The 72,089-nt window shown below is 35.9% G+C and overlaps 5 protein-coding genes, 1 non-coding gene and 1 pseudogene across 10 annotated transcripts; 5 read left to right on the top strand and 2 right to left on the bottom strand.

Moving 5' to 3' along the window:
• LOC132626274 (ABSCISIC ACID-INSENSITIVE 5-like protein 2) overlaps positions 1–3,637 on the bottom strand; it is a 10,308-nt pseudogene extending 6,671 nt beyond the window's left edge.
• A 22,377-nt stretch (positions 3,638–26,014) lies between these two features.
• Positions 26,015–40,915, top strand: LOC132628416 (UBP1-associated protein 2A-like). The gene is made up of 5 exons (XM_060344199.1): positions 26,015–26,081; positions 26,457–26,717; positions 35,354–35,807; positions 36,429–36,754; positions 36,843–40,915. The coding sequence occupies exons 1-5, from the start codon at positions 26,015–26,017 to the stop codon at positions 37,025–37,027; spliced, it is 1,293 nt and encodes a 430-aa protein (XP_060200182.1). The 3' UTR covers positions 37,028–40,915.
• A 6,806-nt stretch (positions 40,916–47,721) lies between these two features.
• Positions 47,722–49,307, top strand: LOC132629369 (uncharacterized). Its single transcript, XM_060345039.1, has 6 exons — positions 47,722–47,888; positions 47,986–48,018; positions 48,119–48,229; positions 48,311–48,512; positions 48,612–48,704; positions 48,829–49,307. Exons 1-6 carry the CDS (start codon positions 47,772–47,774, stop codon positions 49,263–49,265), a joined length of 993 nt encoding a protein of 330 aa, XP_060201022.1. The 5' UTR covers positions 47,722–47,771; the 3' UTR covers positions 49,266–49,307.
• A 662-nt stretch (positions 49,308–49,969) lies between these two features.
• On the top strand, positions 49,970–50,855 carry LOC132629368 (uncharacterized). The gene is made up of 2 exons (XM_060345038.1): positions 49,970–50,398; positions 50,512–50,855. The coding sequence occupies exons 1-2, from the start codon at positions 50,247–50,249 to the stop codon at positions 50,780–50,782; spliced, it is 423 nt and encodes a 140-aa protein (XP_060201021.1). The 5' UTR covers positions 49,970–50,246; the 3' UTR covers positions 50,783–50,855.
• A 699-nt stretch (positions 50,856–51,554) lies between these two features.
• Positions 51,555–55,072, bottom strand: LOC132628415 (uncharacterized). The gene is made up of 7 exons (XM_060344198.1): positions 55,012–55,072; positions 54,054–54,606; positions 53,339–53,889; positions 52,681–53,270; positions 52,153–52,521; positions 51,717–51,785; positions 51,555–51,665 (listed from the first exon to the last, which is right to left on the bottom strand). The coding sequence occupies exons 1-7, from the start codon at positions 55,070–55,072 to the stop codon at positions 51,555–51,557; spliced, it is 2,304 nt and encodes a 767-aa protein (XP_060200181.1).
• A 2,194-nt stretch (positions 55,073–57,266) lies between these two features.
• On the top strand, positions 57,267–57,369 carry LOC132629497 (U6 spliceosomal RNA). The gene has a single exon (XR_009578272.1). It is a non-coding gene; the product is annotated as a U6 spliceosomal RNA (small nuclear RNA).
• Positions 57,370–57,681: 312 nt separating this feature from the next.
• Positions 57,682–62,589, top strand: LOC132626273 (UBP1-associated protein 2A-like). 5 transcript variants are annotated; one of them, XM_060341085.1, is made up of 5 exons: positions 57,682–58,064; positions 58,866–59,670; positions 59,844–60,213; positions 60,850–60,884; positions 61,995–62,589. In XM_060341085.1, the coding sequence occupies exons 1-3, from the start codon at positions 57,777–57,779 to the stop codon at positions 60,200–60,202; spliced, it is 1,452 nt and encodes a 483-aa protein (XP_060197068.1). In that variant the 5' UTR covers positions 57,682–57,776; the 3' UTR covers positions 60,203–60,213; positions 60,850–60,884; positions 61,995–62,589. The 5 variants fall into 5 exon arrangements, with proteins under 5 accessions (XP_060197068.1, XP_060197067.1, XP_060197066.1 ...); XM_060341084.1 differs by lacking the exon at positions 61,995–62,589 and adding an exon at positions 61,605–61,756; XM_060341083.1 differs by lacking the exon at positions 60,850–60,884.
• The last annotated feature ends 9,500 nt before the right edge of the window (positions 62,590–72,089 follow it).

The following is a 72,089-nucleotide window of genomic DNA, read 5'->3' as shown; positions in this document are numbered from 1 at the left end:
TCAAATCATCCTCAACTCCTCCTCCCTTACAAGAATCACCATTAACACTAAACCCACTTCCAAAGGAAACTAACTCTAGGACCAATTCTAGAGGAAGTTTTTGCAGAAGCTTTTATTAACGCAGTAGATGGGCTAATCTTAGAATTTTTCTTGCGTCTCGAGAAATTATATATGTTTTTTCTAATTTCCTATTTGTTTAGTATGGAATTGTAATGGTTGAATCCTACAAGTAAAGCACCAATTAGTAATGGAAGACGATTTCTCGTGAGGCATTGGGTCATGGAAGCTTCAATAGGGCGACACCAAATTTTCAGAATGCATAAGTGATACAGGAAGGAATATTATGGCTTCGGGATTGCCAGAATTGACAATGGAAAAGAGTGTTGGTTTATTGTTACTTGGGGAGAGAACGCAAAAAGTAAGAAAATAACCAGATAAGGAAAAAAAATCAGGAGCTGCGGCTAGCAAAGGAAAGAGGGAAGGAAGAATACTCCCAATATATATATGTGGTCTTGCTAACCTACTTCATGAAAGTAGTAGGTTAGCAACTTAGCATACACATTTTTTAGTTTTACTTAAATGCCCCTAATAATGTATGGCCACATATATACTAAAAAGGCTTATTGGTCATTTCAAAAAGAGTTAACCAACAATCTTTATAACCCCCCATTTTGTCCACCCCCTCTCCTCCACTCTCATCCTGTTCACTCATTCTTCCTAATCAACATAGCTTGTGAATTGCTTCCTGATGATGGTCAAATATAACTTGGATATTTTTTATGCAATGGAAAATATAACTTGGCTGCCTTTCATTCATTCAAGAAAGATTATTTGGTCCAAATCTTTCATTTGCGGTGTTTTCATGGGTATGCCCATCATGAGTGAAGGAAAAAGAAAAAAGAAAGGAAGAAACAAATGGACGATGTAGTTCTCTCGAAAGAAACTTTGGGGACATTATCCAATGGAAATATGTTCTAAGCATAATTATTTAACAAAGATGAATTGGGTTTAGATTTTTGGGTAAAAATTAGGGACTGATATAACAAGGGCCACCACTGGCAGGGTCGGCATCTTGCGAGCTCCCAGCCACCCCCAGCGAGTTGTTGCAGCATCACCATTGAGGAGGGAGAGAAGAAAAGAGGGAAAGGAGAATTGAGTTTATATTTTTGGGTAAAAAGACAATAAAATCCTTAAAGTTCCTACATTAAAAAGGTGGTAGGGACATTTAAGTAAACTAAAGAATGGTTACAATGCCTAACCTACGACCTTCATGTAGTAGGTTTTATATATATATATATATATATATATATATATATATCTTAATTTTTTTCCAAATTATTTCTTTCTTAAGCTCCTTGTCTAGACAAATACTTCCATGAATATAACATAAAACAACCATGAATAAACCTTATTGTTCAAGTGTTTTTGGTTTGTTGGTCCGTTTAATGTTTGCTCGATTTTTATCAGTTCGTAAGTATTTTCTATATTCTTCTTGAGAGTTGAGCCATAGTAATAATATATACAGATCATACATGCACTAAAGAAGGAAAATAGTAGACAATGGTGCTAGGTTCCCTGCTGTAAGTTAAAGGAGCATTTTGCATTTTGGTAACACCATAAAGATAGCAGACTATAAATGTACCAAAGTTGAAGACAAGGGACCAATGTTTTTATAAGGGGCCATTCTAAATATTGCCAAGCAACATGTAGAGTAGATAGTCTATGCATAAATATATAGGACCAAAAAAATGTCTACCAGGTTCTTCAGGAATGTCAGGTTGAAGGAGGAATTTTTGCAGACACAGATCACTGCTCACTACACAGTTCTCATCATTTATCCAATTGTAAGGCCCACATCAAACGGAAATTCAGCGAATGAAAATCTGAGTTTTCTATCTGAACAAAAACCAATTTCTGCCTAGACACTTCAAAATTAGGATATTTTTCCCCTTTCCGCTTTCTCCCCCTTACCGCTTCCCCTCAAAACAAACTAAAGACAATGAACCAAGGCTATCTACTCAGGGATATTTATAAGTGCTAGTACTCACAGCTAGTTTGAGCCAGAAGCCATTAGATTATTTAACAAAACATTACAAGGAAAGGCGTAGCTTAAAAAATGGACTTCATACAAAAGCTCCCATCCATGACCAGTCTAATTTTACTATCAAATAACCAGACTGGTCATGGATGGGAGTTTATGACCAGTCTACTTTTACTCCTTCCTTGAGTTACTTAAGGTAAAATACAGGATGTGTTCGATATGTTTTAGGACTCAACTTTCCTTTAACATTTTGAGTATTTTTGAAGTAATACATGTATAAAGTTAGTAGGCACGACAATCAAAATTTTAGGCTACATTAAATTCCAATGTCAAGGCGGCTACCCTTTATAGATTTATTATCTCACTTCTAAGACAGTTCATCTTTCTACGATCAACCACAGTCCGCTTTAAAATAAATTATCCATTATCAGATATTCTTAGTTGGTTACTCAATCGTTACTCAAGACAAATGGCAGAGGGAATAGAAGTAGCTGTGGATCAACCTGCTAAGCTCAAGAATGAAGTCATGAGCGAACACTAGAGATATTTCTTCTTAAAAAAATATATCTAACATTTGAACCTCATATAGATGGAGAGCGAATCCCTACCTTCTCTTTCTTAAGCTTGATGTTTTCCTCTTCCAGATGTGAAACCTTGGTCACCAGCTCATTGTGGTAAGCCTGCACCATGATATGAACAGATTAAAATGAGCAATGCAAATGCAAACTGAGGTTGCAAACAAAACATTACCAGACAGCAGCATACCTGTTTTCTGGCTCGGGAGCGTGCAGCTGACTCTCTATTCTTGATCTTTCTCCTTAATCTCCTATCAAGAGGAGTTCTATCCATGTCCGTAGCACCCCTTTTCCGACCAGAGACTGGTGTATCAGACAACGCATCAATCGAAGGTGATGGTGATAAGCCTATCGGAGGCACAAAATTTTGTATTGCCGTAGGATTATCTAATGACATTGTATGTCCTAAAGAAGCATCAGAAACGAACAGCCCAGCTTTCACCAAGTAGTCTTCCAAAGTTGTCTCGCCACTCTCCTGATTGTTCATGGCCTCGTGATCTCTCACCTTCTGGCCTTGTTGTATGTCTCTCCACACTTTATCAACTGTATTACTTCTAATCGCCCTTGCCAGAGTTAAGTTAACTAGCCAGATGCTGAAAAGAAGTGGCAAGAGGAAGTATCATCAATATTCATGCCAACAGACTGATTAAAATCTGCATATTCCACACTTGTGAGTACTCATCAAGATTCATACTGCCAAACATTACTCCTTCCGTCCCAATTTATGTGACCCTCTTCCCTTTTTAGTCAGTCTCAGAAAAAATGATACCTTTCTATATTTAGTAACAATTCAACTTTAAACTTCCTATTTTACCCTTAACAAGATGATTTATGGCCACACAAATATCTATGGCTTATTTCAGACTACAAGTTTCAAAAGTCTTCCTTTCATTCTTAAACTCCGTGCCCAGTCAAACACCTTCACATGAATTGAGACGGAGGGATAATAATTAATAAATAAATAATAAAATTGCATGAACTAAGATCAACCAAATACTGGAATTTCTATACATTCCCGCAGGCTTACCTAAATCACCCAACTGGTTCTCAACCTCGTCAAGTATGAGGTTAAACCATGATTTTTGCCTGTTCAATGATGCCCACTCCCGTGAGAATTCAAGGTCTGAATCCCCATTCATCAAGACCTCCAACCTTTACCCCTAATAAAAACCTACTCTGTTGAAAAATAACATTCATGGTCAAATTTAAAAGAAATAAATCCTCGGTCATCCCCATAAAGACCAAAACGACCGATCAAACAATCAACTAGACATCAATCCTTTACCCTTTTTTTGGATAACCAAGAAATCCCTGAGCGCCAGCTAGCGCACAATTGGAAACTCAGCAAATAGTGGAGCACCTGTTTATACATTGCAGAGTTGCCAAACAGTGCTGGGAATTATTTCTAAGTATCTGTGGAATTAAATGGGTTATGCCTCAGAATGTGAGAGGCTTATTACAAAGTTGGCAACAACAGGTTACTCATAAAGAGAACAAGCAGATATGGAGGACTATTCCATTGTGCATTTTCTGGACAATATGGCTAGAAAGAAACAAGGTCTGTTTTGAAGGACATAGATCTCCTATTTCAAGAATAAAAGATAGTTGTTTGCAGAATTTGTTCTTCTGGTGTAGGAGTAGTTCAATAGGTGTCTGGACCAACTAATGGATTTTATAGACTTAGTAGGAAGGAAAGTCTAGTAGCTTGTTTCTTTCTGGTGCTTTTTGTTTTGTTTATGTAGCCCTAAGTACCTTCTCGGTACCCTTTTAATAAAACTTCTACCTTATCAGAAAAAAAAAAAAAAAAAAAAAAAGAAACTCAGCAAATAAGCCCTGCCCTTTTACCCTTCTCTACTTAAATACTAAGTTTTTGTCCGTTTCAGGGTTCGAACTCCTGACATGCACCGAACCCCACAAATTACGTGTTGGACTCGTACTACTGACGTACTGAACCAAAGCCTAATTCTAAACTAGTTGAATTCTACTTAATGAATCCTCCATATCCATTCTGCTCTCTCAAGGCCCATTTCCCCGTTAAAACCAAAAAAGGATTTTTTTATTTTATTTTTATTTTTTTACCCATCCACAATCTTCACTATTAAAAAACCTTACTTTCTGGAAGATCTGCTACCCTAAACCACCTCCTAAACTAGTCAGAACCAGTTATAGTAATAACGAATCCTCTATATCCATTTTGCTTTAATAGAGCCCTTTTCCTATTAAGACCAAACAAGGAAAGTTTTTACCCATATTTGCAAACTTCAGAACCAAAAAGGTGTCACTTTTTGTGGAAAAAACTGCCATAATACCGCCCAAGCCAACAAATGACGGGAAATTTTCAAAAATATACAGTCCAACATGAAATGTTACGCCATGTAGCCATATTTTCAGTTTATACAATATTATACCCGGGGCGCGGGGGGGTGCATTATACATAATGTATCAACCTAGTATAAAAGTGTATAAAAGGTGTTTATACCCAAATATGGGCTAAACTGCGTAACAAACTCAACATATGGGCTAAAGTGTGTAAAAATAAAAAAATTAACTTTCTTTCTTTTAAATCATTTGTGGGATTTCAGATACAAACTAAAGATTTATTCTGCTATATCTATTGCTATCTCAATCTCAAACTAGTTAAATTATAGGGATTTTTACCTTCTATATCAATTAGGGTAAAATAATAACCCGATTTAGCCCATAAATTTTAGTTTACTCGCTTTAGCCGCTGCCTTGTCCAGTGAAATACCCCCAAATCATTTGGGATGAGGGAGTAGTAAATACACTTCAAGTGCTATATATTATCAAAACAAGAAGAACCCAAGAACCACAAATTTAATTGAGGCAACTCCAATGCGAACAAAAAAGACAAAGGGAGAGGGGAGAAATAACAAGCAACAACAATAATAAACACACATATACCAGATCAAAGTAATACTGCAAATGAAACAAAATTTGCGCCAACTAGAATTGGAAGTCAGATGATCCTTGATTGGAACTTACAATAAAGCATGTCAAAGAAGAAAGGAGAAAACTGACATACCAGTGGTGAGTCGGAGAAGGATCGAGAGATTTATGGCAGTCGAAGAAATTGAAAAGAGAAGAATGTGAATATGTATTAAGTATTTTTTTTTATAGGGATCACCTCTGATACATTATTATACACTTTATACAGTGTAAAAGTGTGTATAAACACCTCTTATATTAGTTTGTATAATATTGTATATCAATGTAGAAGTGTGTATAAACACCTCATACATTATTATACACTTTTATACAAGGTTGATACATTATCTACAGTAGGGGTATAAAGTTGAATATTGTTGTATACCGTGAAAAATTGGCTATGCAGATGTAAATTAAAAATATGGCTACGTGGATGTAATTTTGAATGCTGAATTGTACATTATTGAAATTTCCCTAAATTATATTTGTTCTGCTCCATTTAGACCCAATTCATTCCAATATTCAGCTACTAGTTTCTTTTCTTCACAATTTCAGAATAAGCCAGATAAAATTTTCTAGAAGAAAAATCGCAGACCCATTAAGGAACAACACAAACTATAAGCAAATTTAAACAAGATCACAAGTAAAACGTAACAGAACCCCCCCCCCCCCCCCCCCCCCCAAAAAAAGGTCAAAGGAAAATAGAGATACTATATAGTAAGTAACCAAGAAGAATTTACTAGATGATATAATAACACATGCACAAAAAAAACATTTTACCCATATTTGCAAACTTGGGAATCAAAAAGGTATCGTTTTTACTGGAAAATCCTTCCATAATTAACCCCCCCCCCCCCCCCCACCGGCCACACACACACAACTTCAGATGAAACACAATTACAGCTATATCAATTGCTGTTTCAATCTCAAACTAGTTCAATTAGCTATATGAATCTAGAATATTAATACTGCTCCATTTAGCTACTAGTAGTTTTTTTTCTTTTCACAATAAGGCAGGATAAAATTTTGACGTAATAGAAAGAAAAACGCAGACCCATTAAGGAACAATACAAACTATAAACAAATTTAAACAAGATCACAAGTAAACCATAACAGAAAACCCAAAAAAGCTCAAAGGAAAATATAGATAATATATAGTAAGTAACCATGAAGAACGAAAAAAAAAAAAGGAAAGGAAAAAAAGAAGGAAAGAGAAAGAGGGTATTAGTATTACCTGGCAGATCAAAAACGCAAAGGGAATACTTGTTTCTTGTCGTTCGTATGGGAATCCACGTATGTATGTATTCAGTACTATAAATTTTGTCCCAAATCTTGAAACTGCTTTATTTTTCTACCTATAAATTTGATGAGAGTAGTATGTGTGTGATTTTGTTGTGATGATGGTGGGCCGGCCCATAGAAAGAGGGGAATATTTCCTTCTTCTTTTTTTGCGCGGAATGCCCTCATTTGGGGTGGTCTTTAATTTTTGTCTTTCAAATTGGTGGTGTTTAAGTTTTGTCCCTCAAATTGATGGTCTTTAAATTTTGCCCTCTGCCTTTGTAAATTTTACCTTAAGGCAGAATTTTACAAATCTATTGAGGCCCAAATTCTGCCTTAAAGGCAGATGACAAAAATTAAAGACCACCCCAGTGAAGGAGAATCCTGCAAATTGCCCGAATATTTTCGGTTTCGGGTCAAGGTAAAGCTTTCCTCATTAGGCAAATAAGGAAAACAGAAAGGGCAATTTGCAAGATTGTCCTTCACTGGGGTGGTATTTAATTTTTGTCCCGCAGATCAATGGTCTTTAATTTTTTTCCGTCGCTAAAAGCCCTTTGGTTCCGGGTTCGAATTCTCGCTTAGTCAAAAATTAAAAAAAAAATGCAAGGCATAAGTTGGGATTCGCAGGGCATAAGTTGGGTTTCAAACTCTGCCTTAAGGCCCAAAAAAATAAAAATTACTGGAATTTTGTAAGCCTTGGCCTTAAGGCCTGATTTTGGGTAAAAGTTTGCATTAAGGCATAAGTTGGGGTCCAACTTATGTCTTGCGAATTTTTTATTTTTTTTTACTGAGTCTGGGTTCGAACCCAGAACCTCTGAGTATTAAGCAAAGGGAAAATATTAAAGACCACCAATTTGAGGGGCAAAAATTAAAGCCCACCCCCAAAAGAAGGCAAATCCACACAAAAAAATGAAACGGAAAAGGGTTAAAAGGGATAATTTTAATAATATGCTCCCTCCGGATCAAAAAGAGCATTCACTTAGCCATTTGCACACCCCATAATAAAATACTAACTTCTAGACAAAAATAGTTAATTCGATTAAACTGTCCTTAATTAAATAGGCATTGAAATTTTATCACATAACACTTAATAGGGGCAAACTTGAAAAAATAACGTTAATTCTTTTTTTGATTTGATAAGTGGACACTTTTTTTTACCCAAAAACAAGTCTAAGTGGACATTATTTTTGATATGGATGGAGTACAATCAAGCATTAATGCCAAATTTATTTATTTATTGCAAGAGTGTTTATACGCACAATATACAATACTATACACTTACTGTAGATAATGTATAAATCTTGTATAAAGGTGTATAATAATGTATAAAACAGTCAATTAAGATAATCTTAGAAATATAAGCCATTTCGGGTAAATATTTTCTCCAAATAGACATATGGTGTTATTTTCCCTTTAAAGTATCCTGAAATTGGACAAATGGTTCAAAAATGCACTTCTTCCATCTATTGAATCAAATTTGTCGTAATGTTATTTTCAACGCTTAGAGTCGTCCTTCTATTAACGGCATAATTATATGATATTTAATTAAATTTTAGTTAAATATATGGCTTTTAGTTATTGGTCCACATAAAATTCCGACTCAATTAAAAAAAATCGACTCATTTATAACCCAACTCAAAACTTATTTAAATTAACACAAAAATTATAAGCAGAATAATTGGGATGAAATGGGTATTCCGTTATATGATTCTGAAATTGTTCTCAAGAATACTAGGAAGTAATCATAGGAATTGCTTTAAGCGTCTAAATGACTTTTTATTGATCTTGTCTCTATTGATTTTTTAGCAGCGTGGTCGAATGAGTGCGAGACGAACTTTTAAAAGCACAAGACTATATTATCACATCACCGGTTTTGACACTACTGGCAAAATCAGAGGAGTTTATTGTATATTATGATGCCTCGAGGATTGAGCTAAGGTGTGTTGATGTAAATTGGCAAATTAATAAAGATTTGAGACCGTGTGAGTCTGATTTTGACACGGTGATGGAGACTGTGTGAGTCTAAATTGATATTAGATGTGGAAACTATTGAGTCTGTATGTGAAAGTTATATGTGGGGACTATTGAGCCTGAGAGATCATTGGTATAATCTAAGTGCGTATGTGAGTATGGATCCGTCCATCACGAGTCACTGACTTGGTACCTTCCCTGGAAGGTGCACACTGATTATGAAAGATCTAGCCAACTGAGTTGAAAAGTAATTTATTGATAAAGATTCAACCTATATTGTTTTTCCCTGATTATTACATGCTTTCGATTAGCTATATGTATTAAACGTGTCGATTCTTAAGTGATATTATATGTTGATTAAGTGCATGTGTTTGTGACTCTTGTTCTTTTCTCTATTGTCTCTCAAATTATTTTGTACATGTGAAATGATAACGTGTATTTTAGTAACACTCGTTATTGCCTTATTGAGAGCGCGGTATATGACACGTACTGCATACATGTCGATTTTTTTACGCATACTACACTTATGGCATATTTTGTGCAAGTTTGAATCCTAATTCTAGTTGTATCCGTGATTGAATTCCAACTCGAGGATTCGGCTTTAGTGGTGAGCCACTTGCTTTGCCTCGAAGTGGCACAATGTTTGTTTTATTTTAATTTATTGTATTTTTATTAGTCAAATTCTGCATTTTCCTTATTTGACAATTGTATCTTATTTTCTAATTTTGCTCATGTCAAGGTACGCTTATTCTTGGGTTACGTTTTAGATCTAGCTTCCTACTGTATTAATCCATCATCTTTATTTATAATATATATATAGACTATTAAATTTTATTTACTTTAGCTTCCAGTTATGGTAATTGGGTTGATGAATACCTTGTTATTAATCTATATTGCAAAAATACTTTGAAACAGTAAGTTAGGAAAAATTTCCTGAAACGGAAAACAGAAAACGGAAAATAATCTGAAACTGGAAAAAAACAGAAAACAATATAGGAATGAAATCGAGCCCACTGAATGCACAGTGTGTCCTTAAGGAAATTATTCCCCTCAAGTACTCGAGATTGTGGAATATATCCTCCCAGGACAGAATGATTTTACTCACAAAGTATCGGTACCTAAAATGCCGGTGAACAACGAACCACTCGAAGGCAGTATATCACACGAGAAATTTTAATGCAAGAAATAAGAGAGAAGATCAGAAATTTCATAAGGAAAAAATTGAGGACTGGCGAAATTTATATAGCCATTGATCAAGTTTAGTGAAAAGGTGCAACTCAAAAGTTGCAACCTTTCAGAAATGGAGGATTAATTAATTTCGCAAAAAATTAAATATTTAAATAATTACGCGAAAATTAAAAGGAAAAACGATCAGATTTTGGAAACTTATTAATGATTAAAAAATTAAACATTAAATAAATTTGGTCCAAAAAGATTATCAATCAATCAGATCATAAATCTGAAGCCGAAGCCGAACCAAGCGACGACGATGACGGCGCGAGGAGAGGTCCTCTTCTTAACTCTTTATGAGCTAGAAGATGTGTTTCTTTATATAAGCACAAGAACTTTCCTTTCCACTACCAATGTGGTAGAAATGCTTCATCCAAAAAGCAATAAAGGAACAATTCAAAATTTTCATTTTCTCTCCATTTCCCATTCACCAACACTAAAAAACCCAACAATCCCCCCACATGAATAGGGAATGGCTATAAGTTAAGGAATGCACGAACAAATGTGTGATATACAAGTAAGGATTTATTGCATCTGGATAAGTAGGTTTCCCTTTGAACTTTCCATAGTGAACTTATATCAGATATACTCGATCAATCGGTAGATGTGATATCCTTGAACCGTCAAACTTTGCTGTATACCTAGATAACATAAGTCATACAATTAACCCTCAACTGTCTATGGTTCTCACGGTTGTGTTCGTTTCAGCCATGAACACCGCCTGGTTTCATGAGTGTATAGAGAATGGGCTTTTTCTATCATTCTCTTTGAAGCGGCTTACACTTCACACTCACATAAGTGATTCCTAAAACGTGTCATCACGTAGATACACTATTTGGTCATACCTTCCAAACTTAGAAACAATTAAAAAACTTAAGCTTTATTAACTCGTTAGAAAGCCTTAATGTTTTATCCTTGTTCCTAAACATTGTCTTCATCACGAGAATAGATTGAGTTATTTGACAATGTCGAACCGTCATTCATAACTTTGTTTGATCTCTTTGAACCTAGCTCTTGGGATCTCCAGTCTACTAGGTAGAGTTACCACCATGATGACTTGTCCTAAGCCTTAAACCCATTCCCTTCGATCTTTCAACAGCCTCTCTAGTTAGGCCTTTTGTGAGTGGATCTGACATGTTATCTCTTGACTTTACGTAGTCAATAGTGATAACTCCACTAGAGAGTAGTTGTCTAATGGTATTGTGTCTCCGTCCTATGTGACGAGATTTTCTGTCATACATAATGCTTCCTGTCATTCCTATTGTTGTTTGACTATCACAATGTGTGCATATAGGTGCCAAAGGTTTGGGGCAGAATGGAACATCTTCCAAAAAAAATCCAGAGCCATTCAGCTCCTTCACCGGCCTTGTCTAAAGCTATATATTTAGATTCTATCGTAGACCAGGAGATGCACGTCTGTTTGGATGATTTTCAAGACACTGCTCCATTTCCAATGGTAAACACATAGCCACTTGTGGATTTAACTTCAGATGATCCGGTGATCCGATTTGCATCACTATATCCCTCAATTACGACGGGATATTTATTATAATGCAAAGCATAGTCTTTGGTGTGTTTTAAATACCCCAAAACTCGTTTCATTGACATCCAGTGAGTTTGATTGGGATTACTTGTGAACCGACTCAGTTTACTAATAGCACATGCTATATATGGTCGCGTACAATTCATGATATACATCAAACTTCCGAACACTCTTGCATAATCCCATTGTAATTCACTTTCACCTTCATTCTTTTGAAGTGCATAACTCACATCTATTGGAGTCTTGGCAATACTGAAATCCAAATACTTGAACTTATCAAGTACTCTTTCGATATAATGAGACTGTGATAATGCTAGACCTTGTGGAGTTTTATGAATTCTGATTCCTAATATCAAATCAGCAACTCCTAAGTCTTCCATATCAAATTTGCTAGCTAGCATGCGCTTAGTAGCATTTATATCAGCAATATATGTACTCATTATCAACATGTCATCGACATTTAAATAAACAATGACTTCGTGATTTGGAGTATTTTTAATGTAAACACATTTGTCACACTCGTTGATCTTAAATCCATTTGCCAACATTACTTGGTCAAATTTTGCATGCCATTGTTTGGGTGCTTGTTTAAGTCCATAAAGCGACTTAACAAGTTTTCACACTTTCCTTTCTTTACCACGAACCACGAAACCCTCAGGTTGTTCTATGTAAATTTCTTCCTCCAACTCTCCATTTAAGAAAGTTGTCTTAACATCCATTAGATGGATTTCAAGTCCATACACGGCCGCCAGTGCCACTAACACCCGAATAGATGTTATCCTCGTTACCGGCGTGTTTGTGTCAAAGTAATCAAGGCTTTCCTTTTGTCCATAACCTTTGACAACAAGTCTTGCCTTATATTTGTCAATAGTGCTATCAGCTTTTATTTCCTTTTAAAGATCCATTTTGAACCTAAAGGTTTATTTCCAGGAGGAAGATCAACCAATTCCCATGTTTAGTTGTTCAAGATTGATTCAATCTCACTATTGACTGCCTCTTTCCAAAATGCTGAATCAGAAGAAGACATAGTTGCTTTAAATGTTTGAGGCTCATTTTCAAGCAAGAATGGCACAAAATCTGGTCCAAAAGAAGTAGATGTCCTTTGACATTTGCTACGCCTTGGATCCTCTGCACTTGGAATATTCTCCTTTGGTTCTTCCCGTGATCATTTAGATCTTTCACTTGACGACTCACATTCAGTTTTATATGGATAAATGTTTTCAAAGAATTCAGCATTATCTGATTCAATTACCGTATTAACATCAATTTCGGGATTGTTGGATTTGTGAACCAAAAACCGATATACTTTACTATTTGTAGCATATCCAATGAACACAGTTTTTGGTCCTATTTTGACCCTTTAGGGTATAGGAACTTGTATCTTTGCTAAACACCTCTACACTTTGAAATATTTCAAGTTGGGTTTTCTTCCTTTTCATTTTCTTATGGAATAGATTGTGTTTTGTTGTGGCGCACTCTATTGAGTATTCAGTTAGCTGTAAGGATAGCTCCCCCCTACAAGCTCTGCGGTAAACCGGAACTTATTAATAAAGCATTCATCATTTCCTTTAATGTTCGATTTTTTCTTTCCGCATCCATTGGATTGTGGTGTGTAGGGGGCAGTAGTTTGATGGATAATTTCATATTCTGAACATATCTCTACAAAAGGAGATTCGTATTCTCCACCCCTATCACTTCTAATCATTTTTATATTTTTATTCAATTGATTTTCCACTTCATTCTTGTATTGCTTCAATTGCTTCATCCTTACTATTTAGCAAATAAACATAACAACGTCGAGTGCAATCGTCAATAAACGTTATGAAATATTTTTTCCCACCGCGAGATGGTATTGACTTCATATCACAAATGTCAGTATGGATTAAGTCTAAAGGATTTGGATTCCTTTCAACAGACTTATAAGGATGCTTAACAAACTTAGATTCAACACATATTTGACATTTTGATTTATTACACTAGAATTTAGGCAATACTTCTAAATTAATCAATTTTTGCAAGGTTTTATAATTGACATGTCCTAAACGAACATGCCATAAATCATTTGACTCCAATAAATAAGATAAAGCAGAATTTTTATTACCACTGTCAACAACCATTACATTTAGTTTGAAAAGGCCATCGGTGAGGTAGCCCTTTCCTACAAACGTCTCATTTTTGCTAATAAGAATGCACTTAAACTCGTTAAAAACGAGTAGTGCGGCAGAAACTAAGTTCTTCCTAATTGTAGGAACATGCAAAACGTTGTTGAGATTCAACACCTTGCCGGAAGTCATTTTCAAACAAATCTTCTCATATCCTTCCACCTTGGCTATTGCAGAATTTCCCATCGAAAGCTCTTCTTCGGGTCCGGCGGGAGTATAAGTAGCAAGGAGTATAAGTAGCAAATGCTTCTTTGACAGTACAAACATGTCGAGTTGATTCCGAGTCAATCCACCACTCCTTTGGATTTCCAACTAGGTTGCACTCCGAGATCATAGCACATAACTCATCTATTTCATCATACTTCTCCACCATGTTTGCGTGACCCTTCTTTTTGTCTTTCTTGGGAGCGCGACAATCAGGAGCCTTATGTCCAGCTTTCCCGCAATTGTAGCAATTGCCTTCGAATTTTTTCTTGTTTTGCTCCTTCCTCTGTCCAGACGACTTCTTTCTTTTCTTATTATTTGAAGCGACTTCTTCAACGATATTAGCCCCCATAACCGTTGAGTTTCCACGCGACTTCTTTTCGGCAGCCTTATTGTCTTCCTCAATCTTCAAACGGATCACAAGGTCTTCCAGCGTCATTTATTTGCGCTTGTGTTTTAGATAGTTTTTGAAATCTCTCCATGACGGAGGCAACTTCTCAATCACAACGGCCACTTGAAATGCCTCATTAACTACCATGCCTTCAGCAATGAGATCATGGATGAGAACTTGGAGTTCTTGAACTTGGGTTCCAACAGTTTTACTATCCACCATTTTATAGTCAAGGAATTTGGCAACCACAGACTTTTTCAAGCATGCATCTTCGATTTTATACTTCTTTTCAAGTGCAATCCATATGTCTTTGGACGCTTGTAAAGCACTGTAGACATTGTATAGGTCATCATCTAGAGCACTTAGTATATAGCCCTTGCACAAGAAATCCGAATGCTTCCAAGCCTCCATTACCATGAAGCGCTGATTTTCTGGCGTTCCTTCTTCAGGAACAGGAGGATCTTCGCTTGTGAACTTTTGCATACCAAGAGTGGTCAACCAAAAGAACATTCTCTGCTACCATCCTTTGAAGTCGATACCAGAAAAATTCCCTGGTTTTTCTGTCGGTGCCACAGCAGTTGAACGGTTAGTTGTTGCCGCCACAGTCGCAGTAGGAACAGTGTTTTCCACTTCTATTGCCATTTCTATTCACTGTCAACAGAAGACAATCAGTTTAATAAATGGCAAACAAAACCAGAACAATAAATGGTGAAGGTTTTATTTTTATAAACTGTTTCACAAGACAAGTACGAAGTTTTTATTTTCTTCAAATCGTTTCACAATTATGAACTTTAATACTTCGACGAAGTTTTTATATCTTCAAGTCGGAATAGAAAATTCACACGGAGTAGAAAACCACAAAGGTTTTAATCTCCAGAAACAGAATACAGATTAAAATATAAATATAATTTCCTTAAGATTGTTATTAATATGTATTGCAAAAATACTTTGAAACAGTAAGTTGGGAAAAAATTCCTGAAACGAAAAACAGGAAAAACAGAAAACAGAAACTAATGAAACTGGAAAAATCAGAAAACAGTATAGGAATGAAATCGAGCTCACTGAATGCATAGTGTGTCCTTAAGGAAATTATTCCCCTCAAGTACCCGAGGTTGTGGAATATATCCTCCCAAGATAGAACGATTTTACTCACGAAGTATCGGTACCTAAAATGCCGGTGAACAGCGAACCACTCAAAGGCAGTATATCACATGAGAAATTTTAGTGCAAGAAAGAAGAGAGAAGATCAGAAAATTTCGTAAGGAAAAAACTTAGGACTGGCCAAATTTATATAGTCATTGATCAGGTTTAGTGAAAAGGTGCAACTCAAAAGTTGCAACCTTTCAGAAATGGAGGATTAATTAATTTCGTGCAAAATTAAATATTTAAATAATTCCGCAAAAATTAGAAGGAAAAACGGTCAGATTTTGGAAACTTATTAATGATTAAATAATTAAACATTAAATAAATTTGGTCCAAAAATATTATCAATCAATCAGATCATAAATCCAAAGCCGAAGCCGAAGCCAAGCCGAGCCACGATGACGACACGGGGGAGGTCCTCTTCTCAACTCTTCATAAGTTAGAAGATGTGATTCTTTATATAAGCACAAGAACTTTCCTTTCCACTACCAATATGGTAGAAATGCTTCACCCAAAAAACAATAAAGGAACAATCCAAAATTTTCATTTTCCCTCCATATTTTTTCCATCCATTTCCCATTCACCAACAGTTAAAAACCTAACATACCTTGGTTCGCCTGATTTGATATAACTAAATGTCATCACAAGTAAGAGTATTTGAATCGTGATCCTTTTTATTTAAGATTGAATACAGACTTGTTGGCAAAATAATTGAGTTTAGTTACAAAAAAAGCTTGAGCCAATTATAAGGATTCCAGCTTTGGTGGTGAACCGTATGGTTATGCACGGATCGGATTTGAGAAAAATCCATTTTATAATTTGGTTTTTTGATTTTGCAAAATGCAATTCAAATTCAATCCAAATAAACTTGGATTGGATCGAATTTCGAATTCATCGATTTGGATTTCAAATTTTTTATTTCAGCCTATAAGTTGAGTTGCTTCTTTTTTTTTTTTACAAAAATGAACAACAAATAAGGTATTCATACCAAATTGCATTAATATATAATTCGTCGTTGCAATCACAACTATCTAAATAAAGTATTCATACAATCATGGTCAAAGTCATAAGTAGCCCCTTAAACTTGTGTGATATTTTCTTTTTGACATTTGAACTAAGACTAGTTCTTATTGAACACCTGAACTAGAGATGAACTGTGCTATTAAACACAATTTGGTTAGGTGCATGGTGCGTGTATTACACCTTTTTTTAAGAGAGTGAGAGATCGGCTTTTTTCTTTTTTAATTTTTTTTTCCAGCAAGTCTACATTCCAGGCCTGCTCATCTTCATCACTCCTTATCCATTCCCGCCGGCCATTATCATTTTTTCCGATCCAAATTTGCACATAAAAAATCGAAACAAAATTCCATCAACACTCCTAAATTGAATTAACAAAATAGCGGGTGAAGGAGGTGTTTCTGTACCCAAAAAGAAGAACATCTCCAAATTCAGCTCCCAAACTCCAGCTGGTGATCCCGATTCCATTGACACCATTTTTTGCAACAAAATTCGCCAAAGTGTTCAATAGGTACATTTTACTACAACATAAAGTGTTCAATAAGAACTAGTTCTAGTTTAAGTATCAAAGTGAAAATTTCAAACAAATTTAAGAGGCTGCTTATGACTTTGGCCTACAATCAATGAAACCATTACCAAGAAAGTGCAACAGAAGGACTAATAAGGTCCTACAGATTAACAAGTCCAATATAATAAAATCATGTCATACATAGAATAAGCTGACAATGAAAACAAAAAGAAAATTTGAAAACTTGTCATATTTAAAATTAACAAATTCAAACATATCGGACATGTAATAGGTTTGAATATATGGATTGATATCTAATGAGCCGGCCATATTTGACTTATTTGATTTGACATGAAGGTAAAGTGTGAATGTCTAATGAATAGGCGAGTAGGGCAGGTGTATGAAATTCGGAATTTCGAATACCTAAAAATCTAAAGTTCCAAATTTGAATATTTTATAAATTAAATTCGAAATTCAATCCAAAATCTAAAAATTTCAAAATAATAATTCAAAACATTCGAATTTCAATTCAAATTTCGGGTTATCCAAACTACAAACAACACTAGTGTGTTGCCTGCTTTGCTTTGCCTTAAAGTGACACAATGTCTGTTTTGATCCAATTTATTTATTTTCTTATCAGTCAAATTCTACATTTTCCTTATCAGACAGTTTTGAACTTTATTTTTTTTAGCTTCCCCTTACGGTAATTGGTAACTGAGATGTCATCACATGAGTCGAAACAATCATTCTTTTTTATTTAAGGTTGAATGCATACTTGTTGGTCAAACAATTGGATTTAGTTACTCGAAACTCGAGTCAATAGGTATTATATGCGAGTCCGGAACCTAAAGGGCATAAAAATACACGGTATAAATCAAAAGGGGGCTGTCTTTTAGTTACATACCAAAACGGGTATAACGTGGAGGAGTCACGTTATACCCCAAATTTTTATTTGCATTGTCAGAAAATCACAGCAAAAAAAAATTAAAAGGTATAACGTGTGTTGACACCCAATTTTGTCCCGCCTCTCCTCCGAAATACCTATTTATGCTTCTAACACGTTTGGAAAATTTAAAAATATATATTATGTTTTACCATAATTATTAGCCTCTTATCAATACCGGCGTTTCACTATTCTATTACCGCACTAGTTGTTGTTGTTGTTATTATTATTATTATTATTATTATTATTATTATTATTATTATTATTATTATTATTATTATCATTTTCGGCATTTACCAGCTTACGCACACGCATCGCATTTATCTTTGCATAATTAAATAATAGTGTTTATTTACTGTGGATTTTCGAAATATTATTGCACGGCTATTACAACGCCATTTTTCATCTGAGCACTAATAATTGCATATTTTATATTAAGTAATATTTTAACACAAGTTATTTAAATAAGTCTTTTATTTAAATGCAGTATCTCAATCAACCCATACTATTTTCGGACCAATTCATAAATCAGCCCACATTTTTAACTTACCTGGCCACATTTTAATTCACCCCAGCCCAAATAATTAGCCAACATTTCCGACCAACCCAATCCATTAAATCACCGACCTGACCGCCCCTTTCACTTAACAAAGGAAACCCATTTTGGGTTTCCTTCATTTTTTCTCCTTCAAGCCGCCACCCCCATCTCTTTCTCTCCTTCCTCTCTCTTCTCCCCTTTTCCCCATCCGCTCCTCTCCTTCATCATCTCTCGTCCCCACCACCGCCGCCTGCACCCCGCTCCCACTTCCCTCTGTTCCCCACTTTCCCCTGTCCTCACGCTCCTCTCTCTCTTCCTCTCAAACGAAAACTCCAATCCACCCTATAAATAATCCGATTTTGAATCGGTTTTAGGGGAGGTTTTTCTTTTGAGTGATAAAACCCCCAAAGAACCTGAAGAGTTTTGGATTCAAAAAATTTCCCAAGAACCTGGTCGGTTTTGAATCGATGAAGTTCCCCAAGAACTAGGTCTTTCTTTTCCAGTCGCTCAAAATCCCGAAAGGTTTTAATGCTCAGTAGTTGTTGCAGTTTTCGATATCAAAAAAATCTATATCGTTGTTTTCTTTTTGTTTTACTCCGTTGGTCTCTGTTTGGATCCGAGTGTGTACGAATTCGGGACTCACAGTGTTCGAAGTAGATCAAAGATTTGAGGCCTCACTTCGCTGCACCCGAAGAAGGTAATTCTCCATTCTTTTTTTTTTATTTCTGTTGTGTCTTTGTCGTTCGGTGTGTTTTAGTTTATTGTCTCATTATTCAGGTATGTTAGTTTTAGTTAAGTTATTTTAGTTCGATAAATAAATCGGTTTCTGTGTTGGTCTGTTTGTGTGGTTGAACATATTTCATATATGATAAATTTAATTTAGTCTATTTAAGTATGTGAACAACTTTCTTTAGTTAATTAATTTCAGTCCGGTAGTTAATAAGTGTTATGTGCTCATATGTGTTTGTTGTCTCAATTGGTTTAATCTCACTATAATGGTTTAGTAGCATTATGCATGTTCCTGCTTTGGTTGGTTTAATTTCGGTCTAATGGAAAAATGTCTAGATGTTCATGTTTTAATTTAGTTTAGTTTCCCAGTTCAGTGGTTAACAGAAATCTGTCTGTTTATGTCTTGATTTAGTTTCAGCAATTTCAATTTTCTTTATTAGTATTTATGCGTTCATGTGAGTTCATACAAAGATGAATAGATAAATTAATAATGATATATGATGTGTTTAAAGCAAGATTTTCAGTTAGTTTAAATGTTAGTTTAAAGCAAGATTTGAGTCATCTAGATTGGGAATAGTTAAGGTTTAATGATCCTCTGTTGTGACTCCATTTCTTGTCTGAACAAGTTCCCTAGGAAAGAATTTCAAAGTTTTCAGTTTTTCAAGCTTATTAATCTAGAAGTTGTAGATATGCTTGCTTAATTTTCCTTATTAATAGTGTTGGTTAAACAGTTGAAACATGCTCTCTAATTCAATCTGAGATCTGAGATCATAAAAATCATCATGTTTTCAAAGTAATGGTTTTCTTTGATTGTTTATCAAATGTCCCAAATGATATTCTCATCTCTTAATAATCATATTGCTTCACTTGATCATCGTTATGTGTAGCACAATGTTTGAGATAGGAATGACATTATTGCGCAGAACGATTTCGGTTGCTAGCTTTATCTATGTTCATGCCATTCTTTAACTGGTTTCAGTTCATAATGGTTTGAGTCATGCCAGGCCTGTCTTAGTTCTGTTATTGTTAAGTACCAGCCTTAAGACCCAACACATCCTTTTCTAAATATTGGTAGTGAGACAACAATTGTGTTTTGTCCATGTTGAAAGTTTTTGAACAATTCTTTCTTTCCCAAATAATCAGTCACTTAAAGCAGTATATTTTTTTTCTTTAACTGGGATATTGTTTGCCTTATCTTCCCTCCATTTGTCTACTTTCTTTTGAATTAACAATGGTCTGTTCTGATCATGTATTTGTGTGTATTGGAAAGATTCAAAGGATTTTGAAATATAGCCTGAGAATATGTGAATTCATCTGGTATTCTAGGAAACCTGTGTTGCATGTTTGAAATCCTGTACTGGGCAGATGTAACAGCTGTTTGATCTTATTGTGTCTGAATTCTATGTTAACAGTTCTTTAGAGTTCATATGGTGGTCAATACACATCTCAGAATCTTTATTTGTTGGGCTACACGAGGAATATACAATTTCTGCTTCTTTTTATGGGCCTAAATGTATGAAAAGAGTTGTTATGATATGTATTGGGAACATTTCTAATTACTCTTGTTTAAGAACTGAAAGTTGAATCTGGTTGAGGTGGTTTGTACATAATTGTCCCTTTTGATAAGTTCATTCAGTATAGTGTTTAATTAAATAAGTATGAGTTCCTTGTTTTGAAGTATGTTAAAGTTCTTTGAATCTATCCATGATAGAGTAAATTCAACTTGAGGTCTTCCCCTGAAGCTAAATTTAAGCACTGGAAAATAATCTTGTTTGAATGAAACTGTTTTTTTCAGCCCTCTGAACTTCCTATTTAAATGGATGACTATGTTGGTTTCTTTCCATCAAGTCTAGTGGTCTACGTTTTATCACTGATTTCGTTAGTTATGATCATCTCCCCTCTCGTTATAAAGCTTATTTAGCTGTTTATTTTGCTATATGTGAATCCCTATACTTATCAAGAGGCTACCAAAGATATGAACCGAAATGTGTCTGAATGCCATAAATGTTCCTCCTAAATTTAATAGACATTTGGTATGCCAGAAATCATTCTAAAATCTGCAGATCTCGTCACTGCTAGTGTTGGGGCAGATGTTGCCTTAATATGTGTAAATATTATAATGTTGTTTGTCTCAACATACTGGGCAGTTCCCTCGCAATAATCACTGCCATTGCTGTGTTGATGTCGGTTGTCTTAGCATATTATATAATTTTTTTGTAAGATACACTGCCATTGTTGGGCAGATTATGTGCCTCGGTATGTTATAAATGCTTTTAATGTTATTAAGGTAGCGAGATCGTATATCTATGTATACACGAGGTATACTTCAAATATACATAGAATGTACACGATCTATTGATTTGTTTGAGTTTGTGTTCTACATGTCTGACCTTATTCATCGATTATATACTAATCCTTTTCCTCTCATTTTTTTGCATGACCATCGCATACGAGTTCGAGGGACTGGCCTCCTTTTCTGCATTCGGTGTTGGGTCAAGGCCCAACATTACCTCCTCTCGGGTCAATCTACACCTGCAGTAGATTAAAAAATATTCTGGGCTAAGCCCAACAGCAGCAACGGATCCGCAGCAACGTATAAAAGAAATCTGCTGGGCCGAAGCCCAACAGCAAACAGTTTTCCAGCAGTCCTAAAATGGGCTGACCCATTTGATTCCATACCCGCTATTTTATTTTCCTTGTGTATTGGATTACTTGGCTAACATTTTGTCTTCTTTTTGTTTCCTTAGTTTAGACGAACCGTAGCAAATTAGTGGGGTCAGTTTTAGTAATGGATAGTTAGTCCAAGGAAACTAACAATTAATTTCATAAGTTTTATTCTTTTCTTTCCATATTAAAACTATTTACAACGTCTAATATTTATTTTATTTGGAACAATTGATTTGTAAAATAACATGACTATATATTTTAAGTAAAGAGAATCATATTTATTCTTACTATCATATACATTTTTAAACGTCACTAATATGCAAATATAAGTTCAAATACATTCTATGAATAATTTTTCAAAGTTTATCCAATAATCTACTTCTTTTAGCCAAGTATAGTTAATATAAAAGAACGAAAACTCATACCCTATCCATCACATTTTAAAGAAAAATAAGTTTAGGTATTTTACATCACCATATTGATATAATACAAATTTTGTCTAAAGTTCACATTCTGCTATAGCGAGTTATATTTTTGCAGTCTTATTTTCAAGAACATTATTACATTTTCATTCAAGGTTTTAGCATGCCCAAGTTTTATTTTAAATAGCCTTTAAAATCTTCTTTTATGCAATACATCATATTTTCTACAAGTATTATTTCAAACGACATCATTATTACTTTCATTTAAAGTCTTAGCAATATTTATCAGTTCTATTTTAAAAAAATGGCATTTTAAGTTTTCTTTTATATTATATTTTCTGTAAATATTATTTTCACTAATACTATTTTCCATTTTAAAATTTAAACATTATATTTTACTCTCAATTAATTAACCTAAGTTGGCCGGATAACCGTAAGTTAACGGATTCTAAAGGATGCCTAACTCCTTCCCTTTAGGATAATATAGAGCCCTTACCTAGAATCATCCTGGTTAAGCAGACTATTAACGGAGGTTTATTTTTAACTTTACCTTAGTTAACATCTTGGTGTCCTAATTCACCGTTAAATCAATTAGGTGGCGACTCCTTAAAAAACAATAAATAGGAATCACCAATACGTCATACTCCCTAATAAACCCCTAAATCAATCCGGGTTAAAATGGGGTGTGACAACGTGGACTGATCCACGTTATACAAAATATTTGTATAACGTGGATCAATCCACGTTTTACAACATATATATGTAAAACGTGGGACTGTCCACGACTCATAAAATTGTTGCCCTAATTTTTCTCCTTTCTCCTCCGCTTCTTCTCCATCCTTTTGAAGTTACAGAATTTCATCTTCATCTCCGTCTCCTTCTCCTTTTCCTTCTCCTCCATTTATTTTCTTTTTAAACCCTACGTTACAGCCTAATTTTTTGAGCAACTTCTTCATCAAAAATCCCCTACGTTACAGCCTAATTTTTTGAGCAACTTCTTCATCAAAAATCTTTTGTTGCTATCTAAATTATGGTATTTTTTTTAACTCATTTAATATTGTATATTTATAGTAGATGTAGGATATCTGTTTGTCTTATATATCTTAATTGTTATTTTTTATTTGTGTTATTTTAATACCTATAAGATATATGTTTGTCTTATTTGTGTTATTTTAATTTGAACTGAAGATATGATTATTAGAAGCATTATTATATAAAAGGTCTGATTTGTTTAGCAGCAATTTTGAAGAAATTTGTTGTTATGTTACTGTTATTTTTGTGGATTGTTATAGGGGTGGGCGTTCGGTATTCGGTTCGGTATTTCTAAATTTCGGGTTCGGTAATCGGTAATTAAAAATAGATACCAAATACCGAACCAAAAAAGTTCGGTTCGGTTCGGTAAATCAAACTTCGGTTCAATAAATTTCGGTACGGTATTCGGGATTTACCGAATTACTGAACCGTATAATTGTAAATACTGAAAACCTTAGGTTCTTAATATTGAGACATTGAGTGTCTTGTAAAACAAATTAGGACTATTAGCATTTTGTATCTATATTATGCCATGATAAGTGACAATTAGATTAATGTTGTAACTTGAAGAAAAAATGTTCCCATTCAGCATGCTGCAAGCTGCTGGGGTATTGATGGATGCAACCACCTATTTTAATTGCTGTCATTTATTTCACCATTTATGATGTTTGAGATTTTAATTGTTTGTTTTGAACGTGCCTGTATTTCGGGATTTTTTTTCCTCTTAAACTATAGCATTTGCATGCTGACTTAGATTTGCCTTGTGAAATCATAGAGCTTTTAACATAGATACATCACCATCCGTCTCAGAAAGTAAATTATAGTACCTTGACGATACGGCATACAACTTAGTCGGTTGTCGACTATTAACCCACATTCCATAGTGAAAACATGGAAAATCCTACCTTAGTCACAATCATCAGACAGCTGCTCCATGTAATTAGAGATGATAAAGAGAAGCTCATTAACACCAAGTCCAGAGCAAGATTACAGCAACATATATTGCTATTTTCCCATCAAGCTTTCACTTCATTCTCAAATGAAATTTCTATATGAAATATGATCTAATCTATACTTGTTTGTTACGATGCCTGGCCTATTGTAACTTCAATGATTATATTGAACATTTTCATATATTTGGGTTCTGACTATTATTTTGTCTATAGATAATCAAAGATCTGAAGCTATTAGGACGGAGCCTTTCTTTTTAAACACTGATGGTAATGTGTATTGGAGACTAAACTGCTATGGTGACAAATCCATTCTTTATTGGTATTTATTTCAGTATTCGGGAAATACCGAATACCGAACTTTTTAAATTTTATTACCGAAAATCGAATCGAAAACCGAAATACCGAAATACCGAAACCCTCGGTTCGGTTCGGTAATTCGGTTTTCGGTGTTTTATGCCCAGCCCTAGATTGTTATATAAAAGATCTGAATAACTAATTGTTTTTCATTGTACCTTTAATGTGATATTTATATAGCCAAAAAAGTGAAACTTAATTGATGCCTCAGTAGCCTAAAAAAAGATACTTAAAATGTCATGCTAATGCTTTATTATATGGGACCTAAGTCTAAGTGGGTGGACAATTATTTTGTCTATATCTTATAGGTATTAATGTGGTCCACTATCGGTGGTTTCTAAATAAAGCATATGGAAGTTGGCTTTATCTAACCAGTGTATATTTGTTCTGCTAAAATTGGAATAATATTTTTTTAATAGTAAGTTACTCCAAATAGCTTGATCTGGACTTTAATTTTTTTTTTTTATCTAAGGTATGGAGCTTCCATGGGTATGCATACATCCGGGGCCAGAAGTGTACGATGTGTTAACACTCCAGGAGAAGCATCGATCACAGGCTGTGTGGGATGGTGCCTTGAGAGGACCGACCGGATGCCTGTTTCCATGCCGCGCGGATACCGAATTTTGGAAGCACGTGAAGCGTCATCCTTTTCATCCTCACATCCTTGACTACTTTGGCTTGTGTGGATTTAGGGGAGTAGTAGAGGTAGGATGTGTATCATATGATTGGGCAATCATCACTGCACTTATAGAGAGATGGCGTCCTGAGACGCACACCTTTCATTTACGTACGGGTGAAGCGACCATCACATTACATGATATTGAGCTCATGTTTGGCATGGTTGTTGATGGTAATCCCTTGAATGATATTAATGCTAGAATTCTCCAGTTAAGATTTGTATTCTGCATATCTCTCTGAATTCTCCACTTCTCTCTTTCATTCTGCATACTCTCTTGTAGACTTCATTTTTCAAGAATTTTCCACTTCTCTCTTGCATTCTCCATTAATTTTTACATTTGTATTCTGTTGAAAATAATATGGTGGAAAATTATGTAAGAGTTAATTTATATTGGGGTGGTGAAGTTGTGTACGAAGAAGGTTCAGTGAGATATAACCGTCGTCCGGGAGCCGTACAAAGGTTTCCAATTTCCCTCAAATACGATCGTCTACAACGTGTTTTCATAAGCAAAATAGCCATAACTGATCCTAACCTTTCAGTGGTTATCACTGGACGATATCCAACATCAATTACGGCTAGAGGATTTCCCATTTACAAGGAAACTCTTATTTCGGACGATGACTCCTTAGCGTTATTTCTTCGAAGTCCTGATATATTTAGCAATCATATCAGCATAGCGACACTTGACATGTATGCAACTATTGAACGCTTTACTAATGTTGAAGCACCCACTGACGATGAATTTGATATTCGGGGTACTACGTATCTTCCCGCTATGAATATTGAGCTTTAAAGAGGTACACTTCAACAAGAAACAATGGTAGGAGTTGGTAGCCAGTCACATAACTTTGGTTGGACTATATAGAGCTGTGATATTCCTGGACCGAGTAGTGCTCCAGATACAAGTGAATTAGGTAGCGGGAGTATAGTTCGATATCGCCCTACTCAAGTGGAATCATTTACGGAAAGGTAAATATAACGATGTTTTTTTCGCTTAAACTAAGAGACTTCTAACTAATTGTTTTTGAGACTTGAACGCCTTGAATTTTCCTATGTTTGTAGGTGTAACGATTTTGAAGAAAACCCCGTATTAACTCAGCTCACACAAATTGTGAGCAATAATGATGTAGCTAATGATCACTCCGACGAGTCAGATAGTGATATCCTATTAGATCACACAGAAACAGATGATGATCACTCATCTGATGATGATGGCCATTCTTATGAAGACATTACTGCTCGAAGTTATGGTAATGTTAGCTACCATTCTAATGCGATTCCATATTTGGATAACACAGAAGAAGGCCCGAATGATTTTGCCTTCATGAGAGATGACGGTCTAGTTCGATCTGCACTTTGGGATTGTAAAAAACCTGAATTTATCAGATCAGGTTAGTATGGTGGCAATGAATATTCTTTTTTTTGTTGGCCCATTTTTAGGGGGTTGATAATTTTCCTTGTATTATGCAATTAGGTATGTTATTTCAGAACAAGCAGGAAATGAAAGGCGCAGTGAGACAATATTGTCTCAAAGAAAAGAGAGAGTTCATTTGTGATCAGTCCAAAGGTAAATTTTGGAGGGTTATTTGCAAGCGTCATATGTTGGGATGTGAGTGGATGATCCGTTTTAGAGAAATTTCAAGTGGTATGTGAAAGGCAGGCAAAGCGGTTCTCCACCACAGTTGTCTCACGGATGATTACAGAAAGGATTGCATACGTTTACTCCTAGTTATAGAAAAGCACAAAAGGGGCGTAAGAAAGCTATTGAAATGGTATTTGGTGATTTTGAAACCTCTTTCAAGACCAACCCCGATACATGGCTGCCTTAAAATATCTCAATCCGGGGACCGTTGTTGAGTGGGAGCACCAATCAACTACAATGCAAGGTGAACACATCTTCAAGTTTCTTTTTTGGGCTTATAAACCAAGCATCGATGGATTCAAAAGTTGCAGGCCTGTCATCTCAAAAGACGGTACTCATCTGTACGGTAAGTATGAGATGAAACTGCTAATTGCTGTTGAAATTGATGCGAACAATAACATTTTTCCACTTGCATATGCTATTGTTGCACGTGAGAGCTTTGAGTCTTGGACGTGGTTCGTTGTGTTGTTGTGGAGACATATTGTTCATGAGGGACAAGGAATTGGACTTATTTCTGACCATCATCAGGGCATCTTGCAATGTGTTTAAACACATGATTGATTACAACCACCATCCATACACCATAGGTTTTGCGTTCGGCCTTTTGAACAACAACTTTAATAAAAAGTTTCTCAACAGTGACCTTGAGAAGCTAATGTGGTTGGCGGCTACAGAGCACCAGAAGAAGAATTATAAAATGAGGATGGAACAAATCAAAAGAATGTCACCTCCAGCGCATCTGTAGTTAAAAGCTCTTCCGGAGGAGAAATGGACATTGCATAAGGACAACGGTCATAGGTGGGGGGCTATGACAACGAATGTCTCCGAGTCTTACAACGGTTTATTGAAGAAAGCTCGTGGATTTCCCGTTACTGCCATGGTCCGTTATACGTTTAAAAATCTTGTTGATCGGTTTGTTGAGAAAAGCACCCTTGCTGATTTGTTGATTGCGGATAAAAAATTTGGCCGCGCGTTGTTGAAAAGAAGTTTGATGAATACTCGGAGAGGTCCCTAAAGCATACTGACATGTAGCAATACAATGCAGCTGAAAGGGTTTTTAAGATTCTGACATTTGCACACGAAGGTAAGGGCGGAAATATTCATAAAGTCTCTGCCGAAGGGAAAAAGTGTTGGTGTGGGAAGTGGAGAAACTACCATATGTTATGTTCACATGCAATTAAATTTTGTGATATCCGCGGAATTCAACCAAAGACCTATGTTAGCAAGTACTACAGTTGCAGGTTTTACAAGCAAACGTACAGTGGAAATTTTTTATCATGGGGTGATGAGGCATATTGGCCACCTTCTCCCTTCAGTTTAATTGCAAACACTGAATACGAGCGAACTTCAGGAGTGCGGACTACAACTAGAAGGAGGAATGAAATGGATATAGCTCCTGCTCACATGGCTAGAAAGTGTAGCACATGCAAGCAAATAGGTCATAACAAGAATCGCTGCCCCGACAGAAATCAGTAGTTGTTATTGCTTGTTGGTTTTTATGTTTTTTCTTAAGTTGTACGATCGTTGTTTCCTTATGTAATCTTCCAAGAATATATAACATGTCTTGTGTCGTTTAATAGTTAGTATGTAATTTAACATTTACTACTCAGTAGATGTGTGACGTTTATTTAACTTATATTTTATTTTTTATTTATGTTCGCATATATAACACATATTTAATTATTGCATGTGTTAAAATATTTATTTCAGTTAATCACTGAAATTAACTATATGCTTTAAAAATTAAAAAATCAATAATTTTTTTTAATTAAAAACACAACCGAATATGATTTAAATAGAGGCAACGTCTTATAAACTATTTTGTAAAACGTTGGGGAGAAAAATATATATTAATGGTATAACGTGGATTGATCCACGTTATACCGTTTAATTTTTTTTATTATTATTTTTGCTGTGATTTTCTGACAATGCAAAAAAAAATTGGGGTATAACGTGGACTCCTCCACGTTATACCCGTTTTGGTATATAACTAAAAGGCAATCCCCTTTTGGTTTATACGGTGTATTTTTATGCCCTTTAGGCTCCGGACTCTATTATATGCTCCCACATAGGGGTGTTAATGTGTCAGCATGGTGTCGAACCATTAAATGAAATGTACATTTGGTGTGATCCGCATATGAGTGAGCAATATAGAAGGTATGAAGCATAGTTGTGATCCTCTGACGAAGTTGTTGATTTTGGTCACGCCAAATATGAAATTGCATCCCGTTATAATTCAAGAAAATGAAGACTGACTTGTTAAATGCGCAAAACGACTGATAAAACTCATTTTGCTTTAAGTCATACGATGATGCACACGATGCTAAAATCGAATAGTGCTTTACACAATTTTGAAATTTAAATATTAATAATAATATTTAAGTGTTGGTTGAAGCAATAAAAAAAAATTAAGAATTAGAATAATTACCAAAAAAGTGATTTCCGGACAAAAGTAAGACAAAAATAGATAATCACTTTTTTCCATAACAATCCTATATCTATGAAGATATAATTTTAGAAAGATACAATAACAATAACCACCATTGTGGATTTGTGGTAATGCTAAGAAGAATTTGCTATCCCATTCCAAATAAATACTCCGTAATTAAGTAGTCATATTACTAATCTAATGATGCTTTGAAATGTTTTTTTGGCAATGATTAACATCCTTTGGTTACATAGACCAGACAAATTAATTGTTTAATTGCTGTATCTAGATTGTATAATCTGAGAAGTAAATGAATTACTGTATTTTTGCAAACCACTAAGACAAAGGGTGTGTTCGGCATGGAGAAAAACTTTTTCCACAAAAATGTTTTGTAACTTTCTCATGTTTAGTTGGTCAAAATTTTTTTTTTTTTTTTTTAAATGAGAAAAATAACTTCTCTAATAGAAATAGAAATAGAGGAAACAACTCCTACAAGTGGCATCCCATACTAATTGTCTGATCTTCAACCTTGAACTCAACGCCCGCCCCCCCCCCCCCCCCCGGGGCAACCAAACCTAACCACCACCCTCAAATACCCCTCCATCTTCACCCACCCCTGCCCACGATCACCAATCACCCCACAACCTCCAACCCATCATACACCTACCTCTCCTCTTTGTCCCACAAATTTTCTATTTAATATATTTTATTTTACTTTTATAAAAAAATTATAAATATGGAAAAAAAAAATCTCACCACCCCTACCTCCGCCACCCCACTTCTCCCCCGAATTTTGTATTTCATATATTTTGTTTTACTTTTATAAAAATATGAGAAGTTTTTTCTTATCCCCCACTCCCTTGGATGGTTTTTTTTAGGAGGGGGGGGGGGGTGTTATACCCCATTTTAAACGGGTTAAATTGAGTACAACATATTGGAGATTTCTATTTGCTTTATTTTAAGGAGTCGCCACCTAATTGATTTTAAGGTGAATTAGGGCACCTAATTGTTAACTAAGGTAAAGCTAACTAAACCTCCGTTAATGGTCTGCTTAAATTTTAATTCTAGGTAAGGGTTCTAATTATCCTAAAGGGAAGGGGTTAGGCATCCTTTAGAATCTGTTAACTACGGTTATCCGGCCAAACTTAGGTTACTTAATTAAGGTTAAATAAGGTGCTTAAATTTTAAGAAAATGGCTTATAATATTACTAAGGTTTAAAGGAAAATATAATAACGCTGTTTAAAAAAATATGCTAAGGCTTTAAACAAAAATGCTATTTAAAACAAGACTTGTAGGATAATTTGCACAAAAAGAGATTTCAAATGCTATTTAAAATAAACTATAAATATTGCTAAGCTTTAAATAATAATGTTATTTAAAAATGAGACTTGCAAAATATAATGATTTGCATATAAATAAAAGCTTTTAAGAGAAGACCTAGCCAATTTAAACTTGGGATAAAATTACATTATATGAGGATAGTGGTGTAGAAAATCTAGACTTATTTTATAAATAGAATGCAAAAGGTGATGAGTTTTCTTTCTCTTTTTACTAACTTTATTTAACTATGCTCGGCTAAAAAATATGTATGATTGGATGAATTTTGGAAACAATGTTTATAAAATGTACTTAAGTTACTATTTACATATTAGTGACGTTTTGAAATCTTTAAGATAGTAAGAATAAAATATGACTCTTTTAGCTCAAAGTATGTCGTCATGCTATTTGAAAAATCAATTATTCTAATGAAAATAATATTGTAGGTACTATGAATAATTTAACAAAAAAGAAAGGGAGAATAAATTCTTATGGAATTAATTGTTAGTCTTCCTTAAACTAACTACCCATTTCTAAACTAAACTTACCAATCATTAGGATTTATCTAAACTAAGAAAACAAAACAAACAAAGAGTTAGTTGCATAATACAAATTAATATGCACAAAATAAATAGAGGAATAGATAATTTAAATGAGCTCAGCCCATTTTTAAAGAGGGCTGCTGCAATCGGGCATGGGCTCAGCCCCATTTAAAGCTGATTCGGTCTGTTTTGCTGCTGTTGGGCCTCGGCCCAGCAGAAATTTTATAAACTGCTGCGGATGAGCTGGACACGGAGGAGATTTCGTTGGGCTTTTAGCCCAACACCGAATGTGGAAGAAGAACGAGTCCCTCAGACTCGTATGCGATGGTCATGCATAAAAAAAAAAAAAAGGAGAAGAATTAGTATACGATCAATGGATAATGTTAAACATGTAAAATATAAACTCAAACAAATCAGCAGATCGTGTATGTTCTATGCATATTTGAAGTATACCTCATGTATTCATAGGTATACAATCTCACTGCCTTAACAACATTAAAGCATTTATAACGTACTGAGGCATACAATCTGCCCAGCAATGGCAGTGGACATTGCAAGAAAAATTATAAAATATGTTAAGGCAAATAGCATCGACACAGCAATAGCAGTGAATATTGCAAGAAAAACTGCCCAATATGCTAAGGCAAACAACATTAAAGCATTTATACATATTAAGGCAACATCTGCCCAGCACTAGCAGTAACGAGGGTCTGCAGATTTTGAGATGGTTCATGATTCATATAATACAACAACAGACAAGCGAGGCAGGATTCTAAATCCTTTTGACAGCCAGCCGCACAAAGTTAGGCAAAGATGAAATTAAATTTTGTTCATATGTGACAGAAACAACGAGTTTGATGTTTCGATCGACCTTAATCATATGTGGCAAGACACTCAAATTGGATTACAATTTTCTGACTTAAAACAGGACAAGTAATTAACATATAGGACTCAGAATAGGCAACCTATGAAAATATGATATTCGACTTCATCTATTCAACAGGGTATAGACTATTACAAGCTGACTTGGGCTAAATACACTAACATGATATTCATCTAATAGTCGGAACTTCTCTGGTTGCTTGCATGTGTCTTAGTCCCAAAAAACAGTTGCAACAAGATAGTCATTTAAATCATTTTAAGCAGGAACTGGTATTGAATCAGAGAAACTATATGTTTACAAGCTGATGAAGTTGAGTTCAGACCCTTGTTAGTCCTATTTAAACCTACTAACATCATTTAAATTTATTTATTTTTTTGCTGAAAACTATGTGAACCAAAATAAACCCATGTCGACACTAAAAAAAAAACTATCGGAACCAGCTTATGGGCTGCGTAGGGACATTAATGATACCATATTAGTGCAGTTCATACATACATACCAAATTCTCAAGTTAACAAACTCCACACCCAAACTTAGAACAGGTTTGTCACACCAATATATAACCAACTACTTAAACTGGAAGTTGCACCAAACTAAACATGAGCATCCAAATATTTTAACTTCTAAGCCGAGACTAAACTGATTAAAACAGGAACATGTATAATGCTACTAAGCTAAACTAAACTGAAGATGAATTCATAAACACATACTGAGCTATCAGATTGAAATTAATGAAGCAAGAAGAGTTGTTCAGATACTTAAACGAACTAAACCACATTATCCTATTTAAACATGCTTAACCACACAAACAGAGTACCATAGAAAACAGGCTTATCTATCAAACCAAGATAAACTAACTAAACCGACATGCTTGAATCACGGGATAATAAACCGAAACAACACAAGCAACCAAAAATGCGAAAGAAATTTAAATAAAGGAAATGGAGGATTACCTGCTTCGGGTGCAGCGAAGTGGGGCTCGAACCTCCGATATACCTCGAACACCACCAAATTCGAGCTTGCGTATACTCGGACTCAAACAAAACCCAAAGCTAAACAGAACAGGATTTAATATTTGTGACTATATCGAGAAAATTAAAAGCCGATATTTTAGAGGAGAACTGGAACGACTAAAGACTCGTATATTAAGTCAATTTGGCGATTCAAGGACTTTTCTTAGGGAATTTCTGCCGCTCCCTAATGACCTCCCCTTTTTCAGATTAGGAAGCGAATATTTATAGGGGGTTGTTAGGGTTTTTGGGTTTCATAAAATGGGCGGGATTGATCCTTTTCAAACACAAAATGCTAAAACCCTTCTGTCATCGATCAGAAATCCAGAAGAAGAAAACAATCTTCATAAAGGTTTTGTACCCGAAGTCAAAGGAATGGATAAAAAAAACGATTTGGGTTCAAAACAAACAAAACCCATTAAGACTTTTCAGAAGCACGCGAGAAAGAAAGAAGAAGAAAACAAAACTCTTACCTCTTCAACGGTTGAAAAATTGACGAGGGGGTACAAATATTAATTGCCTTCCCCGAAATGGCCATGCAAGGCCTGGGGAAGGGGAAAGGCGTCCGTTGCTTTGCTCTGTTTGTCGACGAATAGAGAGAGGAAGAGGAGAGAGAGGAGCGGGGGAGGGAGGAGAGAGAGAACAGAGCGGCGAGTGAGTTTCTTTTAGGGTTAGCCTAATGAAATAATAGGATGGGCCGGGGCGGGTCGTAGTATTTAGGCCGGGTATTGAATAAAAGGTTGGGCTGGGTATTAAAATGTAGTGGGCTGGTCGATAGATGAATGGGGCTGGGTGAATATGGGCTGATTTTATGAATTGGTCCGAAAATAATTATAAGTTGATTAGGCTTGAATCTAGACTAATAATTTGGCTGATGACAGAACCAATTTGGGCTTTGATTTTAAATAAAAGACCCATCTTAATTAATTATATACTAAGTGTGCTAAAATATCACCTAATATAAAGTATGTATCTATTAGTACTCAGATAAAAATAAAATGACGTCGCAATAGCCGTGCGATAATATATTCGAAATTCAACAATAAGTAAACGTTATTATTTAATTGCGCGAAATAAATGTGATGCGTGTGCATAAGCTGGTAAAAATGCTGAAATGATAAAAATGCGAATTATAATAATACTGGTAATAATAATAATAACAATAATAATAATAATAATAATAATAATAATAATAGTAACGGTAATAAAAATAAAAGATAATAACAGTAGTGACTACAACAGGATAATGAAGCGCCGATATTAATAAAAGTTAATAATTATAGTAAAATACAAATAATTAATTCTTCAGTTTGTCAAAAAATATTAGAAGTGTAAATAGCTATTTTGAAGGAAAGATGAGATAAAATTGGGTGTCAACAGGGGATTGGGGTGGTGGAGATGTGGGTGATGGGGATTGGTGTAAATAGTGGGGTGGATATTTTATGAAAAATATCTCACTAACCAACCGAACATTCGTCAGAAATTTACTTATTTTCCCATAATACATTTTCCATGTAATACCCCCAATACTGTGTCCTCTTTTCGGTCATCATAAACTCATATGGTCAGTGGCCAATCCAAGCGCCTGCTACGTACAATCTACTCGCTCCGTCTCAAAATGTTTACTGTCCTTATTAAAAATATTTATTTCAAAATATTTATTATCCTTATTAAAAATGTTTATCTCAAAATATTTATCATTTTTTGTCTCAAAATATTTATCATTTTATTTAATCAAGATAAAATCAAGTAGTTTTTTCTCATTTGACCGTTGTATAATTATATTAATGGGTTGATTTTGTGAGTTCAAATATCAACATTTAAGAGGTTTTATCATTAATTGAGTAAATAATTATTGAGGTGGGAGAATTTTTTTTTTTTTTTTTAAAAGAATGATATTCTTCAATAGAATTAGAAAAAATTGTTCATCCATGGTGGATGAATATGATGAGGCGCCTCCATGCTGCTGTAGCATTTTTCAGATTTCAAATTCAATATTTAAAGCTAACGCACCCATGGTGGGTGGTGAGGTGGGAGAACATTGATGAAAAATGTTAAGGGTGTAACATAATCAAAACCTTAATGAGCCGCGTGTTAATGAAAAATGCTACATATATTTTAAGACGGAAGTAGTATACAATAAGCAAAGTTCAAATTAGGTCGTCCCAAAACCCTAGCGCCCAAATCAGACAACCCCTAATTTCTCCGATTTCATGGCGAAAAAGCGAAAGACGTCGTACATGACGAAGAAGAAGAAGAAAAAACACTCGAGAAGCTTCTAGAACCATTCTCAAAGGATCAACTTACAAAGCTTATCAAACAAGTTATAGCTAAAAACCCTAATTCCAAAGTACATATTCAAAAACTTGCCGATAAAGATTCGACACACAGGAAAATCTTCGTGTACGGATTAGGTTGGGATACAACAGCTGAAACTTTAACTAGTGTGTTTGAAAAGTACGGTGAAATTGAGGCTTGCAATGCCGTTACGGATAAGGTTTCGGGGAAATCAAAAGGTTATGGGTTTATATTGTTTAAACATAGGAGTAGTGCTAGGAAAGCTTTGAGAGAACCACAGAAGAAAATTGGTACAAGGACGACTTCTTGCCAGCTGGCGTCTGCTGGTCCGGTGGCGGTCCTACCGGATTCTTTTAGTAGGTAATGGAGATATTCTAAGCATTCCATTAGTTATATATCGAACGTTCCAATAAAAATACTTGTATGCATCAAGTTACCCGCAAGGGCAGCTTAGTTGGTCGAGCATGGGGATTTCATAATGGAGGTCTCAGGTTCAAAAACCTTTGCCTACGATAGCAAGGGATTTTGCCTTCTGGGTCGAGCTCGTCTCACGGGGCTTGCAATATCTCTCCCGTGTGGCTTGCGAGCTACTGCATCAGAGCTGAGTTTACCCTGTGCGCACCTGACGGGTAGCAGCTGCGGGTTCTCATGTCATCAAAAAAAAAAAAAAACTTGTATGCATCAAGTTAATGGAGATGTTCTAAGCATTACATTAGTTATATATCAATGCTCGAATAAAAATACTTATATGCATCGAGTTAATGGAGATGTTCTAAGCATTTCATTAGTTATATATCAACTTTCCAATAAATATACTTGTATGCATCAAGGTAATGGAGATATTCTAAGCATTTCATTAGTTATATATCAACGTTCAAATAAATGTACCCGTATGCATCAAGTTAATTTAGATGTCTAAGCATTCCATTAGTTATATAGCAACATTCCAATAAAAATACTCGTATGCATAAAAAACTCCAGGTTCCTTGGGTTTTCGGAGTATACGCAGAGGAAGGTTTTTGTCAGCAATGTGGCTGCTGATCTTGATCCTCAAAAGTTGTTGGAGTTTTTCTCAAAGTTTGTTGAAGTTGAGGAGGGTCCACTTGGATTCGATAAGCAAACTGGGAAACCTAAGGGGTTTTGTTTGTTTGTGTATAGGAGTGTTGAGAGTGCAAAAAAGGCATTGGAGGAGCCACATAAGAGCTTTGAAGGACATATCCTTCATTGTCAGAAGGCAATTGATGGGCCAAAACACAGTAAGCAGCAACAACATTATCAGCGTCCTGCAAAGAAGGGGAAATATTCAGGTAGGGTTAGTCAATTTATTTGAATGTCAGTTGTATATAGGATTTTCTCATAAAGTTGATAAAAGACTTACTTTATCAAAAAATTCAGGTAGCAGTGGCGGTGCAGCATCAGCATCAGCTGAGCATTTGATGGCGCCAGCAGGGTCTGCAATTGTAGGATTCAACCCTGCTGTTGCAGGGGTGACTCCGGCTCTTGGGCAGGCGCTGATAGCCCTATTAGCTATGCACGGAGCAGCTAGTTTGGGGATGGGAAATTGGTACCCGTTTTATTAACTATTGGGCAGAGAATGTAAATTTGGTTTTGGGGCAACTGGATGTGATTAACCATTCCCATTGATTTGTTTATGAAAATTTCCAATCTGCATTGGTTGGACCAGTGGATTTCTAATAATAAGTTATGACTTATGAAAAGAAAGAGTTAAGATGTTATATTAAATTACTTTATAAGCAGGACTTCATCGTCCACGTGGAGTAGTTCTAGATTTTGTCTTTTGGTGCTCTAAGATATTGTTCATCCTGTCTCTCTAGCTGTGCCCTTTTCTTAATGGATAAAAATGTCAGGTGCCTTTTTTTCTTGCAATCATTTCGTATCCTTGGTTTTGCATAGAGATTCTTCTTCTTTATATTTTCTGGCTTCTTGTTGCGCTGCTGCTTTGTCATCCTGTTGCAGATGTTATGCTCCAATGGCTATTTAAATATTCTAATATCAAATAAATAGCTCTAATTTCAATCAGAAAAATCAAGTTCAAAACCTTACCAAAATTTTTAATTTTCCTCATCTCCGTGAATCGGTCTTGATGAATCCCTTATACATAGCAAAATAACTCATAGATAGATGTATACACAGTAGGGGCTGCTTGTAGAGTGAGATTTAGAAAGGGATCAAATATGGACTGGACTGTTATAGCAGGCTTGCAACTTGTGAGAGCTCTTAGATGTCCAAGCACTAAATATCCAGTATTTTGTCGGTTTGTTTATTTTTAGCAGTTCACTATCTTACTCGGAATATTGTCTTCAGGTATTTGAAATATCCCATTTTTGTTTCAAAACTGATTGTTTCCCGGCTTTTTGTGCATGTATTTGTGTATCCTTGTGTGAATGATGACACTATTCATGCTGTATTGCCTGACTTGACTCCTCTTCCTTGAGTAAACACTCTGAGCCTATTTCATGTTGCATTTTGAATTATTTCTGTTGGATGTTTGTTCACTCTTCGCTATCATAACCTCTGTGGTTGTGGGAAGGAGATTGTTGTTTATCATAAAATGGAAGTTAAATTAGATATCCGATATGGGTTGATATCCATTCTACGCTTGTCAAGCATATGCTTTGCATGAACATCTTAATATCGAAGATAAAAAGAACGAGGGGAAGAAGCTATGAGGCAAGAGTTCTTGAAGAAATAATGGTGACAGGAAAATTGTGAGGAGATTGTACCCCTTCCCTTACTACATCTTCAATGTTTATTGGATTTTATCAAATATCTTACTTTGTTCGATAGGCCTCGCAACATCAGTCCCGGAAGGAATACACTTATTCCCTCTGTCCCAATTTAGGCGATACATTTTCCTTTTTAGTATGTTCCAAAAGAATGATACATATCTATATTTAGTAGAAATTTAATTTAGAACTTCCCCTTTTACCCTTAATGAAATGATTTACAACCATACAAATATCTATGACTTGTTTTAGACCACAAGTTTCAAAAGTCTTCCTTTCTTCTTTAAACTTTGTGCCTAGTCGAACTATATCGCATAAATTGGGACGGAGGGAGTATTTCTGGTCCATTTGGGACATTACTGGATAATGCCGAAACCAAGAAAGCTAACAATAAATTCTTTTTCACTTTGGGCGTTCTTAATATTTCATCAGGTGAATGTGGATCAGTACTTTCTTGCAAATGAGCATTTTTCAAGGCTTTTTGAGAGAATATAGGGGGAGGGCATGTAACTACCTAGAAATGCACTTTAAAAAATTATCGTGCAGCTTTGTGCAGGACTCAAGCATTTGGATGGCTTTGATCCTCCTTTTGCACATAATGATGCCAAATCTGGTAATGTCCTTTTAATTCATAGAAAAGAACAATCACCTCTTGCAGTATTTAACGGACTTGGAAGCGTACGCCTGCAAGAAAGCAAAGACGCTCTCCTTCAAAAGCGTTGCAGTTGCCAGTACTAGTCATTTCTTTTTAAGTGTCCACATACTTTTGCTATTTGCATGCCTATAAGCTTCTAATGGATTCCATCTTTTGGACCTGTCCGGTCTGAATGTTTTCACAATTACTGCTGCTGCTGCTTTTATATGCAAGTCGCAAACAGTAGTTACTGCATATTGTGTTCTCGGTTGGCACCCATTTCTTACACTTTACACCTTAACCCGCTCTGTTGCACTTATTCCTAATTCCTTTCATTTTCTGGTGTTGAACTGTTGATTATGTAGGAATTGGCATCTGAGCATGTGCTAGCAACTTGCCGAATGAATTATAGGATTGCCATGCCGGTGTGATATTGATGTAAGAGTTCCTAATATCACTTAACTTGTTATACAGTAATATAGTCTCCAAGGTGAGATTTTCCATGTTAATAAATGGAACATCAGCTGGTTTTCACGCAAAAAGGTTTAAGACAGGGTGACTCGCTATTACCACCCCTGTTTATTATGGTTATCGAGGCACGGAGCAGAATGCTTCCAAGGCAATGAATCTGAATTGGATTAAGGGAGTTAAATTCTCTGATAGAAAAGAAATTGATTAGTTGTTTCTCATATCTTATATAAGACTAATTTTGTGTGATGCAGATAAGCATCAAATAGCACATCTGAAGGGCGTTTTAATTGCTTTTGAGGTTGTCTCAGGGCTCCATATCAGCTTGAATAACAACAGTGTTTTTCTATTAATGTTGACCACAAAAGTCGAGAACTGGCTGACATTTTGGGTTGCAAGATTGTAATACTGCCAACAACTTACTTGGGCCTACCTCTTGTTTCGAAATATAATGATTGTAATTTATGGTAGGGGGTTGTCTAAACATGTGAGGGGAAGCATAGTACATGGAAGATACAATATATTTATTTGGTGGTAAGGTTATGCTGGTTAACAGTGTGCTGATGGTATACCGACGTATTTGATGTCTTTGATTCTAGTGCCGGTGATTCGGTGAAGGTAGAAAAGCAACTAGACAAAATCAGACACAACTTGCTCTGGCAAGGGAATCAAGAAGGCAAGAAAATGCATTTGATTAAATGGGAGGGTGTGATTTAAAGCAAGAAGAATGGTGGTCTTGGGAGTTCGAAATTTACAAGCTCATAATAATTAAAGCCTTTTATTAAATGGCTTTAGAGATGGAATCGTTGACAGAAGGAGCTCTAGAATGATGTTAAATTTAAATATGGACGACGTGTCTATGGTTGCACTACCTAGATTGTATCTCCACTTGGTACCACATTTTGAAAATTTATAAATAGCACATGTGATGAATTTATGGTGATGAATAGGTTGAAAATTGGAGATGTCAGTGTTATCAAATTCTGGGAAGACGAAGTGGAATGGGGAGTGCATGTTAGCAGAATCTTTCTCTGATTTATACAGCCTTGTAGTGAACAAGAATTGCTCCATTGTTGAATAATCGGATGGTAGTAGCTGGAACCTCCAGTTCAGAAGGAATTTCTATGATTAAATGCTGCAAAAGCTATTGTGGTAGATAGTTCATGAAGATAATTCACTTTTCTGGATGAGAAAGATGGATGGAATTTTCTCTGCACGCTCCTGTTATAATATATTGCTAAAGAAATTGTCTAGAAATGATGATGTGTGGCCTCGGAGAGTTATTTAGAAGACCAAGGCTCCTAGCAAAGTTGATTGCTTTGGGTGGATTGAAATACATGAAAACGCGTTTGATGCGGAAAATTGCAAAGGGGATTTGATCTTTGCAGCTGGTGATATTCTTGTAAGGAAAATGTGGAGATAGTGAATCATTTATAGCATTTCAAGTTAGGGCGACAAATATGGTGTATGTTCTTGAACTTGTGTGGGATTCACTGGTGATTGTGCAAGGACAACCCTTAAGGCAAAATCAGAAGAAGACTTGGTTGTTTATTAATTTCCCTTTGCATTATGTAAACAGTATATTTGGAAGGAAATGGTAGGTGCTTTGAAGGAAGTTATTTTCCTAATTCTAATGCTGCACTACTATCTTGGTACTGCCTAACAGGCTTTTTTAAATAAGAAATTACCTTTTACTGATAACAAAATAGTAGTCTCTGAAGATTACTCATTTATTTTGCTAGATCTACTTACTTTAAAGCAGAAAATGTCAGAGGGGTTAAAAGAACTTGGGTTTTGTGTGGGAAGTAGTTTACATCATATTCAATCACTTTAGAGACGTATTGTTTAGTCTGTTAGTTTTATTTTCAGATAGTTAATCTATCTATAATTTTTTCTTACATATGTTCGATTCAAGCTTGGGGGTATTTCTCAGCAACAATAACAAAGCTTTGGATGATCTCAAAGAAACTTTAGTATTACGATCTTATCATTTAGCTTTCTTTTTCTATCAACGCATTAGAAATGGTTCAAAAATACTTTCCTTTCATCTATTGGATCAAATTTGCCCTTTCTTTCACCTATTGGGTCAAAAATGCCCTTAACGTATTAGAAGTGACTCTAAAATGCCCGCCTTCCACCAATTGGATCAATTTGCTCCTAATATTATTTTCAGGCTTAAAATTATCCCTCATTAACGACACAATTATATGACATTTAATTAAATTTTAATTAAACAGTGCTTTTTATGTAGGGCAAAAAACGTATATGTACATAGTAAGAAAGTATATTTACAAAACATGACGATACTCTTCAGTTTACCAAATATATCAATAGATTTCTTACAAAATCTATACGAATCGGGTAAATTAAAAAGAAGCAAATAAAACACAGTAAGTAAACTTCCCTTATTTTATCCACTTTTCTCTCCCATTCAAAATTAAGAGATATTGTTCCCTGATTTTCAATAGATTTCTTACAAAATCTATACGAATCGGGTAAATTAAAAAGAGGCAAATAAAACACAGTAAGTAAACTTCCCTTATTTTATCCACTTTTCTCTCCCATTCAAAATTAAGAGATATTGTTCCCTGATTTTCTCTAACTTTTGCTCCCTTGTTTTATCCACTTTTCTCTCTCCATTCAAAATAAAGAGATATTATTTGCTAATTTTCTCCAACCGTTGCTCGAAAAGTCCATTCTAATCGGTTCTTCTCTCATTCAGATTTCATACACAATCCGTTTCTCAGTATGAATCAGATTCCATATAAAGTTCGTCATATTTGTGTAAGTGATACATATCGGATTCATACAAAGTTCATACACCAGAAAATAAATATGTATAAATTTTGTATGCAATATGTATAATTGTATAAATTCGTTATAATTTTTATGTACGAATATGTATAAAAGTTGTATGTATATTTTGATTATGATAAAATACATACAAATTGTATAAAATCTGATAAACGTGTGTATAAATTATGAGAAAATATATATATATAATAAATCTGTGATTGATACAAATCAGATTCCATGCAAAGTTTATACACTTGAAAATAAATATGTATAAATCTATATCTATATATTATTAAAAACCAAGAAAAAAAGCACCACATTAAATCAAGTGGTGTTATCAGAAAAAGCCACATGTAACTTATTAACTACTCATTAACTACTCCTATTAACTAATAACTAATTCATCCATGTGGCATAATTAGAAAAGACCACATATGACTTATTACCTAATTACAGTAATAATTAATACATGAGAGGGAAAAAAATTAATTAATAATTAGTAACCGTGTTTGTAAAGTACAGGACATAAAAACTGTTGTAGCATTAGCAGACTTTTCTTATTTGCTTTTAACCAAATCTAGATCTATTAGTAAATTTATTAGGTTAGGTGAACATACTATTCCAATTCAAAATCTAACAATGAAGTCATGAAGATATAGATAGTACCTGTCTAATTCAAAATGTAACAGTAAAATAAGCAAAACAATTAGATAATAATAATATTAAAAGCATCTAGATAATGCCATTCAAATTCAAAATATAACTGCACAAACCACTAATTACTTGGATTTTACATGTCTCAATTTCAATTTCACTGATGTGTCTATAAAAAAGGTAAAGCGAAGCAAGGAACCGTGGACTTTAGCATTCAGAACATATGTAGTGGTAACTTTGATGTTTTATATTTCTGATGTATATCTTAACATAAAAAGATATTTTCTAAAATTTTGGTCATTTGTTAATTAAAACACAAAGATAGGACAAGCATAAGTATGTAATATTGCCAAGCTTCTAAAATCTACTTCTTTTTTAAATGTCTTTTTTTGAAAAGCACATTTGAAAAGTGTACTTTTTGTGAGAAATAGTTTGTGTTTGGCTAATTAATTTAAAAAATACTTTTGAGCACAATTGATGTTTGATCAAACTTTTAAAAAGTGTTTCTAAGTGCATTTTTCTAAAAGTAATTTTAAAAAAGTGCTTCGGGGAAAAAACTACTTTTTGGCTTCTCCAAAACTGTTTCTGCTACTCTCCAAAAACACTTATTTTCTCCCAATGTTTGGCCAAACACCTCACTTTTTAAAAATAAGCAATTTTTGAGAAAAATAAGCTTGGTCAAACAAGCAATTTATCTTACTTTGAAAATTGATAAATCTCATACTCTAAATAAAATCGCATAACTAAAATTATAATAGATAGAGTCAAATGACAACATATTAATATTTAAAATATATTTATTTAAAAATAATTAAAGAATGAAAGAATTTCAAGCAAGAAAATATAATTAAATTTCTCAAATAGGAAATTTTGGTAATTGCTTATTGAACGCAATACGAAACTAACAATTATTATAAATCAATATTTTATGATAAAATAATAAAAGAACTTTGCATGTATCAAATGGTAAAAAACTCAGTAAGATGTCATATTAGAAAAAATAATGTATAAACAGGATATTATTTAATGTAATTATACTTTGATTCAATTTAAAATATAACACAAATAAAAACACTCAAAATTATTATTATTAGCAAATTTAAATAGTAATAGAATTCCAAGAAATAGAATGACAATGTACAAATAAATAAAGTGTAAGAATAAGAGAAATCATATTTTTCTATTAAAAGGGAAATAATGAACAAAAATATGAGTCTAGTTAGTAAAAAGTTATTTGGCAATGAAATGTATCAAATAATAAATATAATGCAATAATAATAAACATTTACATATATGATAGAATAAGACTTAGAGTCTGTTTAGACGGGTAGGAATTCTAACTTATGGTTTTTTATTTATTTTAGCTTAAAACAAGTGCTTAAAAGCATTTTTTTTTTTAATTTTGCTCAAACACTGTAAAAGTGCTTAAAAGTTATTTTAGCTTAAGAGCATTTATAAGTCAATCCAAACAGGCTCTTAAGTATATGTATAAAATATTTGACTGTAAAAATAATTAATATTCTCAGCGCATCGTGCGGGTACGTATACTAGTTTTTGTAACGAGGGGAGATCGAATGAAATAAAACTGTGACATGCCTCCATCTTCATTAATTGGGACCATTAGAAGACTATAATAATCTATCCTGTATGGCCATGCCTCCATTTTTTATTGGATAATTCCAAAAAGAAGGGAGATTTATTATATACCTGCAAAGGGGATATATGAATATTAATAAGGGCAAAAAAACGTATATGTAAATGTTAAAATTGGTGGAGAATTATTCGTCAATGAAGTTGAAACCATTCATATTAGGAGAGAAGATGAATTTTAGGTTTGAAAATGGTGTTTATCAACAGCTGTAGAAGGGGGAGAGAGGGAAAAATCTTTTTGAAAAGAAGAAGAAGATTGACAAATATCCTAAAATTAAGCCCACATTTGAAAATCAGATTCTCTTCCTTAAAAAAGAAGGGAAAATAATATAGACTACCAACTTAAGACTCTTTATCACAAAATATAACGATACTTTTCCTTATTTACGGAACATAACGACAATTTACGAAACATGACGGATTTGGGCTTTAGTACTGTACCACGTTTTGGGCTTTAGTACCGCACCACGATTTTGGGCGATTTTGGGCTTTGGCATTTTATCTTAGCCCAACTGCGAATGCTTCTCTTCCTCCTCTGCAATATTCCCTCTCTACTCTTAACCCACCATCTCATACAATTTTTTTCTCTCTCTCTCTACTGTGTTTGCAATGTACATGTAAAGTGTGTGATTCTCCATTCCATTTTTCCTCTGTTTCGTTCCATTTCACCATTAGTAAAGGTAATCTAGGGTTTACAATTCCTTTAGTTTTGATCATATATTGTTGTGGTACTTTCAATTATATTTTCAATCATATATTGTTGTGTTAGTTTCGAATATCTATTGATGTGTTTCTATCTTCATTTCAATCAATTTCATCTTGTTCAGTCAATTTGGACGGTTTATTTAGGGTTTCTACTTTGTATTTCCAGTTTTTTTGTGTGCGCATGTGTGTGATTCTCCATTCCATTTTCCTCTATTTCGTTCCATTTCATGATTAGTAAAGGTAATCTAGGGTTCACAATTCCTTTAGTTTCGATCATATATTGTTGTGTTAATTTCAATCATATAGTTTCAATCATCTATTGTTGTGTTAGTTTCGAATATATATTGATGTGTTTCTATCTTCATTTCAATCAATTTCATCTTGTTCAGTCAATTTGAACGGTTTATTTAGGGTTTCTACTTCGTATTTTCCAAGTGTTTTGTGTGCGCATCATTCTGTACCAACTTAAATTGTTGTGATTCCAGTCCCTTTTTTTTGTGAAAATGAGTAAAAACAATTCGATAAATTCTCCTATGCGCAAAAGCCCTAGATTTTTGGGGCCCCTAACAAGCCCGAAAGTAGGGTCAATTCCAAACTTCAATTTACTCACTCAAACCCCGGTAAAAAAAGGAGGAAGGGAAAAGCAAGATTATGATGATGAAGGATTGTTTGTTCAAAATGAAGTTAGGACGAAAGTTCTAAACGATCCTTGTAATGTTGGTCCCACTATTGTTGAAATCAAATCAACCCCCCGGAATGATTCCAAAAGGAAGCGAAAAGAAACGTCAACTTGTAAGTCAAAAAAAGTCACTGACGACTCTGATTTCGAAAAAGAAACTGAGCATCCTGAAGCCAAAAAAAGGTAAGGTTGAGAAAGGTGGTGCAGTAAAGAAGAAGAAAGTCGAGAAAGGTGAAACAGTAAAGAAGACGAAAGTCGAGAAAGGTGAAACATCAAAGAGGAAGAAAGTCGAGAAATGTGAAACATCAAAGAGGAAGAACGTTGAGAAAGGTGAAACATCAAAGAGGAAGAAAAACAACCCGACAAAGAAGGTATAAAAAAGCATTTACACTTTAGTCTTTGAATATTTGGTTACTTGCATGTGTATGATTTTTGGTATAAAAAGGGTTTGATTGGTCTTTTTATATGCTTTTTTGAGTTCCGGAGGTGTATGGAATATGTATGTAAAGTGATCTGACTGTATGATTTCTCTTAAACAATTGTGTATAACTTTATTTCTGAATTGGTAGTGTATGAAAAATGTAAGGAAAGTGTTTTGAGTTGGTTTTTCAGTATTGAAAAGAAGTGGCTAATGTCTAATTATTTGTTTTAGATTTAATTAAATTGGTGTATGATAAGTGTCTTTTTGTGGTCTTGCATTGACCGTTGGGCCTCATGATCAGCAATTCCCTTTTTGTGTTCTCTGTTCCTAAGTTATCAATTTATCTAGAGAACAAATACTGAATTCTAGATTTGGTGGTGTATGAAATATGTATGAAAAGTGGGCTGACTGTAAGATTTTTGAGTAACATGTTTAGTTATAAAGTTGTAATGCATTTTTGTGGATATAATGTGTCTAGATATGTCATTGGATTCTTGAGTTTGGTGTATAAAATATGTATGGACTTTGGTATATCTCATATTTAGATGATTTGACTCGCTTTATAGTTATGTATGCTTTCATTTTTGTAACTATCTCTTATTTAATATATTCAGAAACAGACTCATTGGTGTTCTTACACCAACGTGGAAGCCGCACTTGAAGTTGAGGACCGCCTTAACGTCGCGCAATTGAAGCTGTTTAGGGAGTCCCCTTTTGGGTTATTTCTGGATTTGCCAAAGCTGAATGTTCAGCCACAGCTAATTCGATGCCTGATGTATGCCGAGACAGAGCATGATAGGGATGATATGTTTATCATCAATTTGAATGGGAAAGAGCTTCATTTCGGCATTAGAGAGTTTGCCATTGTGACTGGTTTAAAATGTGGCATGGACAACGAATTTGTCTCGGACCCCGATTCCCCCAACAGACTGATGGATATGTACTTTAACGGACTAACCAAAGTGCCGAAAAATGATTTGATTGAGATTTTTCATCACAAAAAAAAAAAGGAAATTGGGGATGCTGATGCTTTTAAGATAGCAGTACTTTATTTTATCAACACATTCTTATTCTCAACTGAGAGTAATAGAGCATTTGTTCCCAAGTTACACTTTGACTTGGTTGAAAGCGGAGAATATATGAATTATCCATGGGGAAATGATTGCTTCAAAGCGTTGTTGTCTTCAATCAGTCACAAGTTGGCGAATGATCCAACCTACTATAGGTTTGAGGGTTTTCCCCTGGCCATTCAAGTATGGTTTTATGAATGCTGCTCGAAGGTAGATCCTACGGTTGCGACCCGTATTGGAAACCACTTCCCTCGTATTTTTAATTGGCGAACAACTTCGCAAAGAGTCTACTTTGCCCATCTGAAGAAAGGGATGTTCAAAAAGTACAACAATCAGGTAACAATAAAAGCTAACTGATTGTCATACATTAATCATACACATTTCATTCATTCTTTTTTTTATACATGCTAACTGGTCAGCTTATACATTTTTTAAAATGTTGGTAGCTGGTTTTTACCAACATTCTCCCAACAGATGAGGAGAAGGTAGCTATCAACTTTATGGAGTTTCCAGAAGAGACAGCGGTCAAAGATGTGTTAGAACCACAGGATCCCACACAGTCGAGTCCCTCTGTACGTGGTTCTGAATTTGATGCGTTGAAGAAGGAAGTTGCAAATGTAAGCATGTGTTTTCACTAATTGCATTCATATTTTTTTTATGAAATAGTTGTATTTGTGGTTAAGACATTCATTAATGTTATTCTACATCTTTCAGGTCCGCAAAGATCTTAAATCATTTGAGAAAAAGGTTGACAAGTTTAATATAATTTTCAAAGTTCATAATTTTATTCTCATTGTAGTATATAGATTAGCTTAGGTTTCTTGTCATATTTTCCTTTTTATCCCAGGTCGGTGAACAGTTTGTTGACATGAAAGACTACATGGACAAGTCAATTATGAATTTACTTAAAGATCTAAAGTCCATGTTTGGCAGGCAAACTGAAACTCCTGAAGCTAAGGTTATTTATCAAAATTTGAGTTAATGTCTTTTGTATTATCCCTTTCTATCTAAATGTGTTTATACATATCTTAATAAACAGATGTCTGGCAGTGTTAAGGATGTTACAAAAGAACCAAAGACAAGCAACAAGAATGATGGACTTCAGCACAACCTATATTTTCATTTTGATGAACCGATAGGTGATTTTGACATTGGTGGGCAGGATGTAAGTGAGCAAATATCCAATCACATTGTAGTAGATGCATCTGCTTTGAAGAATGGGATTAATGCTTCTATTCCAGGTATAGTTTCCTCTATATTTTACACATTTTCAGACCCATGTGAATGTATGCAAAATGTAGAAAAATAAGAAAACTTACGCCTTTATGTGAAACATGAAGTTGGTGAGCAAGTTGGAGATGGTGAAGCATGTGATAAATATATAGTTGACCCAGACGAATTGAAGAGTCATCCTATTGATACTCTGATTTCAGGTAATGAGACCACTCAGTTTTCATTTTTACTATATACATTAAACAAATATACATTTTACATGATAACATCTTAAATGATTTGGTTAAGATTTTGATATGAAATTTAAATGTTCAAATTTTACAGAACATAATCTAGATGATGTGGTTGCTGGCATTGATAAGTTGGGTGCTTTGGGCAATTCTGCCACTAAGACCCCTACCCTTGATGATTTTGAAATGCCTCCATTTACCGAGTCTCAAATAGTAGCGATTGAAACCAAAGGTGGTGACATCGTTACACCTGAACAACAAGCAAGAAATAGAAATCCTGGACCGTATGGTAAATCACCATACACTGATTTTAGTTCAGGCGGCAGCAGCACAATCAATTCTCCTACATACTTTCACATTAAACACCCATTCACAAATTGCATTGGCTTTGATGTTGACAATGATCTGATCACCGAATTTAAGGATTGGGTGAAATCGAAAATGTCTACAAGACATGGGAGGTCTGTATTGAACACATCAGCTATTTTGCAGAGAATTATTTATTTAACACATGTTATTCTACAATTTTAAAACATCTGTTATTTTGCAGGGAATCAGTGTTCTCTAAAAAGGCCAATAAGATTGTGAATCCTTTTAATATGGGAGTTGATACAATCGACAAAATGGAGTGGTTCCACACTATACTGACTACTGGAAAGTGTTGGCAAGACTCGGTACATTGTCTTGAACCTATAAATTGTCTGACTATGATTTTTGACTTCCACAGTGTATGAAATATGTATTGAAACTAGTCTGAATATATTCTTCTTTAGGTCATTCATGTGTATATTTTGTTGGTCCTACGAGCTTTGTATTGTGGTTCGTCTCTTATGTGTGGGCTGACACTGTTTGAATAATTTAAAAATGTGATTCGGGTCTTATAGTTGATTGCTCTTTGTTAAAGATTGGTTTCTTCTTATTATGTGTCTTGTGTATGTGTATGGAATGTGGTTTTGTCTTTTATGTCGTCTAAGACAGTAGACAGACATATGTATGGAATGTGTATGTAATATGTATGGAATGTGGTTTTTCTTTTATGTCGTCTAAGACAGTAGACAGACATATGTATGGAATGTGTATGAAATGTGGTATCCTAAAATTTGATTCATAGTTTAATTGACTTGTTTTCAGCAAGTTGATGTGATTATGTATTACCTGAGGAAAAAGGCCAAGTATGGGCCAAATAATCCAGTCAGATACGTAACGACTGATGTTTTTTTCAAGTCGTGGGTTGAGTTAATTTACAATCAGTTCAAGGATAACCATAATGATCATAGTCTGATCACTCCAGAACATGATGTCGCGCAAGTTATCCGTGGGTATAAGTTGCTTGCAAATATCGCTTGGGATAAAGTCGACTATGTGCTCATACCGATTAATGTAGGCCAGAAACATCATTGGGTGCTGGCTGTTTTATCTATATAAAGCAGGTGTCTTTATGTCTATGATTCACTCCCGGGAGGTGCAGCGCACACTCGTGCGGTTAGAGAAATTGTTCAAAAACTGGCAAAAATGATACCACTCTTCTTTAACAGTACTGGATTTTATGGCAAAAGGGATGACGTAGACTGGAAGAATAACATAGAATACATTGAGAAGGGTGTTTCTGATCCTTTGGATTATGTCTTCGTGGAGAATTTGCCAGAACAAGATCCGGAATCAAAGTACGTATATTTATTCTATGAAATATGGTCTTTTGCAATTTTTAACATCTGTTGATAGTTTTCATACATAAAAAATTCTTTTCTCATACATTCCATTATCATTTTCTTTTCAGTGATTGTGGAGTCTATGTATGTGCATTTGCTGAATATATCAGCCAAGGCATCTTGGAAATCCCAAAGGACGAGTTCGATCATCATCTTCACCGTAGTAGGTATGGTGCCCTACTGTGGGATTATGCAAGGCAAAAGCAGGATGCTGGAGCTATTAGTGAGTGTGAAGCCACTGGATTGGTTACCGGTAAATTAGGTGGGCCAAGAATTCGCAAGGAACCTGTCCCCCAGTGGGAAAAATTACCGAGACCTAAACGAAAAGTGAAAAATTAGTTTTTAGAGTTACTAGTTTGTAGCGTTTGATGTAAAAACATAGTTTGTTGGTGACTGGGTATGATACATTTTGTCGGGATCTATCTTAAGTTTTTGCTTGTTGTGTTATGCAAATATTGTAACTCAACTTACTATGAATCTTTCAGTGGTTATGATACATTTTGTTGGGATCCATCTTAAGTTTTTGCCTGTTTTGTTATGCAAATATTGTAACTCATCTTGCTATGAATCTTTGAGTTTATTAATCATATTTGATACGTCTTTCATACAATTTGGTTTGAGAGGCGTTTTGAATCGTGTAGCTGCTCTTGCTTCAGGTTCTGCAGATTGTAAGAAATGCCAAATTGAAAATAATGCAATGTGAGCTCTGACATATTTAGGTGTCAAGCTTTGCGTGGGATCTCACAGCAAGACACCTTGTCTAAAAGTTATTTTACTTTAACTTATATAGACAGTAGTTTGACTAAAAGAAACCTGATGCATGACCACCCAACCAAAACAGATTATTTGGTTTAAATGATTAGAAGGAAAGAAAAGCAAGAAAACCAGAGTGCAGTTTATCCTAAATCAGAACAGCCCAAAACCTTCACCAGAACTGCCTGCATCTATTATAGATAAATGCGAAGGAACAACTTGAAATAAAAAAGAAGACATAAAACACTAACCTGACCCTACCCTCCCGTCCAACAGTATACTAAAATGCAGAAGCAATTATGGGAACAGAGAAAGTAGTACATTAGGCTCCTCCTCTTTTCCTTGCATCATAAGGTCACTAAAAAGGAATCAAAAGGTCCCAATCATATTCTGCTAAAGGAACAGCAGCATATTCATGGGTCCAACAAAGGTATAAAAGCAGCCAGAAGGCAAAACACAAAAGGCCTTCCTGTGGTAAAACCCAATTCTATCAACATGAATACAAGGTAAAGCAACTTACCTGATTGGTGCTTATTAGATACAAGTGAAAGCCAGTGAGTCCACCAACAAACCACAGGTAATGTGAGCTCTGACATATTTACCACAATACATCAGCCTGTTAAATACATTATTCATACAGTAACCATACATATTGCAGACAAACTATAAGATTTTATTATAGCCAACCAAAACCAAACACGTAATGTTGATAACCAAATTCATATCAACTTTTCAACATTATTATTATTAAAATTGTACTCAGTTTCTACTGTTACTAAAAAAAAAAAAAAACAGAGTCAGTTTCTACTGTTACTAAAAAAGAAAAAAAACAGAGTTTCTACTGTCATTAAAAAAAATATCACCGCCATAACATTGTCGACTATTTAATTTCCCTTTGGAATATTGCTACAGGTCTTCTTATTGTGGCCTTCTGTACCACATCTGCTGCATGTTACTGTTGATTTCTTAAATTTCCCCTCGTGGAATGGTTTCATTCGTTTGGTAGCTGGTCTTCCTGGTGGTCTTTTACCATCTGGTGGCAACACAATCTCTTCCTTTACATGCCTCGGTATATCCCATGTACTTTCACATGGAAGAGGCACAACTGGTATTGCATATGTATCTAGGAAATTCTTATTGCTGTAGTAGGTAGAGGTATATTCCGCTCCATGTTGGTGCCTATACACTATAGCAGCCATAGCATGCCCGCAAGGTATCTCATCCAGTTGAAATCTTCCACAAGTACACGTCTTAGCTCGAAGACACACTGTGAACCTCCTAACACCATCAATCACTGTATGTAGAAATTCAGTGGAAGCTCGTACCTGCAATCAAAATTATATTTGTACAAGTAATTCAGTAATTATACACTAAACATACAACATATATACACATATTATAGAGTTTTCATACATATGACAGAAAAAAAAAAAGGATATAAGTTAACAGATGGATTATCTTACAGTCATACGGTGTGATAATACCCCATTCTTGTTGATAATTTCTTGATACTTTTTAGTAAGATCTGTGAATGTATTCTTTGCTTCTTCATTATGCGTCGCATTCCATCTTTCAACCAATTCCCTCATGAAATCCAATAATTTTGCCACCGGCAATTCCCTAGCATTCACTGTAGCATTGTTTATAGATTCAGCTATGTTTGAAGTCTGTGTCCATGTTCTTTTTACTGTTGCATGTATCCGTGTCCATTTATGATAACCAATCTCAAACAAGTATCTCCTCAGCTTCCTATCTATTTTGGTCACCCTTCCCATGCATTCGTTAAACTCTTGGAGGGTGTATGCCTTAGCCATTGCATAGTATAATTTCCTCATCTGCTCTTTGTTTCTGTGGCATTGCTTAATTAAATTGTTCCACAAATGCCAAATACAGGCATAATGAGGCAGCCCAGGGTACACTGCTGCACTCGCATTCCATATACTTTCATGCCTGTCCGACACAAAGCACATGTTCTCCCTCTCACCAAAAGCATCCCTGAACCGCTCAAAGAACCATGTCCAAGATGCATCATTTTCGGAATCAACTATACCATATGCAAGCGGCAGTATACTACCTGCTTCCATACACAAATAATACAATCAGTTATAAACTTTTTTAAAAAAAAAAAGATAAAAAACAAACCTCCTGGATCCAATGTACAAGCAATTAGCATAGTCCCCTTGTAAGTTGATTTAAGATGGGTTCCATCAACCACCACTATAGGTCTGCAATACTCCCATCCTCTAATACAAGCTTCCAGTGCTACAAAGGTATACAAGAAACGGTCTTCCTCTGTTTTTTCCAATCTTACAACCGATCCCGGATATGTCTTCTGTAAAATGTATAAGTAGGCTGGAATTTTACTGTACGAGTCGGTGGGATCCCCTCGTAACATAATCATTGCCTTTTGCTTCGCTCTATAAGCTTGCATGTAGGTCAATGTTACACCATGTTGTTTCCTCATGTCCCTAGATATATCCTTGGGTGTGTATATTGTTTTTGGATCTTCATACTTATCCATTATAATAATGCTGACGACATTGGAAGTTGCTTGACGTTGTTCATAAATTCTATCCTTTAACAAGCATGTGTGCACATCACAGAAATTCCTAATCTTGAAAAGCCTTGACTCATTTAGACTTGAGGCCTTGAAACACCATGAACAATTGTCACCAGGGCATACGAGATGATAGCTATTGATGAAGAAGTACACATCAGAAACATTGAAAAATATACATTTTTATACATACATCATACAATATTCATACACCCACCTATATTATATATGTGATTTAAATACATACATGCTTCATACATTTTTTATTTATCTACAATAAACAATAATATTTGTTCGTACCTTTTTGTACCAGACCTTTTCACCCGAAATTGAAACTGCTTCATAAAGGCATATTGCCTCATAACCGCATTGAGTGTTTCTTTATCCTTGTAAATCTGTTTTTCCACAACAAATTCATGTCGAGGGTCGCTTATTATTTCAGTTTCACAACTATCCAACAACTCAATATGTTCACTTGAAGCCATATCAATCTGTTCAATAATATTTCCCATGTATGAAGATTGAATTTCTCGACCCCTGTTTATTGAACTGGAACTACTTTCACCATCATGATGGAATTCAATTCCCTCCATTTCACTATCCTCCAATGTGATACATAAAGGAAACCTACTGAAGAAATCTTTGTACTCTTTTTTTTTATCTAAATATATCCAAACACCCATGTCGTTGTGTATGATCATTGGTGGGCATCGGTCACTAGCAATGTATTTAATCATTATGGTTTGGACTGTGGTATCTATCCCCAGTTGAGCAGCAATTGTAGAAATCAATCCATTATAGTTCGAATTTGAATCGTACTGGATTCCTTCAATTTTGAATTCTACATATCGACCTGTTACACGAAGTTCATACAACTTTAAACCAAAATTCATACATACTAAAATAGACAATTTTTTTTGAACCAAATCAGTTCCACACTACAGACTCTACCTAGTATACAGAGTTCATACAACTTTCAACCAAAATCCATACATACTCCAATAGACAAATTTTTCCTGAACAAAATCATTTCCACACTACAGATTCTACCTAGTATACGGAGTTCATACAACTTTCAACCAAAATTCATACATACTCCAATAGACAAATTTTTCCTGAACAAAAACGATATATTACTACAGAATCTACTTATTATATGAAGTTCATACAACTTTTCATACAAATTCTTTCATGCACGAGATTACATGCTTTTAATTGCCTTCAAAACATAATGTATTTGGAGTTCAAATATATTCACCTGATGCGTCCCATCTTCCACTGTGTTGTATCATTATTGACTGCATTGTGCTATCCGCCATTGTTACACTAATAAAGCTTTGATCCGTACGATTTTGAATGGTTCTTCTGAAATTTCAATCGCGTATAATTGATAATTTGTTTAGGTAATTGATGCATCAATCGACTTCTATTAAATCAGATTGTATTCTTCCACAAAATATCAACAACAAAAAAAGGAAAATACCTGCTCCTTTTTTTGTTTTGGAACTCGAAATTTGTATTACTTCTGATACTTCAATGGTTTTTGATTGAGGAATTGATTGTTTATCAACGTTGCAGTTGTTTCTTCAATCACATTCGAATCCTCAATGAAAACTGAAGAGATAGGGCGAAAACATTGAGCGAAATTGGGGGAGAAAAATCGAGGGAGATATTATGGGAAGAGTAGGAAGCAACGGTATTTGCGTGCATGATTCCGTGGGGTTGGCCTCTAATTGGGTTTTGTATAGGTTTGTAAGTATTGTACTGTTATATCTTGTAAACTGAAAACTGTCGTCGCGTTTTGTAAATATTTACTTTAAAGATGTATATATATGTACTTTGCCCAAAAAAGAACCCAAAATTGTGGATATCCTATTAAGCCCAAATCTGGTATACTTTATAATTTTGTTAGTATGTTTTATAAATAAGGAAAAATATCCTTATGTTTTGTAATAGAGTCTTAAGTAGGATTATTAGGTCATTTTCCCTTTTATTTATTGGTCCACATAAAATATTGACCCGACCCATTCATGACCCAGCCCACACGAAACCCAATTTAAATTAACACAGCTAAGCGATAAAATACTTTTAACCCAATTTGTGCACTTAAAATAACGCATTTTGAGCCACTTCTAATATGTTATAGCCTGTTTGGATGGGCTTATGCATATAAGTTGTTTGTAGCTTATAAGCTAAAAACAAATAAGTTGGGGTAGTCTAACTTATTTTTTTTGGCTTATAAGCTGTTTTCAGTTTATAAGTTGCTTTAGATAAGCTAAGTCAAATGAGCCCAATTATTTTTTTGAGTTTATTTTAAGCACAAAATGACTTTAAGCTGGCCAGCCAAACACTCAAAAAAGCTGAAAACAGCTTATAAGCCAATCCAAACGGGCTCTTAAACGCATTTTGAACCCCAACAGGTGGAAGGAAGGGCAAATTTGATCTAATAGGTGGAAGGGGGCATTTTTAAACTATTTCTAATACGTTGAGAGCATTTTTGGTCCTTTTCTATTAATTAACTATAGTAGTTAGAGACATTGACAGAAAATACAATAAAGCATTCGAGGCAAAGATGAAAATTACAATAAGATAGTTGAGGACTTTCGTGGGGCAAGATTTCTTTTTTTTATTGAGCTATATAAATACGATCAATATTCATCATTTTCATAACTTAGCACAGTGTTCAACAATATTCATGCAACTTTTTAAATGCATACTTATTGATATAAGTACACACGTAAAGCATGCGCCCAAAAACTAGTATTTGAAATAAAAAACAAGAAAGGGCGGAGCAAATTTTAAGTTATGAATTCACGTGAATCAAGTAACTTTTGTCTAGATGTAGTGTATGTACTACGAAATCAATTATTAATATTTGACGATGAACTCAATTATTATTATATATTAACTTGAGATCGTTGTAGAAACACACAAACTTCATATCTTGAATCTGTATGTGCCTATACAAATCTTTTTCTTCTGTGGTGCTCTATCTTTACAGAATTTGCATGAATTGTAAGACATTATAGGTCTTTCGTGACAACTTTCTTTCAAGTAATTTTATGCATTATTTTTCATCTAAAAATTTCATTTCATTAGCTATCGGTCAATTCAAAATTTCAAACCACAATCCACGAATCCGAATCAAGTTGCATTACCTATATTATCACTTAATCAAGTCTTTCATTTGTTACTTAGTTAGAATCAAGTCACATTATAGTAAAATGACTTACTTATCCTTTTTGATTTTGAACGAGTGTTGTTAAACACTTATATTTTTCGAATTGATTTTTTTTATTTTTGTTCAACTTTTGATTATCTTTTTATTTTAAAGTTTTATATATTTGGTTCAATATGAATATTTTTATTATTTATAATAGTGTTATTTGAGTAAACCGTAACTTGTTCCTCTCGCAACATAAGTATCAAATATATTTTCTCCATCAATAATTAAACAGAAGGAAAACATTAACTAATATCTTTTTACCTTCACAGAAATTTGAATTCTAATCTGTCCCTTTGGCGTCATCTGATAAAATTGGAACGATACAGAGAAGATTAGCATGATCCTTGCGCAAGGATGACATGCACAAATCGAGAAATGATTCAAAGTTTTTCAATTAAAAAAAAAATTAAATTTTAATCTCCAAGCTACACATAATTTATCTTCTTTCCATTTGTTTTTCCTCCTCGATCTTTTTTTCTAGTTTTGTCTATTCACGAATATGCTCACTTGAATTCTACAATATTATTTTTAAAATTCAGTGATTATTATATATTACAAAGATTAAATGAGAACCAATTGATACTAATTTTAAACAGATACTTTTGCACAATAAATTTCAAATATTTTCAAAACCAATTCTACCAAACCCGACCCGATACCCATATCCTAACACCACCCTAACCATAAATATCAGCCTCCACTTCACTTTATCATCCTCTCTCTATCCCCACCGAAACCCTAGCCCCCAAATCAGAAACCCCTAATTTGCACTCTCTCTCTCTAATAGTATTTTCACCATGGCGAAAAAGCGAAAAACCAGAGCTTCAGAATCAACACAATCAGTTGAAGACATTAAACAAGAACCCGATGTTGTTGAAGAACCCGAACCCGAGGCCGCACATGAAGAAGAAGTAGAATACGAAGAAGAAGAAGAAGAGACAGTACAAGAAGAAGACGAAGAAGAACCAGATCCCGAAGATGAAGATAACGATGATGAAGAAGAAGAAACACCTGGATCTGGAAACGACGCCGTTAAGTCTGTTAACGACCAACAACAACTTAACGGTGGCGATGAGGTTAAAAAGGTATTATCCTTATCCTTTTAGGGATTATTACACTTTTGGTCCCTAATTTATTAGTAAATTATGTTTTTGGTCCCTATCTTTTTACTCCGTCCCAATTTACATTATATAGTTTGACTGGGCACTAACTTTTGAATCTCGTGTCTAAACAAGTCAAAGATTTTTGTGTTGTTACGTGTAAAATGTAAAGTTTAAAGTAAAATTGTTGCCAAATGAGTAAAGGTATCATTCTTTTTGGGACATACTAAAAAGCAAAGTGTATGTTATAGTTGACTATTTTCTTGTAACTGTATTACCATTAAATATGAGCTAGTACAAATTTAACATAATTAAGTGGTTGAATGATTAATAATTATACTAGAGTTTGAGTATGGACAAGCGAAGGGATCAAAAGTGCACAATTCAGCTAATTGAAGGTTTAATGTGGTTAGTAAGATATCATGGGGGTAAATTACCAAATAACTGAGGGACCATTAACCCTAACCTTTATTTAGAATCTTAGTCTATTATTTTTTCTTTTGGGTAAATTACAATTGGAGAGAAAATATTTACATGCATTAGCCATATTTTGAGTTTGTTACCCGGTTTAGCCCATATTTGTGTATAAACACCTTTTATACTGGGTTGCTACAATATGTGTAATGCTTTCCTCCCAGGTATAATGTTGTATTATATTGTATAAACTCAACATATGGCTACTTGGTGTGGTTTTTTTTTTATGTTGGGCTGTACGTTTTTAAAAAGTTCCCCTTTTTGGGAGAATTTTGATAATTGTTATAATTAATTGTTTGTTGGACCCACCAGGAAGGGGATGAAGAGGATTTGGAAGATGAGCCACTTGAGAAGCTTCTAGAACCTTTCACAAAGGATCAACTTACAGCTCTTATCAAAGAAGCTTTAGCTAAATACCCTGATTTCAAAGAAAATATTCAAAAATTGGCTGATAAAGATCCGGCACACAGGAAAATCTTTGTGCACGGCTTAGGTTGGGATACCACGGCCGAAACCTTGACTAGTGTGTTTGGAAAGTATGGGGAAATTGAGGATTGTAAAGCAGTTACTGATAAGGTTTCGGGTAAATCAAAAGGTTATGGCTTTATATTGTTTAAACATCGAAGTGGTGCTAGGAAAGCTTTGATTGAACCACAGAAGAAAATTGGTACAAGAATGACTTCTTGCCAGCTGGCATCTGCCGGGCCTGTCCCGGCCCCGCCACCTACTGCTGCAGCTCCATCGGTTTCGGAGTATACACAAAGGAAGATTTTTGTTAGCAATGTGGCTGCTGATCTTGATCCTCAAAAGTTGTTGGAGTTTTTCTCAAAGTTTGGTGAAGTTGAGGAAGGTCCACTTGGATTGGATAAGCAAACTGGGAAGCCTAAGGGGTTCTGTTTGTTCGTTTATAAGAGTGTTGAGAGTGCAAGAAAGGCATTAGAGGAGCCACATAAGAGCTTTGAAGGGCATACACTTCATTGTCAGAAGGCGGTTGATGGGCCAAAGCATAACAAGAATTACTATCAGCAGCACCAGCCGCAGTCACAACAGCATTACCCTCAGCATCATCATCAACAACAGTATTATCAGCATCCTGCCAAGAAGGGGAAATATTCAGGTACTGGAGAACTGTACTTTTGTGTAGGTTTTCTATATTTTGAATATCACTTGTATACCACACTGGATATGTTGTTGTTGAATATCACTTGTATACTCCACTGGGTATGTTGTTTAATATCATTGATTTTCTCATAAAATTGATTAATTGTTATTTTATCCAAAAAAATTCAGGTGGCAGTGGCAGTGCAGGAGGATCAACTGGGCATTTGATGGCGCCATCAGGGCCTGCACCTGTGGGATACAATCCTGCTGTTGCAGCTGTGACCCCAGCTCTTGGGCAGGCACTGACGGCCCTGTTAGCTACCCAAGGAGCTAATTTGGGGATTGGGAATTTGCTTGGAGGTCTTGGTGGGCCAGTGAATCCTCAGGGTGTGCCACCGGCGATGAACAATGCAACAGGATATGGTGCCCAGGGTGCTGTTGGTGGCTATGGAGCTCAGCCAGGGATGCAGTACCAAAACCCACAGATGCAGGGTGGTGCTAGACCACAAGGTGGTGGTGCACCTTACTCAGGCTATGGAGGTCACTAGGAAAACTTAAGGTGTGATTTCTTTCTCGCGCGTTGTGTGTTGCTTTTTATCGCTTACATAGTTCACATGATATTTCTTACTACGATCTTGACTGGTTCCTGTGATTAATGATTGATTTCTTTGCATGCATCTACACTAAGGGATTGTAGCATGTTCTAGGTTATGTCATATCCAACTTAAATGTAATGCACCCTCGGTGGTTTAAAAGGCTGGGGGTACCTGTAAGCAATGTGTGTAAAGCATACTTGAGTAAATATCCAACCAGCTAGACATTTACTTAATTTGCAAGGGAGACTAGAAATACATTCAAATCTGAGAATCTAGTTGGCGTAGAAAATACTTTCAAATCCGATAATCTAGGAAAAATATGTTGTCTTACTCCATGGAGGCCTAGTCTAACTCCTCTTTTGGAGGAAGTCTTTGATGAGATGTTATTCATGTGAAGCTTGGCTATAGTAATTAGTAGCCTAGTGCTGATTGTTATTTTTCGACAATTTTGTACTACTGAAAGAGAGATCTTAATAGGGTAACCTCAAATTGTCTTTATCGAAAATAGAAGATTTTTGTAAAAGAGATTAACTTCGAATTGCATAAAAATGTTTATGGTTTGTTTTCTCTTTTTTCCCATACTGTTGTCTTGGACACAGGTATCAGTAGTGCAATGGTTGTACTTCCAAGGAAGGTAAAATTTATTTATTCGTTGCTTAGTTCATAAGTTTTGCAGCTCATATTCATTGGGTTTGTTTGTTTATGTTTACCATATATTTTTGTGTTAAATTTCTGTCTTACATAAAAGCAATATCTTTGAACTTCTCTTTCAGATTTCCGAAAGTATTACTTTTTAACTGCGTTTCAGGGTGTTTTCTGCTAAAAATATTTTTCTACTTAGGTTTTTATGTTTTACCTATTCTATGTGCAGATTCCTTCATAAATGCATCAAACTTTTAGTTTTGGACTGGTGATTCTTCTGAAGTTCTGGGCACTCTCCAAATGAAGTCTTTTACTATCAAAAGTTTCCTTTTGTTTAAAGACCATAATCTTCAATGTGTATTTTTCTTTTATTCAAGTACTTATATTCTGGCGAATGTTTTTAAACACTATGTAGTATTTTGCACTAAACTTTCCTCTCTTAAAAGGATTGAGAAGGTAGGGGTATCCTACCCATGTCTCACTGGTATTTTAGATATTTAGCAATGTCTTTCCAACTTCAAACATCTTATTTTCTGAATGGTTTCTTCTACTGCTCCACAAAACACTGGAATGTCTCAAGAAGCAACTTTTGCTTTTCTCTCGGTTCAAATATATAACATAATGAGCACATCGAATGGTCAGCTAATTTGTTGCAAGGATTATCATGTAGCTGTTGCAGGTAGATGGTGATGTTCATGGCATTTCATTGCAGGTGTCTTCTGTTTTCCTCCAATTTTTCTTCGTTGACGCTTGTTATGCTTGTGGCTTAAGAGTGCACTTTATATATAGATTGATCGCTGATTTGATCTCCACACTGCAACCACTTGATTTTTTATACAGATATTTGGTAGAAGATTTGATTCACAGTGGATTTTTGGCTTGTTTTTAACTTAAAATAAAATGGTGGTTGGAGAAATTGGTTTATCAACAGCTGAACAAAATGACTCGAGAGTTTTCTTTCCTTTCTTTCTTTTTGGTCGGATGGGGGCTGGTTGCCAAAGTTTCTGTTGATTTTAAATCTAAAAATACCCATCTTTTGGAGGGGAGGAGGGAGTGTTTTTATCCTTGATCTCTTTAACATTTTCTTGTAACATTCATGAAGTGGGTGGAATCCAAACAAGGGTATGATGCAAGAAACACTCCTTGTAGCTCTGATGTTTTGCATCCGGGGGCTGATCTGGTTCTCCTGTCACTTGAAGTAGAAGTCTGGTCAAGATGGATGCCCGGTCAGATATGCAGTATTTTAGTATTGTTTCTACTCTGAGGACTTTGTGTTGTATTGATATTTTATAGAATGATGGCAAAATGCATATAGGACATGACATTTTTGGCATGAGGTGGTGATAACTTCCAGTTCTGTCATGGAGAAGCCTTCTCCCAATTCTAAACCAGCATGACGATTTGGTTGAGTAGAATTCTGTTTGCTTCGTACTCATCAAAGTTGGGGAAAGAACGAAGTAAATGTTCTTGTCCTGAGGAAAATGGATGTATAAGAAATCAACTATGAAAAGTGGGATGAGCTAGGCTTTGCTTCTCTTGATCTCTAATCACCTTCTAACATGGAAGTTTGTCACTGTAGTTTTGAGTTTCTAGGTTTGAATCACATTTACTAGCATTGAAATATTGTTAGAATTGGGGCAAGGGAAGGCAGGTTAATAGCTCTAACATCTTCTGTGCTCTAGTTATGAGTTTCTTCATTTGGATCGTTTAGCATTGCGATATTATATGGTCGTCAACCAAGATTTTTCTTTGGGTATTTGGTTGGATGTGGGACAAGGTGATAGTAAAACAAGGTTGGATGAGTAGCACATGAACAAGCTGACAACAATGTTCATATGTTTGTTGAAGCTCGCAAAATGAATTAACAGTAGGGATATTCATAATTTCCTTTTTGAAAAGTTAAATACTTTTTGGTGAAATATATTTTTGAAAAATACTAACCAAACACAAACGAATTTCATCGACTAGTATATTTTATTCTCTCATCAGTGGATTTCTTGGGTAGGAACTTGGCGGTGTTTGTTTTTACGTTTTAAAACTAGGAGTTTGGCAACTTATTTCTTAAACTTTTGTTTGAATTTTTTGATTGAGATTCTGGCCAAAACAAGACCTCAAACAAAGATTTATAGACTTGGTTCTTTTGAGTTCAGTTTTTCTTTTAATACCTTTTATAATTAGGACTCGGATTTCTGTTCTGCTATCCTACATCGTTCGTTAGTAAAAGTCATTAGTATCTACTGCAAAAAGAGAATGAAGATATAAACCAGGTATAAATAAGTGGTAAATTTGAAGAACCCACTTGTTGATTCTTTGGATTAAAATTTACAAAAAATTGCAAGATTAACTAGCAGTAAGCAACTGAGCATGAAAACACAAAGGTAAATCAAGAATTGATTTTATAGAAAATGCGAGAATAGATGGTTCAAGAAAAAATGAAATTGTGTCAATGATTAAATTATCAAAATAAAATAAAATTGTGAGATTACATAAATTTTACCACTTAGCGATACTGGCTTTATATCTTCATTAATCTTAATTCGTTTTGCTCCTCTTGTAGTACTACACGTCGTGCCTGAATTTAGAAGAACCGTTCCGCAACAACTTAAAAAGAATTTGTTCTAGACAGACACATATAGATGTTATGACAACGTTGTGGGTTAATATATGCACGAGGCACTATATTTGACAATGTCTTGAGCTTTTGAAAGCTCTTCTCACACTCATCAGACCACTAAAATAGTACCTCTTTCTGAGTCAAACGGGTCAAATGAGAAGCAATAGAGGTGAACCCTTTCACAAACCGATGATAATAGTTAGCCAGACCCACAAAACTATGCATTTCGATTACTGATGTGGGCCTAGCCCATTCACAGACTGTTTGAATTTTCTGCCGTGCAACCATAATACCCTTTCTTAAAATTACATGACCCAAGAAGGACACAGAAGACAACTAAAATTCACACTTGGAGAACTTAGCATTCAACTTCTTCTCCCGCAATACCCCAAGAGCAATCCTCAAATGTTTCTCATGTTCCTCCTTACTTCTAGAATCCACCAGGATATCACCAATGAACACTATTATGAAAGAGTCTAAAAAAGGCTTAAAAACACTGTTCATCAAATCCATGAACGCAGCTGGGGCAGTTGTAAGCCCAAAAGACATAATCAAGAACTCATAGTGCCTATACCTGGTCCTTGGAAGCTGTCTTAGGAACATTCTCTGCCCGAATCTTTAACTGGTGATACCCTAACCTTAAGTCAATTTTAGAGAACACAGAAGCTCCTTGTAACTGATCTAAACAAGTCATCAATATAAGGAATAGGACACTTGTTTGGATAGTTACCTTATTCAGCTGATGGTAATCAATACACATATGCATAGACCCATTCTTCTTTTTTAACAAACAACACAGGAGCACCCCAAGGAGAGGCACTCGGGCGAATAAACCCCTTGCTTAAAAGATTTTGCAGCTGTTCTTTCAATTCCCTTATTTCTGCTAGCGCCATTCTATAGGGTGGAATAGAGATAGGACGAGTCCCAGGGTCTAAATCAATCTGAAAGTCAATATCACAGTTAGGTGGCATACTTGGCAAGTCCGCGGGAACACGTCCGCAAAGTCGTGTACTACTGGAACCGAATCAATAGATGGAGTATCTGCGCTGGTATCACGGATATGTGCCAAATAAGCTAAACACTCCTTCTCCACCAGTTTCTTAGCACGAATGAAGGATATGATTTTCTTAAGGATGAGACTAAGGTTACCCTTCCACTCAAGTCTAGGTGTCCCCGGGCATAGTTAAGGTAACAGTTTTAGAGTGACAATCAAGAATTGCATAATGCGGGGACAACCAAGTCATGCCCAAAATGACATCAAAATCTACCATGTCTAGGATCATCAAATCCGCCCGAGTACTATATCCCATAATGTAATCGCGCAAGAAGGGTAGACTCTATCTACCACCACCAAATCCCCAACCGGAGTAGATACATAAATAGGGGCATCAAGAGTATCACACATTATATCCAAACCCACAACAAAATATGAAGAAACATATAAAAAAGTAGAACCCGGACGGATCAAATAAAACAGAAGCCATCCGGTCATAAACTGAGATAGTACTTATGATGACAGCATCGGAGGCCTCAGCCTTGGGTCTACCTGGAAAAGCGTACAAGTGACCTCGTCCTCTTGTAGCTTGCGAACCACCGTGATTACCCTATCCAGTCTGAGCCCCGCCCCTGTCAGGCTGCTGTCCGCCTCTGCCTGCTTGAGGTCCATCTCAATTAGGCTGAGCGCCACCCACACCAGTGGTGTGGCCGCCCCGCCCCGCCGGTGCACGGTCCTTACCTCTTCTATCCGGTGCAAATGGAGCTTAGGGAGCTTGATACTGAGTCCCCTGTCCACCCTGTCTGAGTCTGGGACAAAAACTCTTAATATGACCTACCTTACCACACTCGTAATAAACACGGTCCAGCTTAGGTCGCTGAACAGAAGCTGATGAAGCAGTATAACTCCCATGCTCACCTGAAGACTGATAATTTTCCCCTGATGGGCCTCCAACAGACACCTGTATAGCGAACTGAATCGGACGTCCTGAATACACCTGTGAACTCTGACCCCTCGAGAAAGAGTTGCTGAAATTCCCACCCATTCGGGCTTTCTTCTCTACCTGCTTTGCATGACTCTCCTGTCTAAACGCCTTAGCAATACGGACATGCTCTACTACCTCCTGTAATGAAGCCCCAGTGGCTACAAGATGAAGAGCTGATAGTTGAACTCCAGTGTTCAATCCCTTCACGAATCGCCTGATCCGCTCCTCCTCAGTACGCAACAACTGAAGAGCATATCAGGATAAAAAATGGAAACGAGACTCGTAAACGATAACAGATGAGTTTCCCTGATCAATATAAGCAAACTCATCCTTCCTTCTGTCCTTCAGAGTACGTATGACATACTTATCTAGAAACACTAAGTAGAACTGAACCCAAGTTGACGGAGGTGACCCAGCTGGCCTGCACTCCACATATGCCTTCTACCACAACTTGGCATCACCCAAGAATTGGACGGTTACAAACTCAACACTATACTTGTCCACAACCCCCATCTTATGGAGCCTCTCATGACAATTTATGATGAACTCGTACGCATTCATCCTCTGACTCAGTACCATAAAAAATCAGTGGCTTCATTTTAGTGAACCTCCAAATTAAATCATGCTCCCCACCGGTCATCATCGGCCCTGTAACTGGACTCGAAAATACCTCGAACCCCGAAACTTCATCCAAGCGAGGTGCCACTGTTGCGGTATGCCGAACTCCCGGAGCCTGAACTCTAGCCGGACCTAGGGCTGCTATCCCTGCGCCCCTACCTGCTGGAACGGCCTGTATCACCCTTGTCTGTGCCAACCCATACAGCCAATTCAGCACCTGCGCCATCGCATCTGGTATACATGGAGCAGTTGCAGCCCCTGGCGGAACTGGCACTACCGCTGGCTGAGCTGGTGCGGCTGCATCTCCCGCAGCCTCATTGGGAACCACTGGAGGCACGGAATTAACTGCTGGGACTCCGCCCCCCAACTGGTGTTGCCCCTCTGCCAATTTTCAAAGTTCGAATAACTTAAATCTTTGCATGAAATGAAACTTAATCCAATTTTTAACTAAGTTTAAAATTGGACTAGCATTTTAAATAAAGGAAAAACGGTTTCAAAATTGATTTGGGCCTTCCGCCCCTTTGTGAAAATTAGTATCTTGATATAATTGGACTGTTTTGGGCCTTAAACCCACTGATGAAACCAGACTGCTCTCAAAATTTTAAAAAATAATGAAATTTCAATGAATAGCCTAATGTTGTTTAAATGGTGGATTTGTTTTCGATGAAGAACACACCGAATACTTTTGAGAAAAATCTGGGTCTTTTGTTAAAGTTAAGATTTTGATCTTGTTTGAAATAAAAACGGACTGCTATTGACTTGGACTAAAAGGGATTTTTGAGATTATTTGGGCCAAAGGATTCAAAGACTTGTGGACTAAGAGCAAGAAGGGATATTTGGGCTTGGAAGCCGAACATTAAATTTGGATTACTTGAACTTCTGACTTGGGTACATTTCTGAAAAAGGACTTTGGGCCTGGAAGCCCAACATTACACGAGCTGAAAAAAGAGGAATGTTTATGGACCAACATTGAGGTATGATGAACTTTGGACTTGGATATGATTTGACCTTATAGGCTTCAAAAATGATAAAATTTGAACTTAATAACACTTTCATTTTTCTTATATGTATATAAATGTATATGTATATATATGTGTGTGTGTGTGTGTGTGTATATATATATATATATAAATATACGAGAATACTCCATATTTTCTTACATAAAATAAAAACCCGTAAGAGCTAAACTCATCTTATTAGGACTAGAATAGTAGCGACTCTAGTCGGGAGAAATCCCGGGTATGTCCTAGTCCGACAATAAAGTGAGTTGAACACTTGTGTGGATTTTCAAACCCAAAAACCCCTTTTCTTTTTTGCCAAAATTTTTCTTGGATTAATGATATGAATGAATGACAGCTTTTCAAGAAAGAAAACATTTTAGCAAATACTCACAATTTATCACACATTAAAGCTCTTAGGTCGACCGTATTCTACGGATCTTTAATACTAGGGTGCGTAAAATCTTCTCTAGGGGATCACCAGAACCCCGACCTCGAACTTTTGTACTAAAAAGATTTCTCTCTTGCTTGAAATTTTTTTTACACGATTTTCCTGATTTCCCTTAATAAATTAGGTGGCGACTCTAAAAATACTAAAATTCATTTAGAGCACCAACAACCTCGAAGTAGCTTTTATGCACCCCCGTAAAAGTGAACCGTAATACCGTGCAGCTTTGACTCTCACCGCTCGTGCAACTTTGGCATCTTTAGGGAGAGTCCCATTCTGCAGGTAGTTTACAATATCGTTCCGCTAGTCCCATGTTAGGTTTGTGGAATTCAACTCATGCAGTCCCAAGTCCAGGACGGAGTGCAGCAGGTGGACTATGGAATCTGACCCCTCCCCTATTGTTTTAGCTAAAGACCCCAGATTTGCCAAGCCGTCAGCTTGTGCATTCATTTCACGAGAAATTTGGGTGGCCTTCCACTGTCGAAAGCAAGATTGTAATGCCATGACCCTGTTCAAATATTCCTGCACCTGCTCATCTTTGGCCTAGTATTTCCTGAGGATCTAGTTTATGATCAGTTGGAACCACTTTTTAATTCCCACTTGTTAGCTCCTAGGCCCCAAGCCAATTCAAGCCCTGCAATTATTGCCTCATACTCGACCTCATTGTTAGTTAAGGATAAACATTTAATGGCTCGTCTCACCGTGGCTCCTAATGGAGCAATCAAGATAATTCCAAGCCCTGTCCCTTTTGCCTTAATGTCCCATCAGTATGCTGGACCCATTCCCCAGAGGTGTCTTCTTATTCCCGATTCGCCTCCTTCTGGGAGCGGAGCATCATGCCCGGACTGTAATCAGCGACGAGGTCGACTAAGGATTGTGACTTGATAGCAGTCCAGGGTCAATAAGTGATGTCATAAGTGCACACTTCAATCGACAATCTTACTAACCGGATCGAAAGTTCAGGTTAGTGCAGAATGTTACTCAAAGGGAAAGAGGTTACCACGCAGATCGGGTGACACTGGAAGTATGGTCTCAGCTTTGGGGTCGCAACCACTAAAGCTAGTGCCAGTTTTTTGATGTGCGAGTAACGTAGCCTCCGGTAAGGCCTTACTGATATAATAGACAGGGGATTGTGTATCTTTCTCCTCGCGGACGAGCACAACACTTACCGTGGTTTCTGAAACAACCAAATAGACCAGCAAGGGTTTTCTTTCTCTGGTCTCACCAGCAGGGGAGGATTAGACAAGTATTTCAAATCTGTTAAGTCATGTTAGCATTCCAAGGTCCATTCAAAATGCTTTTATTTTTTAAGCACACTGAAGAATTTGTGGCAACACTCGGACAGTCGTGATATAAATCTGCCTAGCAAGGCCACTCTCCTAACTAGTTGTTAAACCTTTCTAGTATTATCAAAGACTTCTGGTATTTGTTCGATGGCCCAAATGTGATCCGGGATAACCTCGATGCCCCTGTTGGACACAATGGATCCCAAGAACTTACCGGAGCCTACCCCGAAGACACATTTTTCTGGATTCAACTTCAGGTTGTGGGCACGAAGAATATCGAATGCTTCCTACAAATGTCTTATGTGTTCCTCCGTTCCCAGGGATTTAAAAATTATGTCATCCAAATAAATTTCAATACTCCGGCCCATCTGATGCTGGAACATCTGATGGGCCAGCCGATGAACGGTGATGCCTGTGTTTTTCGGCAAGACATTATAGCAGTAGGTCCCATGCTCCGTAATGAACAAAGTCTTTTCTTGGTCCGCGGGGTCCAACCAATTTTGGTCGAACCCTGAAAACACATCCAGGAAGCTGAGTAATTCGTGCCCGGCCACCAAGTCGATCACCTGATCTAGACGAGGCATAAGGTACGAGCTCCTTAAGCATGCTTTAGTTAAATCTTATAAATCCAAATACATTCGAAATCTATCGGCTTCGTAGGGAGTACTACGACATTAGCCAACCAATCCGGATATTTTACCTTCCTGACCGCTCCATGCTCGATTAGCCGGGCTACTTATTCTTTAGCGAGTTGACTGCGTTCTGCCGACACCGAGCACCTTTTTTGTTTGATTAGCTGGCAATCAGGGCTGATGTTTAGCTTATGGATGATCGCCTCTGAAGGGACGCCTGCAATATCTAAACCTGACCAAGTGAAGCTATTCATGTTATTCGTTAAAAAATTAAGCAATTTCCCTCGGGATTCTGACTCCAAGCCCCTGCCAAGGTGTACCTATTCACGGTAGGTCAGACAACATGCGGTGAGTTTGAGGTTCTCAAGTTTAATACTTCTCGCGTCTACCTCTTCAGGCGCAACAAATCCTCTTAGTGTTCTTTTCTGCGGAACCTTGTTGGGCAAATCTTTTATCTTTTCCACTCCGTTTTCATGCTCGGCTATGGGCTGGGGCCTGGCCCAAAGTTGGTGTTCTGTAATTGCTAGCAATCAACATGCCTTTGACGGTCCTTAACAATTGACGGGGCTGTGCTTTCTAGGCTGGGTTCTGGGTCCTCCCGAACTTTGGCTATCCCCTAAGAGGTGGGGAATTTCATGACTTGATAGGAAGTAGAAGGGACTGCCTTTATGCTATGCAGCCATGGTCTTTCTATCACCAGATTGTAAGGCATGTCACCTTCCACGACGTCAAACAAAGCCTTTGCGGAGACCCTATGAACATTCGTAACCAGCTCGGTCTGCCTTGGTATGGTTTCGCTTGATAAGTTGAACCCAGTCAGCACTTTAATCACCAGGATCACTTGCTCCATTAACTGCATTCTTTGAGAACTCGGAGCTTCACAATGTTAACAGCACTACCTGGATCAACATGCACACATTTAATGTTAAAATTAAAAATTTGTAGAGATATTACGAGTGCGTCAGTGTGTGGACCACTGACATTCCTTTCTTCCATAGCTTATAATGTAATGGGCTCCTTAGGTTGGTTCCTCCTCCCTTCTGGAAGGGAAAAGTTTGTTGTCACAAGGACCTTGGGTTATTGCCCCGACAGCCTTTGCCTCAAAAATCACATTGATCGTACCAAGAGGCATCCGTTTTTTGTGCGAAATTTGAGTATCCTTCTCTCGAGTGTACTTGGACCGGTTGCTTAGAAACTCCTTCAGGTGTCCCCTTCGTAATAGGTCTGCCACGTCATAATGCAAATGCTTGCAATCTTCGATCAAGTGTTTGGGGAAGGTGTGGAATACACACCATAGTTCTATATCGCATCTATTTGGGTTAGATTATGTTGATACTAGAAACCATGCTTCCTTTATTTTCGTCATGGCGATGACCAGTTCCCCAGCATCCGTATGGAAATTATACAAGGCCACACCTAGAGGGCTCCAATCAACTGAGGATTTACTAGGCTGGTCTTGATCATACAAGGATCTTCGGGTCCCTGCGTCGCCCCTTAGAAGGGGCGAGCTGCATATGGTTTATACCAATCTCGCGGGTTGCTTTGCCTAGCAGATGGGTATTCACAGGCCTCTCCTGAGGCTATTTCTTATTTCTATCTACCGTCCGATTTTGAGGTCGTCTTCTATCTTCATCTTGGTCGTGTATCTATTGTTCACCTCATTCCAAGACTTGGCCGGGAACTCCCTCAAGCTTTCTTTCAACTTTCTCGATTCCTCTAAACCATTGCTATTCAATCTATCAGAGAATGTCGCAACAACCCAATCTTCCGGTATGGCGCGCAGCAGCATCCTCTCTTGTTGGAACCTCTCCACATAGTTGCAGAGCGTCTCACCATTCCTCTGTTTTATGGCAAAGATATCTTCTTTGTGTGTCTCGACCTTTCAAGCCCTGGCATGAGCTTTTATAAACGTATCTGTAAGAGCAGCAAAAGAGTCAATAGAATTTTCAGGCATGAGATTATACCAGGAAATTGCTCCCTTGACGAGCGTGTGTTGGATTTTTTCAGCATGACTGATTCGATCTTATCATGCCCCGAACCATGGCCGGGGCGAAACACGAGACTCGGTGCCTGACTGCATGTGACCGAGTGAACCACATAACTTGCTGAATCATCATGAGGCATACATGAGCGGAATATAACATGAAAACAGGACGAGCCTTTATAAACTAAAAACAGTCACAATATTAGATGAAACACTTGTTTAAATCATGAATGCTGAAATATCAAAACTGAGCCGAAGATGGCTACTCAACTCTAAGATCTGACACAATTGACTGCATAGTCTGTGAAACCTCTTACATGAACATGAGTTTGCTAAACATACTTGCTGGGACAAGGCCCTAGCATACCATTATTTCATAGCTAATCATGAAAGTAAATAACTGACTAAACCCCGAAGAGAATGGGGCTCACCTAAAAGCTGATACGAAATGTTGTCCTACTGAGCAGATGCGTTGTCCTGTAAATCCGTACTTCCATCATGAAATGCAGGCCCCCAGTAAAATAAAAGGGGACGTCAGCACATTGAATGTACTGGTGTGTAAAGCAACTGAAAGAATAAGCATGACACATGAAATCACAATAATAAAGCTAAACTGAAACTGAAACCTGGTTTTGAGC

The sequence above is a fragment of the Lycium barbarum genome, chromosome 2 (assembly GCF_019175385.1).
Source record: "Lycium barbarum isolate Lr01 chromosome 2, ASM1917538v2, whole genome shotgun sequence".
NCBI classification, from domain to species: Eukaryota; Viridiplantae; Streptophyta; class Magnoliopsida; order Solanales; family Solanaceae; genus Lycium; species Lycium barbarum.
This window is presented reverse-complemented; position numbering and strand designations above follow the sequence as displayed.

Bases quoted from the DNA above. Each gene is read 5' to 3' on its own strand.
- LOC132626273 (XM_060341083.1), top strand. From the start codon at position 57,777: ATGGCGAAAAAGCGAAAAACCAGAGCTTCAGAATCAACACAATCAGTT. The intron at 58,065-58,865 runs GTATTATCCTTA...TGGACCCACCAG, and splicing joins GTGGCGATGAGGTTAAAAAG to GAAGGGGATGAAGAGGATTT. The intron at 59,671-59,843 runs GTACTGGAGAAC...AAAAAAATTCAG, and splicing joins CAAGAAGGGGAAATATTCAG to GTGGCAGTGGCAGTGCAGGA.
- LOC132628415 (XM_060344198.1), bottom strand. From the start codon at position 55,072: ATGGCGGATAGCACAATGCAGTCAATAATGATACAACACAGTGGAAGA. The intron at 53,271-53,338 runs GTTTGTTTTTTA...GTATGGAAGCAG, and splicing joins TTGTACATTGGATCCAGGAG to GTAGTATACTGCCGCTTGCA. The intron at 52,522-52,680 runs GTATTATCACAC...TTTTGATTGCAG, and splicing joins AAATTATCAACAAGAATGGG to GTACGAGCTTCCACTGAATT.
- LOC132629369 (XM_060345039.1), top strand. From the start codon at position 47,772: ATGGAGTTTCCAGAAGAGACAGCGGTCAAAGATGTGTTAGAACCACAG. The intron at 48,019-48,118 runs GTTGACAAGTTT...TTTTTATCCCAG, and splicing joins TTAAATCATTTGAGAAAAAG to GTCGGTGAACAGTTTGTTGA. The intron at 48,705-48,828 runs GTAATGAGACCA...CAAATTTTACAG, and splicing joins TATTGATACTCTGATTTCAG to AACATAATCTAGATGATGTG.
- LOC132629368 (XM_060345038.1), top strand. From the start codon at position 50,247: ATGATACCACTCTTCTTTAACAGTACTGGATTTTATGGCAAAAGGGAT. The intron at 50,399-50,511 runs GTACGTATATTT...TTTTCTTTTCAG, and splicing joins GAACAAGATCCGGAATCAAA to TGATTGTGGAGTCTATGTAT.
- LOC132628416 (XM_060344199.1), top strand. From the start codon at position 26,015: ATGTATGCAACTATTGAACGCTTTACTAATGTTGAAGCACCCACTGAC. The intron at 26,082-26,456 runs GTACTACGTATC...ATAATGATGTAG, and splicing joins CGATGAATTTGATATTCGGG to CTAATGATCACTCCGACGAG. The intron at 36,755-36,842 runs GTAGGGTTAGTC...CAAAAAATTCAG, and splicing joins AAAGAAGGGGAAATATTCAG to GTAGCAGTGGCGGTGCAGCA.